At 43.5% G+C, this 70577-nt stretch overlaps 5 protein-coding genes across 7 annotated transcripts; 2 read left to right on the top strand and 3 right to left on the bottom strand.

Annotated features, from left to right (window-relative positions):
• Positions 1 to 2789: 2789 nt before the first annotated feature.
• LOC310779909 (receptor-type tyrosine-protein phosphatase eta) lies at positions 2790 to 15848 on the bottom strand. Of its 3 annotated transcripts, XM_083640419.1 has the most exons (12): positions 15799 to 15848; positions 15583 to 15657; positions 12164 to 12252; positions 10474 to 11215; positions 9644 to 9889; positions 8530 to 8799; positions 7729 to 7861; positions 6079 to 6221; positions 4602 to 4865; positions 4213 to 4485; positions 3603 to 3700; positions 2791 to 3231 (listed from the first exon to the last, which is right to left on the bottom strand). In XM_083640419.1, the coding sequence occupies exons 2-12, from the start codon at positions 15629 to 15631 to the stop codon at positions 3163 to 3165; spliced, it is 2376 nt and encodes a 791-aa protein (XP_083496545.1). In that variant the 5' UTR covers positions 15632 to 15657; positions 15799 to 15848; the 3' UTR covers positions 2791 to 3162. The 3 variants fall into 3 exon arrangements, with proteins under 3 accessions (XP_083496547.1, XP_083496545.1, XP_083496546.1); XM_083640421.1 differs by lacking the exon at positions 15799 to 15848 and having other exon boundaries at positions 2790 to 3231; positions 15601 to 15703; XM_083640420.1 differs by lacking the exon at positions 15799 to 15848 and having other exon boundaries at positions 15583 to 15729.
• Positions 15849 to 16171: 323 nt separating this feature from the next.
• Positions 16172 to 26900, bottom strand: LOC310779911 (cellular tumor antigen p53-like). Its single transcript, XM_083640423.1, has 11 exons — positions 26774 to 26900; positions 25813 to 25957; positions 25636 to 25705; positions 25281 to 25466; positions 23148 to 23322; positions 22328 to 22440; positions 19567 to 19676; positions 18797 to 18921; positions 18612 to 18703; positions 18459 to 18529; positions 16172 to 17650 (listed from the first exon to the last, which is right to left on the bottom strand). Exons 2-11 carry the CDS (start codon positions 25905 to 25907, stop codon positions 17557 to 17559), a joined length of 1131 nt encoding a protein of 376 aa, XP_083496549.1. The 5' UTR covers positions 25908 to 25957; positions 26774 to 26900; the 3' UTR covers positions 16172 to 17556.
• Positions 26901 to 33126: 6226 nt separating this feature from the next.
• On the top strand, positions 33127 to 50892 carry LOC310779910 (solute carrier family 2, facilitated glucose transporter member 4-like). The gene is made up of 12 exons (XM_083640422.1): positions 33127 to 33375; positions 36146 to 36241; positions 39815 to 39975; positions 42584 to 42708; positions 43358 to 43473; positions 44948 to 45110; positions 46240 to 46328; positions 46425 to 46523; positions 47764 to 47868; positions 48344 to 48445; positions 48618 to 48821; positions 49299 to 50892. The coding sequence occupies exons 1-12, from the start codon at positions 33343 to 33345 to the stop codon at positions 49530 to 49532; spliced, it is 1527 nt and encodes a 508-aa protein (XP_083496548.1). The 5' UTR covers positions 33127 to 33342; the 3' UTR covers positions 49533 to 50892.
• A 1093-nt stretch (positions 50893 to 51985) lies between these two features.
• On the bottom strand, positions 51986 to 56703 carry LOC310779553 (uncharacterized protein; the record flags this gene model as incomplete). The annotated part of the gene is made up of 9 exons (XM_083640077.1): positions 51986 to 52143; positions 52229 to 52388; positions 53516 to 53726; positions 54210 to 54295; positions 54816 to 55055; positions 55139 to 55228; positions 55316 to 55349; positions 55511 to 55574; positions 56625 to 56703. 9 exons carry the CDS (start codon positions 56701 to 56703, stop codon positions 51986 to 51988), a joined length of 1122 nt encoding a protein of 373 aa, XP_083496203.1.
• A 4548-nt stretch (positions 56704 to 61251) lies between these two features.
• LOC310779921 (eukaryotic translation initiation factor 5A-1) lies at positions 61252 to 69220 on the top strand. Its single transcript, XM_083640437.1, has 5 exons — positions 61252 to 61556; positions 63452 to 63624; positions 64254 to 64358; positions 66270 to 66401; positions 68880 to 69220. Exons 2-5 carry the CDS (start codon positions 63457 to 63459, stop codon positions 68940 to 68942), a joined length of 468 nt encoding a protein of 155 aa, XP_083496563.1. The 5' UTR covers positions 61252 to 61556; positions 63452 to 63456; the 3' UTR covers positions 68943 to 69220.
• Positions 69221 to 70577: the final 1357 nt, after the last annotated feature.

Raw genomic sequence — 70577 nt, forward strand, 5'->3', positions numbered from 1 at the left:
CTCTAGAAATAACAACTTCAATTGATCCTGACTGATTTGAATTAAAAACATTTCAGTTCTGAACTGACATCAAAACCTAGAGATAGAGATGGACTTAAAAAAAGTGAATAAATTTGTCCAAGCATAGCGCTCTGCATAAATCTGAAGCTTCAAGACAATTATAACACTGATAGTCTGGTACCACTGGAGAATAGACGTGTTCATAAGAAGTCAGACTACAAGACTTAACTTTAAATAAATATAGGCTATATATTTCTAAAGAAAATGGGCTAAGCTAGATTATCATTTTGTTAATCCATGCATACTGTCCAAGAAAGCTAAATGTAAAATATACAGTAGAATATGTACTTTGCTTTTTTTTTAACATAATATATAGATTTAAATCTATATGTTTAAATCTATGTTTTGTATGTCTGTACAGTATATGCACTTTATAATGCACTTTAATGATCTGTAAATAATAAATATTCAATGTAGGACTATGCATCTTGTCTTTAATACCGTACTTATCTATCTGACTCTCTGTTGTTGTGTAGGTTCATATTGATTAAAATCATGTCAAACTAATTACAAAGCATGCATTACATGTTTTCCACTACTATAGTCACAGTTTGTTTAAAAGAAAGACCTTATCTGATAATTTCAAGAAACCACCCACATATCAATCATCTCTTCTCTGATACAGAGTTCATAAAAGCTCTTTGGAGACGCACTTCCTACATGGTCACATGCGAGTGTGTGCAGTGAAAGATCAAAGTGTCAGATTGTGCAAAATTGTCGACTGGGCCTGATTGGAACTGACTTGGACTCGACTAGTGGTTTTGCTTATGGCTATTTAGTAGGTTTTAAGTAGGTGTTCTGCACAGTACCACCCCCAGAGATGCTCACAAGTCCTTTTTTGCAAGTCCAAGTCAAGTCTCAAGTCTTTGGTCACGTCTTTGAGGGGCAAGTCAAGTCAAGTCTCAAGTCACTATGGATGAGCGTTCTATCATCTCCTGCATGCCATCCGGTCTGCTTAGAACACGACATAGCTACAACTAATGCCTGTGATACACTAGAAGACTTTGAAAATCTGAACAGATTATGAAAAGACTGGGGAGTTTACACTACAAGACTGGTTCATTCAGATTTTTTATCACGACTGAAAACCTGACTGAAATACACTACACAACTGACTCAGACGAGGCAGGATACATTACAAGACTTTCATTTTGAAATTCAAACATGTTTGATATAATCTTTGTGGCTCCGACTGGCGTCGGGAGGCAGTTTAAATTTGAAGACTACAAATCTGGGGGCAGTTTACACTTGAAGACTAGAAATATGGAGGCAGTTTACTCTAACAGATTAGAAATCTGTACCCAGTATACACTAAGAGATTTAGCTGCCGACTGGCACAACACCTGCAGACAACTGCAGACTAGAGTCAACAAAGACAGACTGAGCCCAACTGGAAATCCTGTGTAAAATCGGGGGGAAAGTCTTGTACTGTAAACTAGGCATAAGGAATTCAAAGCATGTACTATATTATCCTCACTCCTTTATCTATTAGAATACAGTAGCAGCAATGATTAGACATTAGTAAACATTTCCTTAATGTTAATGCACCAAAAAATAAAATAAAGAAAAATAAATATTGTTCACAACTCCCAAACCTTTAAAGTCGAACTGAACCTGTTCGTCACGTGCATACTGAGTCCGTTTCAGACTGAAAACATAGTTTGTCTAAGATGACAGGTTGAGAGGCAGGTCATAGTATCATGTCGATGATTTTATTTGACAATTCTGGGGACTGGATTGGGCTTTGGCCAATCCTGGCGTGTTCTGCCTCCAAATCGAGTGGGATTCAGTGTGTTGCGTGGCGCTCCCCTCGGGAAGAGCCATTTGACGGGAGGAGTGGATGTCAGCGACCCGCAGGCAGCCAGCTGCCTTCATGTTGCCGAGCGGAGAGTGCAGCACGTTGGCCTGGAATCTCCGAGGTGCGACCCCTGACAACCAAGCTCTCGGATGCGCGCGCCATTATCGCTGCTGTAACGATATGATATCCCTGGAATGCGCGTTTTAACGAGCCAGTTACATTTCTTTGCATTCTTAGAGATTATAGTTTTTGTTTTTTGTTCGTGTTTCTAACAATTGGCAAAGTTAGTAGTTAGTCTATGGGATAGGAATTCTGCCAGATGAGAGGCACTAGGCGCCATTTTCGACTTCATTTGGAAGAGAAAATCATCCAGAAATGAAGATTTGATTGACAGCTGCATGTCGTGATATGATTGGTTGAAATGGGGTAGAAATTTGATAGTACTGGGTGACGTCAGCAAACTGTAAATTACTGTTATCAATGAAATCTTGAAAAACGAACTTTTGATGTGAAAAAGTGTGAAAAACTAAAGAAATTAGATTGTTGTGATTTGTTTTGCATACATTATTAAATAGGTGCACTGCATACCCAGGTATTTCAACTAAAAGAAAAGAAAAGTAATTCTTGGGTTCAGCCAGTGGCGTTGGAAGTACTTTTAGGTAGGGGGTGCTGTAAGGAAGGGACTCTCGGTCCTGCCCGGCCGAAGAAAATTTTACGTTTTTTGGACTTTCATCCATATTTAGAAGAATATTTAATTTTAAATTAACATTAGGATTATACTGTTGTGATGTCATTATTCAGTATCTTCTCCTTTTCTCATTCACTTTCATGTAAGCACCTGCTCTCCCTTTAGTCGTTTTACACTACAACAGACAGCAACACAGGCATAAACACTGAATTATTATTATGGAAAACCATACCAACCATTTTTTTATTGAATGTACAAATTGTAGTCTTTAATCACTTCATTACAATCTGATCTAGAAAAGTTCACCACACTTAGTATTACTAAACACCACAATTGCAAATTCCCATAGAAGAAATTATCTTTCAAAATACTTGATAGTAGTTTAAATTTAATTAGATTATTACTTTGCAAGTTTACAACTAAGTTTACAAAACCACAGGAGACATCACAATGTTCATATACACAGAAAACCTCCACCAAGGCCCGACAAGAGAAAAAGACAAAGAACATAAGGTGTGTGTGTGTGTGTGTGTGAGAGAGAGAGAGAGGTGAGAGAGAGAGAGAGAGAGAGAGAGAGAAAGAGAGAGAGAGAGAGAGAGAGACAGAGATTATTCTTTCACTTGCAGGCCTGCCCCACCGGTTTCCAGAAGACACCTTTCAAATGTTCTTCAAAAAACTTGCACAGCTGCATCAAAACACACAAACACATAACAAATAAATAATAATCAATCCCAAATGGACAAATCCCAGTGAGCTTTTTCACAGCAGCCATTTTGTGTCTAAAAGGCAGGGTGCAACACAGGTGCAACCAAAACATGAATGAGGGCCCCAGCACTGGAACACAAATGGATTGGAAGTTGGAAACCCTAATTTATGTTTTGTATCTGTGTTTTCCCTGCCTTTTAGACACAACATGGCTGCTGTGAAAATGGTCAATTAGATGTTTGCTTTTGGTTCAGCTGTATCTGAGTCTAACATGTTAAATGCGCTCCTTTCTACCCAGGACCTTTCCCCCTGGACCCAGTGAGTGTTTGCTGAGTGTGCTGACTGACGTACCTGCTCAAACACATATTGCTGCTCTTTTTCTGTCTCGCAACTCAGAGCCGTCATTGAAGAGCACAACATGGACAGGCTGATCTGCCTCTTCTCCGGAACTGAGACAGAGAGAGAGAGAGAGATACAGAGACAGAGAGAGAGACAGAGAGAGAGAGACAGAGAAACAGAGAGAGAGAGAGACAGAGAGAGAAGGAAAGAGTGACAGACGTGTAAGGTGAAGAGGATGCTAAGGCGAGGAAAGACATTTGTCAATTGCTTAATAGACAGGGCCATTTTGTGTCAAAAAGGCAGGGTAAACACAGGTGCAAGCAAAATACTAATGAGGGTTTCCAACTTCCACGATTGGAATTTGGAAATCCTCATTAGTGTTTTGCTTGCACCTGTGTTTATTATGCCTTTTCGACACAAAATGGCCCCCATGAAAAGGGTCTATTGGATAGTATTGCCAAGTTGTCAGTCACATGAACATAGCCTACTTATAGTGACTTTCAAATCCTTTGCTGTGATTGTCTCTCTGGGGGTTGTGTTGTCCTGCCATTCAATCCCATACTCAAAGCAGGTGAAAATAAATTGAATTGGTTACATTTTAACCCAAGTGTGACGATCTCACCTGTTTGCTCTGACACGCTGGTAGGAGTGCTCAGCGGGAGACCCTCCGCCTTTGTTCGCACTTCAAAGTCATACGTGGTTCCTGCTCTCAAGGAATCAAACGTATGGCTGGTTGTGCCGTTCACTTGCTGATTCCACCGGTGCTGCCAGAACTCGGTGCGGACGGTGACGACGTACTGGGCTGTCTTGAGTGCGTTGATCGGGGCCTTCCACTCGAGAGTGATACGGCTTTGATCAAAGGATGTGATTTTAGCGTCGCGCGGTGGCGCAGGCACTAAAAGGGAAGAGAGACGTCTCACTTTTACTTCATTTGATTATTTCAAATGCCGTCTCAACAGCCTCTATAATAATGCAATCTGGAAAGACCAAAGTCAAAACAAAGTCACTTACGGGTGATAACAGAGCCGACCACCGAGGCACTCTCCAGATCCCCGTTGACAGTGTAGACGGTCACTGTGTAGTTGGCCGCGGTCTTCAGGTCCTCCAGGTGCACTTTAGTGCTGGAGCTGTACTTTGACTTTGGGGCATCATCGCCCTGTACCGCCTTGTACTCAACCCTGAAACATTGATAATTCCCCAGAGGAAGGACCCAGCTAGCATTGATGCTGCCAGCGGTTATGCCTGTAAAATTTAAATCCGTAATTGTTCCAGGAGCTACAGCCAGGAGAGAGAGAGAGAGAGAGAGAGAGAGGGCGTGGGATCAGTCAATCTATGTGTCTATACGAGGGATCAGCCGAGCAGCAACAAACCGCGTCACTGGGTGGCAATGCCAATGGAACCCTATGGAGCCCAAGTGGCGCGAGGCTTGAGTGTCTGACTCTAGCCGGCTAACTCTGTTTACATTTTAAAAACTGCGACAGTTCACACAACTTTAACACGACATGTATATATTATACATCAAACTCTTGAGCTAATTCTGCTCTCATTCAGAATGTCAAAATATAAGCGATGTGATGTATAGTTTTTGAGATATTAAAGCAGCTACGAGCAAGATTTTCGATTGTTATTAAAAAGTCTAAATTTAATATGGATGCCTCACATCTTACCTCTAATAGTAGATGAGACCAACGCAGAGTAGTCTCGCTTGAACGCCGAGTGAATCGGCCAGTGTTGTCTTGATGATTAGTCTGTCTGCGGCCGGGGCAGATCAGGAAGTGAAATGAAACGGTTTGCGGCAGCCACTTCGGCCATAACCACAAAATAACAAAATGACTTCCAAACAAACTGTTAGAATATAACGAGAGATGTTCGCAAGAGTAGCAAGCCCCTGGATGTAGCGAGCATGGCGTTCTCCTTGTTTATGGTCTGTTGCTAGGCAAAGCAAAACGGTTGAAGGCAGGCAGCTGCCGTAAACCGTTTAGTTTCACTTCCTGGTCTATCCGGCCCGCCGGAAGACAGACACAGACTCTATAATCATCAAGAGAGCAATCTCTGATTCACATGGCTTTGGTCTCAGCTACTATTATAGGTAAGATGTGATGCATCAATATTACATTTAGACTGTTTAATAACAATCGAAAATCTTGCTCGTAGCGGCTTTAACGTTTGTTTGGCACAACTCATACTATTAACTGCTGCCGGGTTATCGCATTTCTGGGTGGCCAAGTGATGTCACGCTGATTCGTCCTATAGGCGTCTGTATGTATAATTTCTGGCAAAAAATGATGTCCCATTGCTTGGTATTCAAAACACACACACACACACACACACACACACACACACACACACACACACACACACACTTCAAATAGTGGACATCACCATTCATTCCTTCACTTGACTTTGTTTTCCAGTAATCCCCTCATCAGTAGCAACTAGCAGGCACAGAGTTTTACCTACAGTTTACAGATCAATAGTCTCTAGTCACCGGTAAAGCCGTCGATGAAGACGACGTCCCCCTGCAGAGAGCCATTGGCCAGTGCTGTGACACTGAGATTCAGTTTGTTGCCCGGCTCCAGCCCGGTTACCTCCACATTCTGGTTCTGGTCCACTATCTGATTGAAGACCATGCTGTTAGGAAGAGAAACAAATGTCAGGTGAACCCCACCCGTGCATCTTCACTATGTCAACTGTTCACACATGACGGATTGCTGAAGTGACAGACATGATGGCAGCAGGGTGGCGTGGTGAGCAGGGAGAGCGCTATCTGCCCAACTGAAGTGGCCATGAGAGAGACTGTTACTACCAAGTCCAATGGTGGTGTTTTGAATGTGAACCTATTAGGGGTGTCACAATATATCGTCCCACGAAATTTCGCGATAGTAAAACGCCACGATATGTATCGTTGAGATGAAATCTCAACGATTTTTTTTCTATTTTTTTTTCAAAAAATAGACTAAGAAACGTCTTTGTTTGTTGAAGTTCAATGTGTGGAAAGTAGTTCAGTTGAACAAGTCTCTGAAGAGACACATGATAAGTTATACAGGAGAGAAACCATTCAATTGAGTTTCTGGCAAAACTGTTTACTTGACTGGAAAAACTGAAGATGCATAAAAAATAGATTAAGAAAAGTCTTGTTGTTTGAGTTTGAAGAAAAACTGAAGATGCATAATGAGAATTTATACTGCTGAGAAACCTTTTAGTTCAAAATAAATCTAAGTGACGGTGTAACTCATTCTATTTCAAGATAAGCCTTATCTCCAATCTCATGTTTTTTCTAGTTGTTATTGTAATAACAATTTCCCACAACAGCATGTTTTGTATTTGTGCATTTCAAATAAAATACTACTTTTCCAGTCATATATTGTCATTATTCAATTAAAAAAAAATATTGTTAAAATCGTATCGTATCGTATCGTTATCGTGAACCCAGTATCGTGATACGTATCGTATCGTGAACTGAGTGTATCGTGACACCCCTAGAACCTATGCTTTGATCTCTTTGTGGAGTTGTTTTGTCACCGACTGTGGGTGAAGAAGTGTCCAGAGAACGGCAATCCCACTTGAAGCATTATAATGTTTGACGTGAAGAGTGTCCAGATTTAGCATGCACAAATTAAATGCTACAAGAATAACTGGATATAGCTGAAATTCATAATATAATAACCACATTTTCTGACACCAGATTCAGAGCTTTTTTGGTTTCCATAAGCACCAAGGTAATGAAACCTATTCAAGCACATACAGTAAAGCAGTGATACTCAACTTGCGGCCCGCGGGCGCCCCCTGTGCGGCCCGCGATGGAATTGCTAGCCAGGCACTTATGTACGTACTTAACCTAACTAACTTAACCTAACTAACTATCCGGTGTGCACAACATTGTCAGACAAAACTCCGGCTGACACCCCAAAAACCTACACTGCGCTACAGAAAAATGTATATTGTTTGTTTATTAACTGGCCCCTGGCCTTCTATCATTTCACGAAAGTGGCCCCCGGGCAAAGCAAGTTGAGTATCCCTGCAGTAAAGGATCATTCAGTCAGTCAGTCAGTGAGTCAGTCAGTCAGTCAGTGAGTCAGTCAGTCAGTCAGTCAGTCAGGCTGTCTGTCTGTCTGTCTGTCAAAGTGACTGAACCTACTAATCAGTGCTGTTCTCAGTTCTCAGTGCAGTCACCCGGTAGCCTGTGGTGTTTCCCTCGGGTGGCACCCAGGAAAGCTTCAGGAAAAGGGCGGAAGTCTTAGACACTGTCAGATTGGACACCTTACCTGGCTCTGGAGAAAAGAAGAAGAAAGGAAATGGCATTTATAACAGACTGAACAACACCCTGTTTACTGTTAATCATCATGACCCCACCTGCAACAAGCAGTAAATCATTCTCCAAAAATCTCCCATTTAAAACTCAATTAAATCAAGCTCACTGCTTTCTACCCCCACACTACACCGTGGACTTCCTTTCAATTCCCTACCATTTAATGGTATGAGTATTTTCATACTATTTTTGCAACTTTTATTGATCTTTTCGTTTGGACACACCTGAATGAATGTACGGTTTTACTTTTTCATTATGTTAAAGCTATTTTGATCTAAAAGCTTATGCTTAAATGTTTTTCTACACAAATATAAATAGTGAAGTCGATGCCTCTGTATGAATTTCTTTCCAAAGCCTTTGACTTTCCATCAAGGCAAAGGGGCATCTACTTTAAATCATCTAAAATTTTAAGTGCTTATTTGCTTAACACCTTTTGGTCACTACATAATTCCATCTGTGTTATTCCATAGCTTTGGTGTCTTTTATTGTTATTCTAAAATGTGGAAAATAGCAACAAATAAAGACAAATGTGTTTGTCTAAATTTTTGACAGTGTACATGTTATTACTATAATAACAACTTTTATTAGTATACTAACACTGATTTGAGCAACAATGGCCGCTTCACTCACTGGTATATGCTGTGGCGCGGACTGGTTCTGCCCATTCGGACTCGTCTTTGACTCCTGTGATGACATCAAACGTGTAAAGTCCTCCAGGTATTAATCCGCCGACCGTTTCCTTTTCGTCCGTGCTACGAATCGGGTGCTCTCGGTCGGGTTGGGGCTTGGGGGTGACCTCGATTTGGTAGAAGTCCATGCTTCCAATTGGTCGACTCCAACTCAAGGAGACGGAGGTTTCCGTTACCGTGAGAACAGTCAGGTTGTGGACGCTCTGGGGCTCTGAAACAAAGTGATATTAAAGTCATCAGGGTTATAATATTTTGTCTATTTAACTTCTATTCACTTCAGGTCAGTGAAAGTAAATTCTATTATGGTCAATATTGGCATCATCTCTCCCACTAGTAGCATCATGAACTGTGTTTGTAGTGGCACTTCCTCCGTGAGTGATGCAGGTACCCTTTGGACCAATCAGTAACAAAGATGGATCTTGGATCATCCCTCCATGTTTCATAATAATTGGACCTGCGGTGTAACAGTCATGGCAGTTACTGGGTTTTTCCTGGCTCAGATTCAGCCTTTTTGACTGCGCACAACCGTAAAAGCATGATCGGAAAGCCTGGACTTATGAAACAATTTTAAAGTAATTCCAACGTAAAAACGTCAGACTTTAACTTTGAAATTCTCCAAAATGATAAAGTAAAAAATACTTGATTTAGTGTGTAGGCAGGGAAGCCATTTCAAGGTCCAAAGGTGGGATTTTAACTTTTGAAATGATACACTTTAAAATGATAACGCTCAAAATCAAGCTAGAACCTCCTCTATGCAGGACAAACCCTGCAGTTAAGTTTGAAATGGAGACCTTATAACCGATAACGCGTCGTTTAGGCCAATCTGCGTCATGTTTTTAAACGCCAGAACACAGTGGCCAAATCATAGGGCCAAAAAAATGCGTCATTGGGCTTACTTGGTTTTAAAGTGTTCCTGGAGAAAATTAGACAAAAAAGTGAAACCCTGTAATGCACAGATGTTTTGGTACCGAGGTCAAACAGGTTTGGCTCCTTTGACCCTTCCATCATTGTACTTGTGATGTTGCCGAGTAAGAAGTGAAGCGAGGCAAACTCACTGGTGTAGAAGATGCAAGTCTGTGGGTTGAGGTCTCTCTCGCACTTGATGGCGAACACCTGCACCTCGTAGCCGGTGCCTGCAGTCAGGTTGACGAGGTCATAGGTCAAATCGCCCTGGTTCACTGTGAGGTTGAGGCGCTTGACCTCGAACCGGTAACTGCTGATGTTACCGGGCGCCTTCGACCAGCTCAGAGTGGCGCTGTTCGAGGTCAACTGGGTCACATTGATGGTGCCATTGAAACGGTCTGCGATGGGAAATAGGATGATGATGATTGTGAGCTCATGGGATGAGGACATCCAGGACAGGTAAATAATCAAAAAGGGGGAAATAAAAACAGTGCGAATCAACATCAACTTAAATTCTATCCATTTGAAATTGCTTCTTTTCTTAGGTGATGTTAGAGAAAAGCTCATATTCTGGTGCAGTGCAGAGATACATCCCAAATGTCGCTTTTTGCACAGGTGGGGACCTCGGATTTGTGTCAGCCTTGAGTTATAATGTGAATTGCTTGAGACTTGATGCATGAAGCGAATACTTAACTTGACTTGATTTGACTTGAGTTCTGGTGACTTGACTTTGACTTGTACTTGGATGACTTGACTCAAGTCTTGACAAAAACATCTTGTGTTTCTGTAAATAATCTTGATTTTTTTCTGACTCGACTTGCTGAATTACATTTAGACTTGATAATTGACATTAATGACATGGACTTGACTTGAGACCTGTGCTTCAAAGACTTGGACTTGAGGAAAGTTGACTTGCTTTTTGTGCTGTGTGAAGTCAAAGAAGAAGCAGGGGAGAGGGAAGATGGTTTCAAAAGAGTCCTACCTTCATAGCAGATGTAGGGCAGAAGCTTCCAGCAGGCCCTCTCGATCCACGGGCCAAAGCTGAGCAGGGCCACACAAGCGTCTTCAACATACGCGTCCTCATCATCCTCATCCTTATCATCACTAGTAGAAACAGTAGGTGGCAGCGTTGTCGGCATGAAGGTTGTGGTCTGAACGGTGGTGTATCCTGTCGTGGTCTGAACGGTGGTATATCCTGTCGTGGTCTGAACTGCGGAATATCCCACCGTGGAATAGCCTGATGCTGTCTCATCTGTGTAAGATTCTGTACCGTTCTCAGTCGATTCCGTCCCGTTGTCAGTTGTGTAGGATTCCATCGTGGTCTGAATTGTGGAAGGTTGCGTGACGACGCTTCCCCCGCACCCGCACAGGCACCCGCAGATGGGGACGGAGACGGAGGAGTTTGTGCTCGAGTTTGTGCTCGAGTTTGTGCTCGGGTTTGTGCTCGGGTTTGTGCTCGGCTGCGGCGCCGGCTTGGTCACGGGCCGACCGGGGTACCAGTTCTGGAAGGTGAGGGGATCCCCGTTGGCCCAGCGGGACCAGGCCATGGCGCGGCCCGAGGTGTTGTTGACGCTTGAGGTGTTGACGCTTGAGGTGTTGAGGCTGGAGGTGTTGAGGCCGGAGGTGTACTTGCGGAGGCCGATCCAGTAGTCGGAGAAGATGAGGTTCTGGACGATTGGCCGGATGTTGTACGGAGTCAGTGTGACCAGATCTTTGTAACAGACCTGATGGGACATGAGAGGTTAGCTCAGTCAACAGTGAGATGTGGCCTTGTTGCATTTCATCATGGATGAACAATCCACTTCTCTCACGATACTCGATGCTCGATTCGATACAACCACGATAGGATGTAAATAAATAAAAGTTCAAAGACAACAAAGTGTGACTGTGCAGCATTATGTTTATTTCTGAACCACAAATCTGTCTAGCAATAATAGCACATTGGCTTGCTAGAACGTAAATAAAAAATAAAAAATGCCATTACTGTAAAATAAATAATGTAATTTAATTGTATGGAGAGCTTGTGAAATTGTGATGGACAGGCCATCTCATTTGCACCTACAGCAGATTAAAATTGAGCTAACAGTGTGAATCATTGTTCTGCCCCACAATGTGTATTTACAGCATGTGATATAGGCCTTCATAGGGTGTCTTTGTTAACCGTTAGTGTCGTTGAATTCATGTTGTTGTTTATTTTATCTCTTACAGGTCAACTATATTTCATGTGCCAAGCACAAAACCAAGGCCAACTCCCATTTCTGTTTCATTAACAGTATAATTTCTCATCTAACAGAATGGCATATGAATTTTGTTTGTTTGTGTCTCTGTGTTGTGTGTGATGTTACAGTTTTCTCTTTCAAAAGCAATAAAAAGTGAATTACAAAAAGAATGGCATACGAGCTAAAAGCATAACCTCACTACTAATAATTCCATTAAATCAATGGCTACATTTCACAATATTGACAGCAGAATGCTGTATAGGTAGGGGAAGAGTGTTGTTTACGATTCGTAAGGTTGGTCATTCATAAATTACAAATGCCATCTATTTGACAAGGCTATAACTCATTGCCCCACTACACATGAATGCGTTTCAAATCCTGACACTTGCAATAAATACCTGTACACCCATTCCAGTCTCATTTTGTTTCTGTAAATAAATCCAGTAGTCGTACCTCGCAGTGGTTCCTGGCCTCCTCCCAGGTGGTGGCATTGCTCTGCGGGAAGAACTCTTGCTCCGCTGTGCAGCACAGCAGCATCAGACCTGGGGCAGAGGCATGCAGACATTAGATCTATGCAGCACAGCAGCATCAGACCTGGGGCAGAGGCATGCAGACATTAGATCTATGCAGCACAGCAGCATCAGACCTGGGGCAGAGGCATGCAGACATTAGATCTATGCAGCACAGCAGCATCAGACCTGGGGCAGAGGCATGCAGACATTAGATCTATGCAGCACAGCAGCATCAGACCTGAGGCAGAGACATGCAGACATTAGATCTATGCAGCACAGCAGCATCAGACCTGGGGCAGAGGCACGCAGACATTAGATCTATGCAGCACAGCAGCATCAGACCTGGGGCAGAGGCACGCAGACATTAGATCTATGCAGCACAGCAGCATCAGACCTGGGGCAGAGGCACGCAGACATTAGATCTATGCAGCACGGCAGCATCAGACCTGGGGCAGAGGCATGCAGACATTAGATCTATGCAGCACGGCAGCATCAGACCTGGGGCAGAGGCATGCAGACATTAGATCTATGCAGCACAGCAGCATCAGACCTGGGGCAGAGGCACGCAGACATTAGATCTATGCAGCACAGCAGCATCAGACCTGGGGCAGAGGCATGCAGACATTAGATCTATGCAGCACAGCAGCATCAGACCTGGGGCAGAGGCATGCAGACATTAGATCTATGCAGCACAGCAGCATCAGACCTGGGGCAGAGGCATGCAGACATTAGATCTATGCAGTACAGCAGCATCAGACCTGGGGCAGAGGCATGCAGACATTAGATCTATGCAGCACAGCAGCATCAGACCTGGGGCAGAGGCATGCAGACATTAGATCTATGCAGCAGAGCAGCATCAGACCTGGGGCAGAGGCATGCAGACATTAGATCTATGCAGCACAGCAGCATCAGACCTGGGGCAGAGGCATGCAGACATTAGATCTATGCAGCACAGCAGCATCAGACCTGGGGCAGAGGCATGCAGACATTAGATCTGTGCAGCACAGCAGCATCAGACCTGGGGCAGAGGCATGCAGACATTAGATCTATGCAGCACAGCAGCATCAGACCTGGGGCAGAGGCACGCAGACATTAGATCTATGCAGCACAGCAGCATCAGACCTGGGGCAGAGGCATGCAGACATTAGATCTATGCAGCACGGCAGCATCAGACCTGGGGCAGAGGCATGCAGACATTAGATCTATGCAGCACAGCAGCATCAGACCTGGGGCAGAGGCACGCAGACATTAGATCTATGCAGCACAGCAGCATCAGACCTGGGGCAGAGGCACGCAGACATTAGATCTATGCAGCACAGCAGCATCAGACCTGGGGCAGAGGCATGCAGACATTAGATCTATGCAGCACAGCAACATCAGACCTGGGGCAGAGGCATGCAGACATTAGATCTGTGCAGCACAGCAGCATCAGACCTGGGGCAGAGGCATGCAGACATTAGATCTATGCAGCACGGCAGCATCAGACCTGGGGCAGAGGCACGCAGACATTAGATCTATGCAGCACGGCAGCATCAGACCTGGGGCAGAGGCATGCAGACATTAGATCTATGCAGCACAGCAGCATCAGACCTGGGGCAGAGGCATGCAGACATTAGATCTATGCAGCACGGCAGCATCAGACCTGGGGCAGAGGCATGCAGACATTAGATCTATGCAGCACGGCAGCATCAGACCTGGGGCAGAGGCATGCAGACATTAGATCTATGCAGCACAGCAGCATCAGACCTGGGGCAGAGGCATGCAGACATTAGATCTATGCAGCACAGCAGCATCAGACCTGGGGCAGAGGCATGCAGACATTAGGAGATCTCAGGCAAATGTCCTGGTTACAGCCAACTCCAAATGAAATGACAATCCCACAAAATGCTCAAATCAGCAGGCATATTGATTTTCTCCAGTCTTCTGTAATATAACAATTTCTACAGTTATCCAAGATAAGAGTAATTTTTCATCTCTACAGAATGTTAACATAGCCAGTGATTCCCAACCAGGGGTACGTGTACCCCTAGGGGTACTTCAGCAGCTTGCAGGGGGTACTTGGAAAGATTGGGGATTACAATGTATTTCCAAAATGGTAAAAACTGATTACTTTTTCCAATTGAAAACTGTCAGAATTGTATTAAAGAGGAGTCATTAAAATTATTTTAATAATGAGATGTGTTAGAGAGGTCATCTAAAAGTTTAATATAAGTTTAATATAACACATTTAGGAGAATTATCGACACGCATGAGTGAGGGGTACTATTGGCATGGCAAAACAGCTCAAGGGGTACATAACACAAAAAAGGTTGGGAACCACTGACATAGCCTACAGAAGATACATCTGACAAATCTGTTTAAAATCAATTTGCAAGGCCAGCAAAGAAGTGCTGGCAAACGTCAAAACGTTGAGATATTTGGCAACTTATGGATTTTGATGAAGCCATTATTCAAATTGACTGTGGGTCAAAAGATTTACATAGGGGTCAGCCGGTGGCCCATTTGATTAGGCAAAGTCTCGTTGTGCTCTCATAGGCGTTAACCCCCGAGTGCACAGTGCACATCCTCCGTAAAGATACAATAGCCTACAGTTACAGTGTATACAGTTACACTGCTGACTAGGTAACATTCACAGTGAAATGAGCAGTTCAGTCAGTTTAGTCCTGGTATCAAATTAATTGTTCAATGTCCTGAGCAATAGAGCTCAACACTCACGTGACTTTTTCATGACGCCATTGCCCCGGAGGTAAATTCCCCGTTCATTTTGTCCATAGACATTTCAAAAAATCCTTGTATAACTAGTTTTAAGGCTGGAACCAAGCCAACCCCGTGACCTACTGAATCATGAGTGACCATAAAACATTCGGTTTGAGCAAGAACAAAACATAATGGGGGACATTTTATTCGTAATAATATATAATAATAATTGTATATATACATATATATATATATAAACTATTAAGCCTTTTGTATGGTTTCCCTTAGAAAACTTTAAGTTTGCTTTAAGACTGCTAATAGTCTACTTCAGGGGTTCCCAACCTTTTTTGTGCGAAGGACAGGTAGCTAGATGGAAAGAAAAAAGTCACACACCGGTTGTCAATTTTAATATATACATGTATCTATATCTATATATTTTTTTAATAAACATAGGCTATAATATTATAGGCTGTGTGGTAGCTGAAACATAGTTTCAAGTTGACGTTTATTTGTTTGTAGTTTGTAAAAAAAAAAAAAAAATTGGCCGGGCTCACAGTCCGGTACCAAATGCGTTGCGGCCCGATACCGGTCCGCGGCCCGGTGGTTGGGGACCACTGGTCTACATGACACTGAGCTTTTACATACAAAAGACCAACTACTTACCCCAAAACATCAACATACAGACTTTATTCCGGACAGAAAAAATCCCCATATTGGCTTCCAGTGGATCCTAGACAGCTTCATGAAATTTCACCAGAGGAAAAATACGATCACAAGATAGTAGGCATTCAATTTTCTCTTCATGTGACATCGGACATATCCAAGCCAAAATATCCAGTTAAAAGCTGAACAGTCTGCCGATTTTTCAACTATACTCACCCAGGCTATGGACGCCTCCTCTGACCTGATGTGTCATTCCTCTAGAAGAAGATGACATCTCTCATGAGATGTGTCTATAATACAGTACACACCTTTTGAATAGGTAATGGAAAGCACATTTGACTGGCAACACAAGGCTCTATTCAGCATCATGTTTTAGATGCTGCCTGCTTTTGCATTAACACATACATGCAAAGTATTAACCGGAATGATGATCTGAAACAAGGTCGTTACCAGAGATGCAAAGCTACAGTCCACAGGTGTCAATATATCAGCCGACCCAACTTCTCATGTTTACATCAATATTTTTGCATTGTTCATTCATAAAATTCTTAAACTTGTAGTAATAAATAAGAGAAAAAAACAGCGTCTGTTGTGCGTAATACATTTATTTTTTTGCTAAATTCAGTGTCAACAATTAGCACCTCTTTTTAAGGAGAGAATACAAAAATGTGGATAGTACAAAATGAAAAACATGATCAAATAAAAGCAATGAAAAAACATTATTCAGAGAAAGATAAACCTCTTGTACAAAACATTAAAGCTCCCAAAAAATAATCTATAGAGAAAAAAGCCTATGCAAACCTAATAAAATAGGGCAGTGTAAAAAAAAAGAGGAAGAGGAAAGGGGGTGCATTTATTTGGTTGGTCAAATGAAAGCTTCGCAGACTGAAGTGCTGTTTAAGGGGACAAATGCATGGTCCATGGCTGGAGGCTTTGTCCAGGGGAGGAGGGTGTATGTAGGGTGTGTGGGTGTGTGGGTGTGTGTGTGTGTGTACAAAAGGGTTCTGGACAAAGCTCCATCATAGGGGTTGAGGCTGCTCGCAAACCAGCATAAGCGAGCGGTCCATCTCGGGGCTCGTTTAGATGACAACAGTCTCTGCATAAAACGGCAAACTTGCGTTGGGGCTTGGCGTTCATACGGCAACGTTGTGATAACGATCCTCGTGCGGGCGGATCCGCAAAAACGATTGAAAATGCTAAATCCCTCAAGCGAAAATGGCCGGAGGAAAGGAGCTCCCTTCCCACACAACAAACACTTTCTCCAAAGCCCAGGTGAGCTGAAAGCTCAGTCGTCAAGCGGAAAATACAGACAGGCGATGGACTGAGTGGCTTTGAATATTTTTCGAGTTATTACGCAAGGAGGAAATATGATGTGGGTCGCCAGCAACACACACCATAGAGGCAGCTGGTACGCGGGTTGCCATGGTTGTTCTATTCGCGCATGCCTAGTAGGCTGAAAACGTAGTAGCCATGATCAGAGTGGGGCCATGTCACAGTTTTCACAAGAATGGTGTATTACCAGTTTACACGACGACGCTAAGGGCGGCGTTCTAAAAAGTTTCCACTCTGGAAACCGGTTTCAAAAGTTTGCATTTTCAGGCCCCCAAAACGCCGCCGTCATGTGAACGACAGGCCAAAACGCACCGATCGTTTGCCATCTTCTGCAGAAACAGTCGTCTACTCTAAACGGCCCCTAAATACAGAATGGGAGCGCTGGGTGTCACAAGAGAAAACAAACCAAAGTGTAACTTGAACTGCTGCTCTCCTCAGTAAGATTTGTTGAACACTTAACTTCAGGGGAATCAGAATACTAAAGTAAATGGTTTGGCAGTACAGCATCCGATCAATTCAGATGGTTGGCAAGCGGCCTGAGGCAGGAGTAGTCGATCCGGACTTCTGATAAAAAATAAAAAATAATTTTTTTTTTTCTCTTTTCTTCATGATCATAAACGGCGGGAACGTCATCAAACCACCTCAGTCGCTGTCGCTCTTCTCTCCTCGCTGGAGGAGACGCTTCCCGCAGGACGGCTGAGGAGCCTCTTGTTTGATGGCCAGTTTGCTTCTTTTACTGTGGGGGGGAACAGGACAGGCCCAGTTAGGATGGGAACAATGAGGGAGAGAAGACCTGGTGATGCCTACAGACACAGGATCTGAGGGACTTTGGATCTCAAAAAGCCAGAAAAGGTTTTCTTTATAATGCGGCTGTCCACCTCAGAACTTTTTTGAAAAAAGTGAAACTGCAAGTCAATGTATTTGCACTCCATGGCAGAATTTTTCCATTTGCTTTAGAAAAATAAAATTTTAAGACTCTAGACAGTTACACGACTAAATGATTTGCTAAAATACACACTGCATGTTGGCACTATGTTGAGATTTCCTTGAAGCGTGTCGATCGATATATATTTTCTCCCCAATTGAACTTGGCCAATTTCCCCCTGCTGCGCCGATCTGGGGAGAGCCGTAGACTAGCACCATGCTTCCTCACAGTTGCCAGCCGCTGCACTGGCAGGACTTGGCACGTGGGAGGATCATTTTCCCACCAGTTCCCTTCCGCCCCGAACAGGCGCCCCCCGACCGACCAGAGGAGGCGCTAGTGCAGCAACCAGGACACATAGCCCCAATCCGGCTTCCCACCAGCAGACACGGCCAATCGTGCCTGTATGGACGCCCGACCAAGCCGGAGGTAACGCGGGGACACGAACCTGCGACCCTCGTGTCGGTAGGCAGGGAATCTACCGCTACACTACCTGGACATGGACGCCCCAAGCGTGACGATATTCAGCATGTTACATCCAGTAGTACTTGTGAGTGTGAGGATTGTGTATGTACTGAGTAGGTGTCTAATGACATGCTGATCAACTGAATACCCAGCTTACTTCTCTCTGTCCACCATCTCCAGGCCGTCGTTGACTTTCTTCAGCCATTCAAACCGCTCTTTTCCACGGACCTGCAGGAGATCAAACTGAAAGTCACTACAAGGACCAGCTTCATCTCCATATAATATAGCGTGCGTGTGTGTGTTTACTCACATGCAGCACAAACACCTCCTTTTCGTCCTCCTCGGCACTGGAGACAGCCTTGGTCTTCTTCGCCACAGTTGTGTCAGGGACAGGCTGGCTCTCTGAGGGAAGAGGTGGCGCAGGTTAGATAGGAGACAGGACGCAAGGGAGGAGGACGCCATTTCGAAAATCAGCGTGGCAGAGCAATGGCGTACTTCTCTTCTTGGTGGATTTGCTGCCGCTCTGAGTCTTGTTGGCGTTTTCTTCCTCGGTTTTGCGGTCTCTGCCTGGGCAGGCACAGACACGCACCTCAAAGCATCTCCGGCCCAAAACCTGACCGCTAGGAGGGAGGAGAGGTTTGATCAGAGGCTTGGAACACATGGACACGGTTCCTAGACATTTTTGATGAAAAACATTCCATAATTTTTCCAGAGCTTTTTGTTTTGTTTTGAAAATGTTGTTTGGTGTTCAATATGATTTACACAGATAATCTTGCCCCTGCTATATAGATCATATCACTAGCTAGATGAGTGTTCTTCACAGGAACAAATATCAGAATATATGAGATGATTGGGAGGGTTCCTGAACACTTTCCACTTTAAATTTCCATATTTTTCCCAGACCTTACGTTCTTGAGCGGATGTGATTTTGGTCCGTATTTGATAGAATGCAAGCTGACAACAGCTGGGTATTTAAGAGCATCCCTCTATCTGAACATTATTCAATCAACAAAAACTGTGGACTCAAAGCGGGTCTACAACATGATGAAAGCTAATGATGTGTGTGTTGGACCTGAACCACAACATTCTCCATACTTTGAGATTTATTTCTTTTTTTCAAATCGCCAAACTATTCCAAGACCTGGAAATGATCAAATACATTTTTAATACTTTTCCAGATCCGCAAATGTAAATATCAACGTTAACGTAGGGCTGCACCACACCCACACATTCCCAGCACATCTGCAGACAGAGGCTAGACTTACTCCGGGGTCTCGAGGGTGAGGATGGTGAGGATGGGCCGGCGGTTCATGCCTCCCATGCAGGAGCTGTTGCACATGAAGTTCAGCAGAACCGTGGTGATCTCAGAGCCCAGCTGAAACACAAAACACACACACGTTTCGTTTCATTTAATTGTGCTGCTGGTACACATCAAGAGCAACGGGAGAAAACAGCAATATAAGCTGAAGAATTATGATAGACCCCATTTAAAGATATAAAATGAAGACTACATCTACCGTAAATTCCGGACTATAAGCCGCACCGGTGTATAAGCCGCACCTGCAAAGTTGACTATTTTTTTTCTTATATAAGCCGCACCGGACTATAAGCCGCGGGTGTTTTAATGGTTTTTTATTTTTATTTTTTTATTGTGTTTTAATGTTTAATTACCATATGTAAGGGTTCATGCACAGAGGGGATTGTCGGGAAAGAGATGGCTGTTTGAGGAAGCTCCCATTTATTAACATTTCAACAAAACAACATAACACAACACCACCTGTGTTGTTTTTTACAGTGCACACAGTGTCATACAGTGTCATACAGTGTGGTGAAAAGAGGGCAAGAGAGGAAATTAAAACTTATTATAGTTATATAGGATTTATAGTTAGAAAGAGTGCTAAAAAAGAGAGATTTTTTTTTTTTTTTTTTTGAAAAAAAAAAAAAAAAGCCGCACCGTTATATAAGCCGCAGGGGCCAAAAAAGGCCAAAAAACGGGAAAAAAGGTGCGGCTTATAGTCCGGAATTTACGGTATATGAATTTGTATTATACAGCCAATCTGAAACTATAGAATTCTGAGGATGCACAAATGCAAGTTTTTTTTAACACTTTCAGTGCCACGGCCCTTGGGCAAAAGGTTGCTTGCTGTGCCACATAGGCCGCAATGCATTTTAAAACAGTCATATAATTTTTTTAATAATTACTATGTAAACACTGAACACGCACAAATAACGATGAGACTCTCTTCTATCACCTGCAAAAAAAAGTTTATTGATCCCATTTTCCGTTCTTTAGTTATGAGCCGGAGAAGATAGCCTGATTGAACGAAAAACATACCTTTTTTTCTACGAGCTGAGATAACGAGCCTTTTGTGAAATTAAACATTTCAAGCACATCTCTGACTCTGAAGCTAATTTTCTGATGTCTGGGTCTGTCTGGGTGAAGTGTATGCTGCTCTGCTGCTCTCCGTGCTCCCCCCCCCCCCTCAACTGCACACGCCTCCTGGGTGTGTCTTATGTGTCTGGTGGCTCTCAGTCTCTGCTGAGTTTGCTGCGCACACACAGTGAATGGTGCGCGATATTCAGCTTTTTGGTTCCGCGTGTGTTTGTCACGGGCTGGCATGCTTCCAGTTCGGAATAATAATGCTGATTATGTGAATGTGCTGTTGCAGGCAGCGTACATGAAGGTGCTCAGTTGTGACAGCGGATGCTGCTGCTCTGGGCACAGCTGGCGTTGTGCTCGTTGTGCTTCTGCACGTCGATGCATACGGACGGATGCGATGCGATTTCCTCCTTTTTCCCAGTGACTATTTCTGTGTGTTTGGCTCCTTTTTCTCTGATCAGGAGAGTGCTGTCGCCACCTAATGGGTTTGTAAAATAGGTTATCGACCTCCAATAGCTACAATATTGTTAGAGGCGACGTAAGAAGCTTAGATCGACACCCCCCCGTCAAAAAAACAATTTGGAGTTATGACGCCATTTGGCGTCGCTGGCACTGTACGGTAAATTTCTAATGACGCCATATGGCGTCGCTGGCACTGAACGTGTTAATCAAGATCTACTTTTGAGAAGAACTTCAACATTACATTACACAATATATAATGACCTATACAGGCAGGTGGCTTAAGGCAATATTTACATTTGGGAGATTGTCTTTGACATACCCAAATGATTCCAATGGCTCTAATGTGTATATATACAGTATTTACATTTTGTACTTTTGTATTGACTAATTTACAAAACTGCAATAAATGATGGACGTCAGTAAGAGCGAGTATTGGTGGCTGAGTGTTATTGGTAGGCCTGCACGATATGCAGAAAGATTCATATTGCGATTATACCGACAGATATTGCGATACGATTTTAGTGCGAATTGTAATTTTTGTATTTCATTTTCACTCAGAAAAATGTATATATAAAAAATAGCTCGGATCTGTATAGGATTTGTAGGCCGGGAAATCTCTAGCACCACAATGCTTAATTTAATTGTACGTTCTATGTTGTGACCCATTGTACCTTTAGCAAATAATTGCAGGCTCCTGCGATTTGGAGATTGCACTTGGTCATATTGTGATTTCGCTTCGATTAATTGTGCAGCCCTACTGAGTGTTCAGGAACGCATATGGGTTTATGCATGCTAAAAAGGCCAAAGTGACATATTGCTTAAAAGTGTGCAGTGTGCACTCCCTGGTGGTTAACATGAGTACAGCACTGTAGATACATTATACCAGTGGTTCTCAAATTCTTTCACATGAAGGATCCCTAAACTGACAAAGATTAGCCCACGGACCCCCATTTGATATGATTTTGTCCCACAGTCCCCCCATATGATAATAAGATTGATGCTTTTAGATGTTTTATTGCAGAAAGTGTATAAAACACATGACCAAAATAGTCATTGTGTTACTTATGAATGGAATTATAGCGAAAATATTACCACCCTTTGGCTGGGGACCCCCTGGAACCACCTCAAGGACCCCTGGGGCCCCCGGACCCCCATTTGAGAACCACTGCATTATACAACAGTACCTGTGGAGGTTCGTAAGGCACAGTGACGCTCTGCCTCTTGGTGTGGGGATCCTCCAGGTACTGGGCCCTCTGGCTGCCCTCCACCCGCATCAGGTGGCTGCGATGCTCCACAACTAGACATGGAACAGGGTTAAAGAATCAACTCTGGAAAAGCGCCGGAAAACCTCTTACATTTCACTTGAAATGGAAAGTTGCGTGTATGAAGAGAGTACCGGTATATGTGCGTAAGAAGTACCAAGCAACAGTATTGTGTGCGTGAAAGATATCCAAGACAAAAATGTTGACCCTCCCCCCACTTTGTTGTCTTTTGCCGTTTTGTTTTGGGATGTTTTTGGATTGGGATGTGTCTATGTTTTTTGTTGTGTCTGTCTGTTATATGGGTTATTAATCATAGCAGGCCTACTAGTTTATCTTTATGATCTAAATGAATGATGATGTAATCTGTGAAAAACAATTAAAAAAATCCTCTCCTTAGTTACATTCATACAGAAGTTTAAAATGGACATTCTCCATTCATCATACAAAATCCACATTCATCCAGTGCTGCACGATTTGGTGCAAAAGTCATATTTCGATTATTGTGGACCATATCGCGATTTGAGATATTTGAGATAAAATAGAAAATGGTATCATGGAGTCTACACTCGCTTGGTTATCAAGGAAAGTGCACAGATTTCTGATGATTTTGAAATGTGCATTTCTGAACTCAATTTTTAATCAATCATTACATAATTATTGCATTTCTCCACTACACAAATTAACTGAAACACATTTTCACAAATTCACTAAAAGGCACGTTCTTGTGTCACTCTTTTCTTACCGTCTTCGTTCTGGTGGTGGGGGCAGCGGCGCACCACGTCGGCCACGTGCTCCGTCTTCTTGTAGACGGCGGTGGCCCTGAGCTGGGCACCCTGAGGAGGCTCCATGGCCACCAGCACTTCCACTGGGCAGGTCTTAGCCAGCTGACAATACAGCTTATTGAGCTGCACCGAGTACTGGAAGAAAGCAAAGGGAGAAAGAGAAATAAGTTCATATCTCAAGAGCAACAAGTAGTCTTGGAAAAAAAAGCATGGAAAAATTAAGAGGCCTAAAACTCGGAGCCCAATCTCTGAAGATAAATCAACTCAAATAAATCAAAGTCTATTTCAATCAACCAAAAATGCTAAATAACTACACGCCAACTTCTTAAAAACTCACATCAACATGAAGACTAGATGCATCAGAGTCAAAAGCCGTTTTTCATACCCCGTTTTTGTCCATTTTTAACCCTGTCTGTGCTGGAGGAAGGGAGCAAAGGAACATGCCCCGTCATGTCAGAGCTGTGCTTTGCAACCAGCCTGCACTCCTCCACAGAGCACAGGACAAGCAGGACAAGTTGCAGGGGGCGGGACTGTAAAGGCAGAGCACCCTAACCTCAGACTAGACTGACCAATTGTAGCTCACGGTAGCTCACTGATGGGTGAGTCACCGTGGAAACATTCCTGCTATTGGCTGTTCAAACACAGTGAGTGGCATCTAGACCTTCGAATATAGCGATTCGTCACAATGAATGAGATTCTACATGAATGCCACCATGAGAGATACGAAACAATGGAACGTTGAAACGCCAAGGTAAGAGTTCAATTTATTGATACATACATTATAAAAACTGTTTTAGATCTCTCACCAAGTTCAAATCACTTTACTGTGGATTAAAAAAAAATGTCAGTCAGAGGAATTTACTAGATTGATTTCTTCAATTCACATAAAAATTAATCAAATTCTGTTCAAATTTGATTTTTTAAATGGAGTGAATAAAAAAAAACATCCGACAAGAGCAGAGTCTCTGTGGATGAGAATAACCGTTTGGGAGCTGCTGAGCTGAACAGTAAAATGGCGCTTCCAGCCTGGGAAACGACAGGAATCCCCCTTTTGTCCAAGTGTTCAAATAGCGGACCCCTGTTCTGTGCCGTGTTCGCTTACAGGATGAGCTGCAACAACTCCCGTTCATCTAAACCTTCAACTGCTCTGGACCACAGCAAAACTACAGCCAAGTGCTGGAATGAGCAAGCTCTTCTGATATTGAGACTGGCGATTTTAGATGATAAAAATGGGATTAATAAAGTGATCGTGATTAGGGTTTGGGATCATTCAAAAGAATTACTCGTTTAAAAGAAGTACAATACCAGTACCCTTAAATTGGTACCGACACCAATAGAATAATACTTCATTTGTTGTTGTTTTTTACGCCACAGGCGTGTAGTATAGCTATACTTTTGAACATTTTGGTGGCATCTCGGCATGCTGAAATGCCACCTCACCACCACAGGCTGTATGGGTTGCAGCTGCTGTGGTAGTGGGCCAATCACACGCCACATTAAATCGAAGAACGCTTGCAGTGATTGGTTGCGAGATAAGTTTTGATACCACTTGGTACTGGGTTATTTTGAGTGATAGCAATCTTATAAGATGAAATATGACTTTATTAATCCCTTTGGGGAAATTCTGAGATTACTGGTAATTTATGACTAGAATACAAGTCAGTCCGAAAGCAAGAGGAATCAACAAATTCTTAAATTGGTTTCAATAAACCAATTTAAGTGAAGCATTAGTGATTTGTAGAACTCCGACCCATCAAGTTACTCGTAATATTACATACACTGCCGTTCAGAACAAACCCGTTTTTCCAGTGTTTATTGAAATTTAAGCAGTGCAATATTGTCCAAATAATGCTTCAGAGGGTGTAATAATAATAAATGCAATCTATTCCAATACTGCAAAATCAATCAACACATTTTCATTGATTACTTACAAACCCTCTGTATTAAAGCAGTATTGGAACAGGCGGTGTTATTACACCCTCTGAAGCATTATTTGAACAATATTGCACTGCTTATATTTCAACAAACACTGAAAAAAATGGGGAGTGTTCTAAAACTTTTGAACGGTAGCGTAGCTGGCTAGGGTTGCTCACTGTGCAAGTGACAGACTTGGCCACGCCCGACTTCTGGAAGCGCAGCTGGAAGCCGTAATCTCCAGGATAGTCAGTGGTGGTGGGCACAGTGGAGGCCGGGGGAGCCAGGCTGTCCGTAGGAGACACGTCGGGGGGCAAATCAAACAAATGCTCATCAAACCCTTCGTGGAGGGTGGAGTCCGGAATCTGTGGGGGAACAAGAAAGTATTTGCAAAAAAAACAAGGAAAAAAGTGCCTCGTTGTTTTTTTATTATTATTATCTCATTAATATAGACTGACTGATGTATGGCTCTCTCAAAACAACGATTAAACTAAATGTTGTTGCCAACGGGTACAGCTATGTATGTTCGCTTACCGACATAACCGCACTAGACATCCAGATCTCATTGGTCACAGTTGGAAGAATGGAGATATTAGGTGGTGGACTACAAAAAAAAAAGTAAACACAACTCTGTTAATATGTGGTTTTCCCAACAAAATGCAGAGTGAAATGGTTGACTATAACTTTTTTTTTTTTTTTTTTTTTACTTACACACAGTTTTCCCAAAACTCCTTGAAAGAGTCCTGACTCAGAGGAAGGTCTTCCATATCCCTGTAACCGTCCTCCATCCTGTATCCCTCGTTCATCTTCTCCTGCCCTCGCTGAGAGAATGGCGAACCACAGAGATACAGGACGGCTGTAGGGGGTTAAAGAGGGGGTCATTCTCCTGTTAGATTAATGAGGTAAGTGAGAACAACTCAATTCCTGAAACCCTAACGTCACGTTTGTATTCTCTGTGTGTGTGTGTGTGTGTGTGTGGGGGGGGGGGGGGGGGGGGGGTGTCTGGTAGAAAAGGGAAAGCAAAACAAGCAAGAATGGAGATCAATGAAGATCGATTCCAGCAACATGGGAAATGAGAGTTCCTAATTCAACACAGAAGTAGGCCAATCGATCCCATTAGCTCGTTAAAAACATTTGCCCATTGATCTATCCGTAAATAAAACATTCTCATAATCAGCCACAACCCAGAGCATGCGCTTCATGATGCTTGGAGCAACACCTCATTTGAAAGACAGAAAGCATAAGGGCATCGTCGGCTGCAGACCAAAACAAACAGCTTGTAGAGATTAGCTATGCTAATTAACCTGCTAAGCACCCTCCATTTTCTTTTGAGCAGGCCCGCACGAATTGAATGAATAAAGTCAGCGCGTACTAAATGAATAAGCAATCACTAATCATTCAAACGGATTCATTGGCGGATATATCTTTACGATCAAATGATCAACGCTGATAAATGGTCTCGACTTGTAGTTTAGCGAGCTGGTTAGCTGGCTGATAAATTGGGAGTTAGCAACAACCGTGCTAGGCTAGCTTAGCCAGCCAGTGTTACGTTAGCTTTACGTTTTGGAATTCGACCGACAAACCTGCCGTAAAACTTTTTTTTCTATCGGACAAATGAATGAAATCTCAAGTTTTACGTCATTGACTCGCACGGATGACATCAAGCAGCTACCTTGTATCCCGTTACAGCTGTCCCGAAAGAAGTAACCGATGAATCACAGTCGATTGTAAAGCAGGCGAGCTGCGAAAAACTGCAAATCCAATGAAGCCAAAATATTTTGAGGGTAGAGCACATGGGGATTCCCAAAAACGGAGAGGGGGAGGTGCGAGACTGCGAGTTGAGATAACAGCGGTCTCCAATCACGACCCGCTCTCTCCTCCTGCTGGGTTTAAATGGAACAGCGCGGATTTGGAACCATGCTCCATGCTGCCTTCGGGTGCGGTGCTGTATGAGATCTATTGCAACTACGAGCTGAGCTGCACTTGAACAACCAAACAAAGGGGGAAATAAATAAATACGCTGTGGTACCTGAGTTCTCCATCTGCAGACTTCCTGACGAACAGGAAGCAGCACCAAGCCTGGGGAAGCAATGGCATGTCACCGAGCAGCCCAGGGCGGCGTCCTCTCCATACTTCTTCTGTACACCAACTCAACAGCTGCACCTCCAGCCATCAGTCCATCAAGCTCCTGAAATTCGCAGATGACACCACCCTCATCTCTGATGGAGACGAGTTTGTGTACAGGCGGGAGATCGGCCATCTGGTGACTTGGTGCAGTCAAAACAACCTGGAGCTCAACGCTCAAAAGACAGTGGATATGGTTGTGGACTACAGGAGGAATGCAGCCCCACCTTCCTCATCACCCTGGGTCACTCCCCAGTCAACACTGTAGAGCAGTGATTCCCAACCTGTGGGCCGCGGCCCCCTGGTGGGCCGCGAAGGTATTGCAAGTGGGCCGCCAAATCATTTCCAAAAAAGTATGATTTTTGAAAAAAAAAAATCAAAAATTTTTTTTTTTTCAATTTTTTTTTTTTAAAGATTTAGAAAAATCATACTTGAAAAAGTATGATTTTTGTTTCTTTGATGTTATTGCTTTTGCTTGAATTGAAGTTTCATCTTTACATCATCTTTATATTGGGTTTGTGTTTATTTGTAACCCTATCGATTTAATGGACTTTCTTCTGATATTTGGATTTTGTTTGGATCTGATATTGGATGTCAAATTGTTATGAGAATGCATTTTTCCATTGTTGAAGGATACCGTTATTTATTAATCATTTGTTAATTAGCCTGTTACAGACAGCCCCTTGCTTGTCATTTCTGACATCTGTGTGGTGCTGATGGACAGCTCCTTGAATGATTGGTGTGTGTGTGTGTGTGTGTGTGTGTGTGTGTCTGTGTGTGTGTGTGCGTGTGTGTGTGTATGTGTGTGTGTGTGTGTGGACAGCTCCTTGAAAACTGTAATATTGAAGGTGTTGCAACATGTTACAGGTGCTGTGTTAGTGACTGTGGAGCTTCCAACATGTTTCTCCTGTATTCAGTTCAGTCCTTTATGTTCAATTTTCAATAAAAAAGTGCTCTGAGAATGCATTATATGGCCTTTGTATTTATGGGGTCGGAGGTGGGCCGCGAACATTTTTGAGACATAAAAGTGGGCCCTGAGTTGGAAAAGGTTGGGAACCACTGCTGTAGAGTAATTTAGCTTCCTGGGTTCCGTCATCAGCCGGGACCTGAAATGGGAGCTGAACATCAGAGCACTCACCAAGAAGGCACAACAGAGGATGTACTTCCTGCGGCATCTGAGGAAGTTCAGAGTGAGGCAGAGTTGGTGCTTTTCTACTCCTCCACTGTTGAGTCTATCCTCACCTCCTCCATCACCATCTGGTATGCTGCTGCTGCCCTCAAGGACATCTCCAGACTGCAGGGCATCATCCACCATGCTGAAAAGGTGGTCGGATGCAGCCTGCCATCCCTTCAGGAGCTGCACACAGCCAGGATGCTGAAGCGGTCTCGGAAAATCATGGCCCACCCCTCCCGCCCAGGTCATAAACTGTTTGAGGCTCTCCCCCTTGGCAGAAGACTGCACGAGGTCCAGCGGAACCAGAACCTCTTGTCACAGGGACAGTTTCTTCCCAACTGCCATCCGCCTCTTCAACGAGACCTGAAAGCCACCACAAATAAGGACTTCATCACTCTATAGTTTTATGCTATAATGCTTATATTTACGGTTGTGTATGTGTGTGTGAGCGTGTGCGCGCGCACGCACGCGCGAGCGTTTGTGTGTTTGTGTGGGGCCCTAATTTGCATATTTCAAAGATGGCAGCTACCGAAAATTAGTTGTACCATAACTTTTGATTTTTTTTTAGCGAACTTTGGACTTTTCCCATGTAGTTGTTGAAATCAGTGTATTTTACACTCAAAACTGGGAATGCTATTCATAATCTGCTCTGACAAGCTGGATGACATCGCATCTCATCAGCCTTCATATGACCCCTTGTCCATAAGATAAACGCTGCCGAGAAACTCGGACCTCAGTTGGCCGCAGCTGCGTCGGGCCACGCTACTCGGGTCGTATGCAGAACGGGGCAACTTCAAATCCAATCAGAATGCATTGAATCTTGGTTCTCATCCATCTCTCTGAGTGCACAGAGGTTGTTGTTGGTGCCGCTTTTGGGCACCCTAGCTGTTTGACCTTTGAGTGAATGCACTGATGGTGCCAGCGAACTCACGATGAACTTGATCCGGCTTCTACTGTATATAGATACAATCAAGGGCATTGGTGAGGTTTGACAGTCTGCTGCATGTCATGGGACAGGAACATGGAAGAGGTTGCCACAGTATGGGGTTGTCACGACGATACTAGAATTTCTAACTTCGCTACCGTTACCCCAGGACAATATCGATACTCGATACTTTGCACTTAGACAGCAGATTACCCCCGCTCAGAACACTTTTACCTCGTTGAAGCAACAGATATCGATATAGAGGGAAAAATCAGTAGTAGGTTTGATGTTTTTCTCATTAAGAGAAAGTGCTGGTATCGATACTGTTGCAAATATTGTGTCTGTCTGCGTACAATTTTCAGTATCGATATTGTTGATACTATCGATACCTGTCGCAAATGAGTATACTTTTGATAACCGTAAGGTTACTGCCTATCATCTGCAAAACAATCAGCATGCCAAAAAGCAAGGCAGTGGACTCTTTTTATTTTAGTTATGCATTTTGAATCCCTTTCAGCGCTTAGGCGAGGGCACAGGGATCCCGTCCAGGATTACTGCAGGCATGTCGCACAGGCAGGGATTTGACCTTTCATACCTAACGACATGGCGACAGCAGACGGCATCCCACACAGCTGATGCTTAGGTTTTTGGAGGTCCACATTCAGCTTTTCTTTCCTATAGGTAACAATTGGATTGTGCAAAAGAGAGTAGAGTGCGCACATCCAGTCAAAATTGCAGGTGCAGGACAAGGGGTCAAACAATGTAGAAAAAGAGTAGAGTCCGCACACTGCTAAACAAGATGTCTCCCAGACGGATAGATTTATTTCTTGACGTTTCGGTCTCACACGACCTTCTTCAGAAAGAAGACATCTTGTTTAGCAGTGTGCGGACTCTACTCTTTTTCAACAATTGGATTGTGGGCAGTGCTGGCCTAATGGTTAGAGATGTGAGCTTGTGACCGGAAGGTCGTCCGTTCAATCCCTGCGACCGTCACGATAAATCTGGGTGGGGATTAAGTGAAAAAGCAGCGCTTGCCCCTCCCTCGTTACCACCACTGAGGTGCCCTTGAGCAAGGTCCAGTGGAGCATGCTCAGTGGCCAGCAGATCAGACTGCGGCTGTACTGGTCAGCTTCCAGGTGTGAATGTGTGTGTGGATGTGAACAGGGCGCTCCTGAAATAGAGAGCATTGATCTCAGTGAGTCTCCCCCTGCTATCGAGTGTCACACAGCACAGTGACCACCCACACGACTCAGTTTGCTGTCGCATGATGCTGAACCAGCTGACCGCCCCTCTACCACACACGAGTCGTGACTGGGAGGAATGGTATTTACATCGGCTGTTCCTCCTTGTCACCTGGGGGAGTGGTAGAGGGCAGTCGCTCACATGGCGTGTGCACCCATGAGGTGGCGTGACTTCTGTTTCAGATAACAGTAACAACACACACACGGTGATTGGCGTGTCCAGTATGGGGACAACACAAGTGACATTTGCACTGTGACAATAACACTGATTTGTTTTTGTTCAAAAAGGTATCGGTGTGACTGAGTGCCTCTTTGTGCAAAGGAGCGAGTGTAAGCTGGATTTTATGTTTTTGAATCGTTTATCCATTTTTATAAGTTTGTACTTCTCAAGATTCAAGATTTTTATTGTCACTCACGTAGTACAAGTATCACGTGTGAAATTCTTGTGCTGTAGACTCCGTTTACAACATAGTGCAAAATAACAGGGCATATAGGTGCAGGAAAACAAGAGAAACAACAAGCAATAAGGCAGTAAAGTGATAAGACAAGTCAAAGACAGTGACATATTCACTGCACATAGGTGCAAATGGCATGTACATACTTTAAACATACTTAAACATAATTTACATTCTGTTTGCACAGGTGCAAATAGCATACCTAATTAAACATACAATTAAACATTAGACATACGTAATGGTAGCAGCTACAGTACAGTACAGTACAGCTACTACACTATTTGTGTATGTTAAGGAGTCTCGTGGCCTGCGGGAAGAAACTGTACTTCTGTAGTTTTTTTTATGTATTTTTGGCTCATTCTGTATGAGTTCACGTCATACTTTTTAGTCAATTGGAATTATGGGGGTGTGGTGTGGGAGGGTTTGCGCTGGGCGGGCAAAGTTAGGATCTTCCAGGAGTTTCATGGAAAAATGTCTGCCCTACATCACTCAATAAAATCCCCCTCGTCCCCTCCTCCCCTTGCAGACACACCTCCATCTCACGCCACTCTCTCTGGAGCTCCCCTCCCTTGCCCTTTCCCCCGACGCAGGTTGAGAAAGTGGGGTCGAACCTGACACCCCCAGCTGAAGCCAGGGCCCCAAGCACAGTCATGTGTGTGACTCCAACCAAATGTAGAGAAACCGTACACCATTAGGACATGGGGTCATCGTGTACGCATCCAGGGCTGGATCGCACAGATGATAATCCCCGCCTCGGACGCACCCGGCCCTGCTGGCCACCCCTCCGGCCCCCGAATCGAGTGGTACGCCCCGAATTTAGGGTCCACCTGTTGCCTTGGGAAGGATTAATCTTTTGTGTGTGTAATAGGGGGGTGAGCTCGTCCTGCGGTGTGCAGCTATGGTGGCTGACCCCTTTGGCATGCGCCCTGAAATAGAAGGGAGATTTATGGGTGTTGGAAAAGGATAGACAATGGCAGCCAGGCTGGCAAAGACAAGCCCCTTCTCGATGCTGGTTATCGTTGAGTCATAGCGCTGGACTCTGGCTTGGGTTCGTCTGAGGTCCAGCCACTGTGCATACTCACATGGGTGTCGACCCATAATGAAGTCTCCAGGACTTCACGTCGGCAGCTGATGCATCTCAAACAGGTTGCGGGTCTATAAATCAAATTGTTCATTTGAATATTACCATCTTGTGCCTTAAAGGTTATGAGCATTGAAACAAGCACAAACCTTTAAGCCCACAGCGGTGCCACACCCCAATGGCACCCCCCGCACCCCCACCCATATTCCCCTAGCCACTAATGCTACCCTCGAATCCCGACTCCCTAGCACCTTCCCATCCTTAGCTACGGCCCTTTCCCCACTAAAACTCACTAAACGTCCATGACGGACTGAATGACTGACTGTCCTGACTTTTCCATCTTATTATGACCGTGGCATGGCCACTTGCCCAGCGCCGTGGGAAAAAGAGAGTTAAAATGCACCACATCCTTGTCTGTGTCCATCACAGAGACATATCCCATGTTTGCACATTGCTTCTTTTTGCATAGGCTCCTTTACAGATTTCTTGCTCTTAAAAAAGATCAGCGAAAGTAATGTAACATGGTTGCAAAATCAGGACCCGCATAGAGACCAAATTTGGCCGTCAGCAAAACTCTCATTGGCCCACTAAAGAGCTCCAGACAGTGATAAGATGTAAGCTATTGTTTAGTCTGCTGGTACAATTCTGCTGTTTCAATAGTGATAGTAGATAGTAGTCAATAGTAGAACATTTCAATTATAATCTAAGGCAATCGTGTTTTTAGCCCATGTCCATCACCTGTGAGAGAGAGGGAGGGGAGGGGACCCTCTTGTCACCACAGTCTTGTGTCGTGCATGTTGGTCTTTCTGTATACAGAGAACACTCTTCCAGGCTTCAGCCAATGGTGGTTAAGGTCAAAACAGCTTCCTGCTTGCGCCTCTTGCCACAAAAGACGACCTCTGTCTGTCGCCCTCAATATCAGCCCCCCTTCCTCCCTCCCCTCTGGACACGGAGAGAGAGAGGCGTGCATGTGCGTGTGCGGGTGTCACTCATCTATCCCGGGCCGGACGGACACAACACAAACTTCAAACAAGGGAGGACGCGCTGCAGAAGATCTATTACGTTGGCATGCTCTTTTGACGTGGATTCTACTTTTCCAGTTGTTTTTTCTCAGAAGTGCCAAAGATCCTAGTCGAGATTATTTTCCTTTTGGGGAGAGTTTCACGTGGTGGTGGTCTCCATTTGGCACCAGAGACGCAACTGTCACCGACTGCGACTGGCTGTCTGGCGCTGTCAAAGTCATGCCGGCCGGGTTTCAGCAGCTCGGAGGGGAGGTAATTTCAAAAAATCTTTTTGATGATGCGTAAAAGCGGTGTGGTGAAATGTATATACTGTCTGTGAGAAAGTCCATGCGCATTTCCACATTGTGCCATGCGCGCATTTCCATTGATTTTACGCACGGGTCTATGTCTGTAGTAGGCTGCATTATACCTAAGCTTATGTAATGTTCCTAAGATAACTTAAAAACTTTGTTGTCTTGGAACACATTTACCTAATAGAAGAAGAAGAAAAAAAACGACAAATCCGCTATATATATATATATATATATATATATATATATATATATATATATATATATATATATATATATATATATAACTTTCCTCATCATTAACATATACCCCCCCCAAGTGCCATACAATAGACTAGTCGATATGTGTTTTAAAAGGATTTGTTCAGCAATATAGGCCATACCATAGGCTACGTAGGTGATCCATTCCAGACCCGAGAGAGCAACAGCCATCTACAACCCACAACTAACTTCAAGAAACTAACATCAAGCCTGACCTGACTTGGCTTTGGCCCTTATTTAGTTCTGACCTTGAGCAGGCAAATATGTGCTTACAGGTCAGAGCTAAGCAGCAGTTTATTAGGATTGTCAGGCCACCTGGTCTGACTGGTTTCTCTTCACCACTCACATAAACAAAACCCTCTTGTCCCCTCCAGCTCTGTTTGACAATTCATTATCAGTGCTCGCTCGACCAGATTGGTCCTGGTTGCTGTGAGTGTAGCTTTGAAACCCACGAGATCCACCATGAAGCAGAACTGACATGTTATTCCTGTGATCTTGGACAGTTTTGGGTCCTAATAAAGTCTCTCCCTTCCCCAGTTTGAAACAGGAGTCCTGAAGCTGCTCCACTGACAATAAACAGGAGGCTGACTGTGTATTCCTGATATGGGTACATTTACTGGTCCAGAAATGTTAGCATCACTATTTCATAAATCCCCGTAGTGTGGAAACTCAAACAAAGCCAAAACAAACACTTGGTGAAACAGGTCTCCCTTTTAGTATCAAGGGACCATATCCCATGCAGTCTTGGTCAACTCTTGAAAACTGTTCATATGCACATACGATCAAACTGTACTATTCATAGAATAGAATAGCAACTTCATCAAAATGCGATAGACTGTATGTAAAGGTAAACTCTATTAAACTGTAAAGAGGAATGTGTTCCTGTTATTAAAAAAAACAGGTAGGCTAGTCTACAGAACATGACCGACTGCCTCTGGTGCTCTACCCTTTTCTGCAGCAAGGACACACACACACACACACACACACACACACACACACACACACACACACACACACACACACACACACACACACACACAAAAACACACACAAAAACACATGCCCTTTTGTTTTGGTTCATGAATACTAAACAGTACTTATCTGGAGACTCAACACAGCAAGGTCAAGTCACAGAGTTACAGACACACAAAAGACACTCCAACGCTGCTGAATAGAATAGAATTGAATAGAATAGAATACAACTTGTTTTCTTTATTATTTTTTTCCTTTTTTACATGTTGGCAAAATATAAAACAAAACTTTTCTTTTTTCCAGATAGTACACAGCAAAGATGTACCATGTGTATGGACTGCTGTTTCCCTGTCAATCAAAAAGTTGCACTCAAATCTAGGGACATTTTTAAGTTACATCATATCGCTGTTGTCGGGTGAAAACTTTGCATGTCCAACTTTTCAGGAGTTAAAATAAACAGCTTTGTTTTTTAGCCTGATTTTTTTTTTGCAAGGTTTTCCTAAACTCAAGTGTAGAGCTTCCTCATCCCACAGAGGAAGATGTCATCCTCCCAATTAAGATAAAACATGAAAATCGTCAAAATTGGAGCCACAAAGTTTGCGCAAGACAACAACGATATCTTACTAATCCCCCTAACTCTACTACAGAAGGTGTTTGGTCAGGAAATGACAATGAAACATCCAAAAGAACTCACCTGAGGCTCAAGTCTTTATCTGATTCATGTCAACTTTGGGTTTTCAGTCTCTCGAGTCGTTAGTTAGCGACACAATCCTTGTTGCTATAAGTAACTGATCTGACCAAAATCTCACAACCAGACCTCAACTGTCTTTTATTTAATAAAAAAAGAAAACAATTCTATATTTTGCTACACTGTATTGGGGTTTTATACACCAAATAGTTTTTATCTGTTTCCTTTACAAACCTGATGGTTTTTTGTCTGTTTATTTTGCTGCCTTTGTGAAGCACTTTGTAACATGGATTGTGAAAAGTGCTCTATAAATAAATATTATCATTATTATATTATTATAACACTCCGAGGGCCTCTTGTCAGTCACCGCGGAGACAGGTGCCTGAGGCATGATGGGAAACTGGAGGGAAGCTAAAGTTCAGGCGCCAAGAACAAAGTAGACTGACTGTGAACACATGGACCGCCCTTAACGGATTGTCTCTCGTGAGGATCACAGTTATATATAGTAGATATTAGGGCAGTTGGGCTATGTGTGTGTGTGTGTGTGTGTGTGTGTGTGTGTGTGTGTGTGTGTGTGTGTGTGTGTGTATGTGTGTGTGTGTGTGTGTGAGAGAGAGAGAGTAGAATAGATACATGCATGTGTGAATGACTGCCACAGACTTTGAGTGAATCGTTTCCACATAAGCTTCATTTTCATTTGTCATTTACACAGACCATTCTCATCACATTCATCACCATTCTCAAAGTACTGTAATATTGTTTTTAATGCGTTGTTATGCTCTCTATGTGTGTGTGTGTGTGTGGACCACAGATAGTGACTGGAACCCTTGCTCTCTCAGTCTTCACCGCTGTGCTGGGATCTCTGCAGTTTGGCTACAACATCGGTGTCATCAATGCTCCTCAGAAGGTAAGGCCGCCTGTCCTGATGTCAGAGGATCCTTCAGGGGCATCTGGGTAGTGTAGTTCAATTCCCGGTAGCAGTACCTCCGGGCTTGGTCAGACATTCCTACAGACACAATTGGCCGGGACTGCGGGTGGGAAGCAGGTGGGGTATGAGTCCTGGACACTGCACTAGTGCCTCCTCTAGTTGGTTGGGGCGCCTGTTCGGGGCGCGGGGGGGGGGGGGGGGGACTTGGGGAATAGTGTGATGCTCCTACACGCTACGTCCTGCCGGTGAAACTGCTCGCTGTCAGGTGGAAAGAAATGGCTGGCGACTGCACATGTATCGGAGGAAGCATGTGCTAGTCTACAACTCTCCCCAGAGCGGCAGAGGGGGTGGAGCAATGACCGGGACAGCAGGGGGAATTGGTCAAATACAATTGGGGAGAAAACAAGAGAGAAATCAGAAAAGAAAAAAAACTTGATTAAAAAAATTATCCTTCAAGGGGGGGGGGGGGGGGGGGGGTGTTCAACATGAGGCATGGTCACCAGAATAAAAAGTTGGCATTGTATGTCTGCTATTGAGATAGCATGGTGGCCAGTAAGGGCGTAAACACTAATAAACACTTGCCTTTCACACTGGAGGGCCATGTTCGAGTCCCGGCGGTTTTACTTGCCTAAATATGACCAAAGTTGTTAAGATTGTGTTATTCGCATTTAATGTTGTAAAGCCAGCGAGGTTTTGAAAATAACCATTTTGTTTCAAATGTACATGGAGATTGTACTATCCGTGATTTTGCATAAACCTTATATGTCGACGTTTTTTGAAATGTAAAATGCTGACGTTTTATTTCAAATTCTTGGTATCCTTGATTTGCAGACACATAAGATGCTAACGTTTTATTCTGGTGACTGGGCTGCTGGGTTAACTCAGTGTCCCCTGGAATTGTCCAGCAGGATTTAGCATAGTCTCAGATCCACGCTGTCTGGTTCTGTTTGATTCTGTTGTAAAAGACAGAGATCCTGCTGGTGGAAGTGCTCGTGCAGGATGCAGGAGGATGATACAGTGATGTTCAAACACACGTCCCTGCAGGAGGATGATACAGTGACGTTCAAACACACGTCCCTGCAGGAGGATGATACAGTGACGTTCAAACACACCTCCCTTTGATTCCTAAGTTCTTTCTCGCTGTTTCATCATTTTCCGCGAGGCGGTGCGTTTGACACCACAACATCCACAACAACATCCACAGTCAGTCAGAGCGTGCCGACGGTGTTTAGAAAATCAAGTGGGACAGGGGAATCAGCCCAAGGCATGTGATGCCGTCAACTGATGCAATGAGTGTGCAACAGTTTTGAGAGAAACAGAAAAACTTTGGGATGGGGAGTCAGTTGTTGACTACAGAGAAAGGAAGAGAGAGAGAGAGAGAGATGTGTATTTATATTATTTTCACCCCTGAATCTACCCTTACTTCAGATATTTCATAGTACCGTAAATTCCGGACTATAAGCCGCACCTTTTTTCCCGTTTTTTGGCCTTTTTTTGGCCCCTGCGGCTTATATAACGGTGCGGCTTATCTATGGATTAAAAAAAAAAAAAAAAAAAATCTCTCTTTTTTAGCACTCTTTCTAACTATAAATCCTATATAACTATAATAAGTTTTAATTTCCTCTCTTGCCCTCTTTTCACCACACTGTATGACACTGTATGACACTGTGTGCACTGTAAAAAACAACACAGGTGGTGTTGTGTTATGTTGTTTTGTTGAAATGTTAATAAATGGGAGCTTCCTCAAACAGCCATCTCTTTCCCGACAATCCCCTCTGTGCATGAACCCTTACATATGGTAATTAAACATTAAAACACAAAAAAAAAAAAAAAAAAAAAAAAAAAAACCAATTAAAACACCCGCGGCTTATAGTCCGGTGCGGCTTATATAAGAAAAAAATAGTCAACTTTGCAGGTGCGGCTTATACACCGGTGCGGCTTATAGTCCGGAATTTACGGTACTGTATGTCACACCAAATCGGTCACCAGTCCAGAGAATATGCATGTGGTAATGCATACACAGTCATACAGAGACATAGATGAATGGACAGTTGTGTCTGACTTGGCCTCATAGTATTTTGACCTCTGGTGATCACCTTTACCCGTCGCTGCTGCTGCCAAAAACATGACTCTGCTGCCAGATTGTCACAGAGACCCTAAAACCAGAATAGAACAGAGTAGTGTGAGCTGAGTGACATTTGGGGGATGGCCCTGTTGATAGAAGCGTATTAGCAAGAGAGAGACAACGGAGTTTGTTACTGTCAACATACTGAACAATTAGCTATACTCTCTCAGATCATAAGGTCTCAATAGAGAACCGCAGGAATGAGTCCGGAAGTATACTTCCGGGTTCGTAAGAGGAAAAGTGAATGGGGTTTTAGAATGGGGATTTCACTTCAATGCATAAAATAAGGTCTGTGGTTAACAAAAGTTTATGGGAATGCAAATTTGGGTTCAGCAGGATAATCTTCACATAGGCCTACGTGAATAACTTTTATGACTTTTGGAATGTTGATTAACGTCCGTGAAGATTATCCTCCTTATATAGCCTATATGTATATAACAAAGAAGAGTGGGTGGTTCACTCACCATGAGCAAGTTTGAATTTCATCAGACAGATTTTTATTTTTATTTAACCTTTATTTAACCAGGAAGTCACATTGAGGTTGAAACCTCTTTTACAAGTGAGACCTAGCCAAGACAGGGTCAGCAACGTGAAAAAAAAAAAAAAAAAACGTAACATGACAACATCAAGTTACAGACACACAGCAACATAGATGGGACTAAAACAAAACATTAACAGGACTGCATAAATCACAACACAGCTACAATAATTACAACGAAAGCACCTAAAAGCAACAACATTATAGATGAAAGTATAAAGTGCAGAAAACACAGGAGAGCAGGTTTTGGTGGCTTTCACTTCCTGACATTGATCTATTATTATTATTAGCAATGGAATTAAAGGGGCATTAAGTAATCTATGACTTTTATTGACCAGGGAATTGCAGCAACATTGACAAGCCTGTGGCACCTGCTTAATTGACTTTATTAATTGAATATTAAAGTCACAGTTTCACAATAGAGACAAGTAAGCTAGCTAATAATTAGAGCAGAGATCCAACAGAACGTCTAGTGAAGAGGTAATATGATGCAATTTATTGTAAACAAAATACTACTGTAAAAACGACTGTATTGAAAAATAAGAGAGCGTTCACACTCAGTAAACCTTGCTTGGATGAATTTAACAATTGGTTTTCTCTGGGTTTCTCAAAGATAGTTTATGTTTTATCTGTGCTTAGTTATTTGGAAAGTTCCACTTTAAATTCAGTTTGCTATTGTCACAGTGGAAATCATCCCAGAGGAGTGCTGTCTCTAATCAGGTTACCTTAACTATATGAGGCAACATGATCCAGAACTCCAAATCTGAATTTAGCATGTGACTTAATGTATTCTGCTCTGCTCTGTTTCACTCCTAAGCTGCTATGAGAGAGCTCTTAGTGGGGCGTTGTTTAATATGTCTCGTCTTTTCTCCTTATCTGCCCGGTGCAGATCATTGAGGCGGACTACAATGCCACCTGGGTGCACCGGTATGGAGAGGCAATCCCCACAGGCACCCTCACCTCCCTCTGGTCCCTGTCTGTGGCCATCTTCTCCATTGGAGGCATGTTCTCCTCTTTCTGCGTGGGCTTCGTCTCCGAGTGGCTGGGCAGGTAGGAGGGAAAATCACAGGCATCGACAGATCTGCACTAAGTCACACATTCCAGTTTAGGGTACCCCTGAGCCCTGGCGACAGGCTGGGGTGCCCCCACTGACACGATCCTACCCCCTATCACACCTCACTTTAAAGCAGAGGTTCTCAAATGTCTTTCAGCCAAGGACCAAGATAGAAAATATACTGGGGACCCCCTCATTCTGATTTGTGATTTTGGGCTAAGCTTAATTGTTTCCACGGTTACGTGCTTGACTTTTAAATTGATAGGTTTGTTAGATTAGAATGTAATCCATTAACCATTTTAGATTTAAAGCATAAAATATTTTCGTTGAACTATGGAAGCTTTTGCAAAAAAAAGTTTTTATTTTTATTTTCCTGAAAACCTTTCGCGGACCCCCTTGCAAAGTGCCACAGACCCCTGGGGGTCCCCGGACCCCCAGAACCACTGCTTTAAAGGACTGCACCTTAAATTTGGTGTGATTGTCTTTCTATATTGTTTTTGTCTTCTACTATTGATGTGACGGCTACACGCTGCACCAAGTCAAATTCCTCGTGTGTCAGATGAATCAGAATCAGAATCTAAAGCTTTGCCGTTGACCCAAAACTGCTGAAGAGTAAAGCTTTGACACAATGTGAGCAGAGTGGTGAAGCTACTTGCTAGCTCACACCCGCTATCATAGGCTACACATGTCTTTTTGGGGGCGGGTGTGGAAGTCCACACAATCACAGCTGTACATGCACACAGTAACACTGCTTTATTCACTTATGAACCAATGGCAATGCAAACCTACTGTTGGACAGACAGGTGTATGTATCATCTGTCTGGCCTTAATAATACAACAGCTCCAACCAAACTCTACACAAAACCTCAGTCCAAGCTGTCTTTGGCTTGGGCATTGTAAACTCTGAGTCAGGACAGATTAGTGTCCCCTTTCTACGTCTGCGGGGATCCAAAATGGATCCCCTGGCCTGTGTTCCAGTCCCAGTCGCAGTCATTCAGGAGGTAACCTGAGCCTGGATACAGACTGGGCCGCAGCACCCACTGATCGAAAGCGGATCCCAATTCTTTCCCAGCACACCGTGTTCAACTGGGTGCAGACGGGACAAGGTGGAGGTCACACTCACCGGTGTGGCTGGGCGGGACAGCGGGAGCTTTCCAAAAGTGCGCGAGGTGCAGCCATAGTTATTAACAGACAATCTTTATGTCGGTTTGCCTTCCTATTGGATAGATAGATAGATAGATAGATAGATAGATAGATAGATTTTTATTTCTGTGTCATGCACCATATTCAAGGTGCCCAGCCCGTCTGGGCTTACAAGACACAAATCATTCAAGTTCAACAATACAAACAAATCAACAAACAAGCTACAAAATGCTCAAACATAAACAAGACAGAATTATATATTCAGATGAACAGCTTTTCCATTCTGAGTTTCCAAGCCCTCCCAATAAACCTGGCCAAACTGAAGACTTCATCTCTGAACAACCATTCCAACTTCGCATCATCTCCTGACCAAAATAGTTCCGGTTTTGGAAGAGAGACTGGTGCAGAAACTGCAACAGGCAAGCATGGAAGAAGGCGTTAACATTTGTTTTACTAACTAGATGACGTGCTGCAAGTAATTAATTTCGTAATGTGTTGTTTTTTTTAGTCTAGGTAGTGAGTGAGAATCAACCTCCTGCCATTGTTATTGCCAAGCGGTAACTGTGCTAGACAGCACTGGGAAAATAATGTTTGCAATAAAGCAACTTTTTGGCAGGACTGTTCGTGATCACGGTCTAAAAGCAGCTTCAATAAAATGGAAAAATGTCAACCTTGCCAGCAATGGTCAGTCTGCAAAGTCAAGTGTTCCAGTATGTGCCTGGTTGATTGTTGACATTAAGACTTTGATTACCTGCTCCGTCTACCTCTGCTGTGTCACTGAAACATACCTTCCATAACGTTTCCCTTTTTAAACAGAAGGAACAGCTCCTGATTGCAGTTAGGAGCTCAGTAACTGACTGAAGTCTTCTTTGTGTCACACTGCCCTCTGGAGGCTAACAGATAACAATGTGAATGTCTTTTCAGTAGCATGTGTAGTTCAGGTTGTGCACAGGTCAAGGGAAATTGGAAAGGTTTTACACACATCTAAAATATCTTTCTTTATTATTATCTGTTCATATTTTTTTGCTATTCATTATTTTGTAAGAATGGGTGTTACTTTTTCAAATGGTTAGTATCTCATCTTGCTCTTCAAATGCTGAGACAACTTATTTTCAGCCTAACAATTTTAGATCATGTTCTTTTCCTGGATGATATAAATGACACGTTTTGTTCCAAAATGAGACATTGTTACAAATGTGACACCAACATCAAAATGATTGGTGGCAGGGAAATAAAATTCCATTCCAAATAGTTATTTATTTTGCCATCTATATAGTCACATTTAGGATCAAATAAAATATCAAGGATTCCTGTGAGTAAATCGGGTGTTTTTGAGGATTTTCATCATTTATATTGAGCAATGATCATCAGGTGATAACATATAGTATGTGGATATATGGTGCTGTGTGTAGTGTTCTGGAACTGAATTATTGCAATGATGTGTTCCGTGTTTTTTCCCAGGAGGAAAGCGATGCTCGTAAACAACCTGTTTGCCTTCATCGGAGGAGGGCTGATGGGAATGTCCAAGGTCAGTCGCTCCTTCGAGATGATGATCCTCGGACGCTTCATCATCGGCGCCTACTGTGGTGAGCAGTCCGCTGGCTGGTCTCTATCTCTCTCTTTGTTGTTGTTTTCTTCTTTCTTTTCTTTCCTCTTCTGTGTGATCTTTGTTGTTTCTTCAAGCTGTCAAGTCGACCACATTTGAGTCAGATCATGTTTACATTCATGCAGGATATTATTCAAAAGTGCATAGTTTGTCAAGGATTAAAGAGAAATATCCTGGAGCAAGACACATACAGTGCTGGCTACACGAGCCAGTCTCTTACAGGGAGACACAGGTGACATTTGTTAGTCCATATAACACACAGGGAGGTTCCCAGCACAACGTCGTAGCAGCCTCCTCCAAAACAACTGAAGTCAATGGGGACCTTTAGAGTTTCAAAATAAAAACAGGCAAACAATCGCACTGTGAATAAAAAGACCTATAGCAAATCAATCAGCTGGAGTTAAGATTTGCACTAAATTATGGCGTAAATATAGGTCTTTTTGGAACTCTGAAGAACTGGTCCCCACTGACTTCAGTTCTGACTTCAGTTGTTTTGGAGAAGGCTGCCTCCCTGTGTGTTATAGGAAATTGTCTTGTTTGTTTGTTTGTTTGTTTTTGGATGGGGGGGGGGGGGTGAACTTTAAAGGGACACTCGTCTCTGTGTCTCACATGACATGTCCTCTCTCCAGGGTTGGCATCAGGCTTGACGCCCATGTATGTGGGTGAGATCGCTCCCACCAGCCTGCGAGGGGCGCTGGGCACTCTGCACCAGCTGGCCATAGTCACTGGCATTCTCATAGCACAGGTATGTATGACTGCACACTGTGATATCCATGGTGCACAAATCATAAATCAGATTGTTCAAGGATTGGGGATAGAATGAAAAGGTTGGAGGTACTCAGAAAAGCCATTTCAGTGCAAAGAATGGACATGTATATAAGCTGCTAAGCGCAAAACAATAAAGAACAATCATAAGATACAGTGATAGACTACATGCAGATTCATCATCAGGTCGAGTGGGTTCCTCGGGCAATGATGGATCTCCATTCCTCCCTCGCCTGCATACACGTTCCAATTTCTCCTGCAGTCAGCCCGGTGTCTCGCCTTAAAGTGTCCACATATGTTAGTTGCTGTCTTCCCCTTCTTTTAGTTCCGTGTGTCGGCTCCCACAGTAGCAGCTTCTGTGCTGCTAGCTCCGGATGTCTATAACAGTGCCCAGCAAGCCTCAGCCACCTGAATCGTGTCTTCTCACTTAGCTTAGGCAGCTCTTGGTAAAGATCTACATTTGTGATATGGGTGCCAGGGTCGATGTTGAGGGCATGCTTAAGGGCCAGAGGGCCAGATTAAGCAACACGTTTCAAGCTTAGCACTCTTCCTCAGGCAGCATCTAAAACAGTTAATAGATGTTCATCCTTTTGCATTGTGCATTGTGCAAGTGGCTTTCCAAAAGTGCAATTTTTTAATATATATTTTGGGTGTCTTTTTTTTTTAAATCTTGAACTCATGCTGTTATATATGTGCCGTCTCTGGCTGTGTAGGTGCTGGGTCTGGAGTCTGTTATATATGTGCCGTCTCTGGCTGTGTAGGTGCTGGGTCTGGAGTCTGTTATATATGTGCCGTCTCTGGCTGTGTAGGTGCTGGGTCTGGAGTCTGTTATATATGTGCCGTCTCTGGCTGTGTAGGTGCTGGGTCTGGAGTCTGTTATATATGTGCCGTCTCTGGCTGTGTAGGTGCTGGGTCTGGAGTCTGTTATATATGTGCCGTCCCTGGCTGTGTAGGTGCTGGGTCTGGAGTCGTTACTTATATATGTGCCGCCTCTGGCTGTGTAGGTGCTGGGTCTGGAGTCGTTACTTATATATGTGCCGTCTCTGGCTGTGTAGGTGCTGGGTCTGGAGTCGTTACTTATATATGTGCCGTCTCTGGCTGTGTAGGTACTGGGTCTGGAGTCTGTTATATATGTGCCGTCCCTAGCTGTGTAGGTGCTGGGTCTGGAGTCGTTACTTATATATGTGCCGCCTCTGGCTGTGTAGGTGCTGGGTCTGGAGTCGTTACTTATATATGTGCCGTCTCTGGCTGTGTAGGTGCTGGGTCTGGAGTCGTTACTTATATATGTGCCGCCTCTGGCTGTGTAGGTGCTGGGTCTGGAGTCGTTACTTATATATGTGCCGTCTCTGGCTGTGTAGGTGCTGGGTCTGGAGTCTGTTATATATGTGCCGTCTCTGGCTGTGTAGGTGCTGGGTCTGGAGTCTGTTATATATGTGCCGTCTCTGGCTGTGTAGGTGCTGGGTCTGGAGTCGTTACTGGGCAGTGAGGACCTGTGGCCCGTCCTGCTGGGGGTAACTGTTCTGCCCACGGTGCTTCAGATGGCACTGCTGCCCTTCTGCCCCGAGAGCCCCAGATTCCTCTACATCGTCCGCAGCCAGGAGCACCACGCCAAGAGCGGTGAGCGCAGGACATCACTCCACTTACTAACAGCAATCATTCATTATGACTAGAATTCATTATAGTCATTATTAGTCCATACCGTCCTGGGCACGCCACAACTCTGCACAGAAATGCTAATAAAGAGCTCAAGTTTGGGACATTTGAAAAAGCAGCTTTGTCAGTCCCGGCCTATGGCAATGCTCAATCTCCATGTGCAGTTTCAGATTGATTGGCCAGTCAATTATGGAGTTTTCCATATTTGTTTTTATACTTTTAGATTTTATTCAAGGTTTCCATATTTTAGAGTAGGATCTACTTGCCCCCGTGTCAGTAGAAACTCCACTGTATAAAACAGCTAATGCAACATAATCCAAGTGTTTTGTACTGTGCGTCCAAAAGACCAAGATTGACCTCATTATCTCCCGGATATTTCTTGACTGATAATGCGCACCCTGCCATCAGATGTTAGACTCTGCTTCCTACTGTAGGTTTGGTTACAAAACACTTTGATTATGCGGCACAAGCCTTTTGGAAAATTGTGATGGAGTCCCAGCCCTAAACCCAGCCCCTTGAAGGCATGAGTACCAACCAAAATAGCCTCACTTTGCTAAAATGCCCTCACTCCAAAAGTTCCAAAACTCAAAGACCCCATTTACACCTGGAATTAAAATGTGTTTTGGGTGATCAGATTGCAATAGGATATTGCTTGAACACATGAAAGTAGAGGTGTAAATGCACCCAAGACACATTGAGGAAGGGATTGTGATCGGATCGGCCGAACCACCTCCGGAGGTGGTCAGGGACACAATTGTGACCACATTTAACACCAGTGACAATGCAAATGCATTCTCAATCCACATACAACAGTCACCACTGTTATTCTGCTGCTTTACACACTATGGAGCTAGCCTGATCCGATCACAATCAGATGTCAGTGTGGGCACTGGAGACACATATTAATACCAGGTGTAAATGTAATCAGGTTAATGTGGTCAAGCACTATCCGATTGCAATCTGATCACTTAAAAACACATTTAATGCCAGGTATAAAGAGGGTCAATGTGATTGCCACACACGAATAGATCAGAAGAACACGCACATCTCATCCCTGGATCTCTCTCTCCTTCTGCCCCTGGCTGTGTTCCAGGCCTGCGGCGGCTGACAGGCAGGCAGGAGGTGGGGGACATGCTGGCAGAGATGAAAGAGGAGAAGAGGAGGATGGACATGGAGAGGAAGGTGCTAAATGTTCTCTGTTATTGCACTAACTGTTGTATGTATTATGTGGCAGCCTGTATGTCCAAGACAAATAACATCATCTCTTGAATCTTGAAGGTGTCCATCGTCGAGCTCTTCCGCTCGCCACTCTACCGCCAGCCCATGGTCATCGCCATCATGCTGCAGCTCTCACAGCAGCTGTCCGGGGTCAACGCGGTGAGTCAGAGGCTCTAGATTGTTTATAGTATACAGAGGCAAAGTGAACGTCACTTCCTGCTTCAGCACTGTACCAGAGATTTTCTTCCGCAGTTTATTTTCCCATAGACATTTCGTAAAATGCCTATAAAAATAGTTTTACTCGGTCAAACCAAACGCTTCAGATAGATTTAGAATCGGGAGAGACCATAGAACATTTCACTCGGACCAAAACTAAAAACAGCAACATTGAAAAAATATTTTCTTTAAACCCGCATTTTTTTTAAACGTTTTGGTCCGAGTGAAATGTTATGCGGTCTCTCCTGTTTCTAAATATATCTGAACCGTTTGGTTTGAACAAGTAAAACTATTTTTATAAGCATTTTACGAAATGTCTGTGGGAAAATAAATGGTGGATGAAAATCTCTGGTACAGTGCTGAAGCAGGAAGTGACGTTCCACTTTGGCTCTCTATAGCCAAATAAGAGGTATTCTCAAATTGCAATAGGCTATCGATTTCTTTTTTTCTTTATCCGTTACTTTGTTTTCTTTCTTTCTTTCTTTCTTTCTTTCTTTCTTTCTTTCTTTCTTTCTTTCTTTCTGTCATTATGTATGCATTTATTTGACAGATTTAAAAGCACATAATCAAATAGCCTATGCATGACGGCGCAAACACACTGCAAACGGAAGAGGTGTAAAGAGGTGTAAATTCAGCTCCAGCAGTTCCCTGACCATTCACACCAGAAGCGGCCTGTTTTGCTCCGCGCCGATCACATCCTGTACTGAAGAAGGCTACATGCACTAGTTATGTTTTTAAACATTTCATAATGAAATAGCCATCTCAATAAAGACTTTAGACTTTTTGCCAGACAAGTGCCTTGGCGCTTTCTTTTTTGAACTTTTGTGATCCCCACCAAAGAGCACCTTCATCGCACCTGTTTGGACCTCCGAGCACTCTCAACTATTTTCTTCAGATACTAAGCACAACTTGCACTGACTTCATGTCTGGCTGCCATTCATTGCTCACTTCGCCTCACTTCCGCGCCACTTCCGTCTCCAGTGTGTTTGCGCCGTGAGAGAGGGGTGGAAAAAGTGTGATCAATATTTGTGCATATTTTTGCATCGATGATATTGTCGTAGCTGATATATTTGATGTTCCAGTGTTTGAAGTGAATCTAGAAAATCTCAAAATGCTTCAAAAATGGGAATCGGTGCAGTGCAATTCTGGTATCATGCTAATCCGCTCTCACTCCTCTGACCAGATATTCTACTACTCCACCAGTATCTTCATGAAGGCGGGAGTCCAGAGTCCAGTCTATGCCACCATCGGAGCCGGCGTCGTAAACTGCGCCTTCACTGTCGTCTCGGTCAGTAATGAAACCGACCGTCATCCGTGCCTCGAAAGCTTGGTGGCTACAGTTTACACATCTCCATTCTTACAAAAGAACGTCAATTTTCAAGAGTGTTCAATAAATATTGTGTACAGTACTAGAGTGTACAGCACTGCTTTTATACCCGTGTCTGCCTCTATTACTGTTTAACATAGTTATCACAGAGCAAATAAGATAACGGGGGGGATATCGGTGGTCCGCCTCTCGAATAGTTCTGCGTCCAAACAGGCTGAGTTTGGTTTGTCAGGTCGAGATGTCTCAATGTCACTGATTGGGTTAAGATGGTACAAAGCTACGCCCTCAGGAGGGATCGCTGTTCTTCAGACTGAATGTGAAAATATCATTATGCAATTCTATTTCAGTACACCCCCCAACTGAACTTTTAACAGCTCCCATTGGCCTCTGTGGGTGCTGACCTACTGTATCTGTAACCCTGTTGTCCAATCAACAGCTCTTCCTGGTCGAGAGGATGGGCCGGCGGACGCTCCACATGCTGGGACTGGGCGGGATGTGCATCTGTGCCATCATCATGACAGTGGCTCTCGCCTTATTGGTCAGTCTCCCAAAGCTCTCTCCTTATTGGTCAGTCTCCCAAAAGGATATCAAACATCCTGTACTGTTAGAGCACAACATCTATCTATCTAACATATGAGAAGTCCATATGAGCTTTCCTGTCAGCATGAAAAACAACTGAGACTGATTCCCTCTCATCTCCCGCATGGCAGGACAGTGTGCCCTGGATGAGCTACATTAGCATGCTGGCCATCTTTGGGTTTGTGGCCTTCTTCGAGGTGGGTCCAGGGCCCATCCCCTGGTTCTTCGTGGCTGAGCTCTTCTCTCAGGGCCCAAGGCCGGCTGCCATGGCTGTGGCCGGCTGCTCCAACTGGACTGCCAACTTCATCATCGGCATGAGCTTCCAATATGTCGCCGTGAGTCTTTTTTGTTTACCTACGGCAGATGTGGCATGCTTGTACATTGTGGCAGCAGGCAGAGGGCGAACAAGAATCTACAGTAAAGTAATCCACTGCTCACTTGTTTGATTGAAGTCTGGTGGTGAAACACAATAATTATGTGTATATATATATATAGATATATATATATCTATATATATATATATATATCTTTATACACAGTATATGTTTTATTCTCTCTACTGTCTGTATGTATGCGGGAAGGAGGGGGGGATTACTTTACTTTTGTTTGAAATATTGTATAAACACTGAGACAAATATTGTTGCCTAATTGAAAATTGAATAAAATATATTAAAACAATAATAAAAAAAAGAAACAGACAATTAGCCTATTAGGAAAAATGAAAAAAAAACAGAAAGTGCACCAGATTTAGCAAGAAACTCATTTCCATCTGTAGTCCTTTAATCTGCGATCTTCCTCCCATCCCTCCGCAGGACCTGTGCGGGCCTTACGTCTTCCTGATCTTCGCAGCACTCCTCCTCTTCTTCCTCATCTTCACATTCTTCCGGGTGCCGGAGACACGGGGCAAGACTTTCGACCAGATCGCAGCCAACTTCCACCAGCACTCCCTGGGGGGAATGATGGACATGGACATGGACCTGGACCTGGGCATGGACAAACCCAGCACCGAGCTGGACTACCTGGGGGAGGGCGGGAACCTAGATTGAGTGTCCCGGCCTGAAGGAGGGGGGAGGAGGCTGGGAGAGAAAGAGAGGTGGAACTGGGTACAGCTTGGGCTGAACTGTATATTTGAACCTGCGTCCAAACTGAAGCCTTCTGCTTTTTTATTTTCTATGACATGTGGTCAACTGTTAATATATTCACATTAGATATGGGTGCCAAAGCAGAGCCTGAGGGGCACAATAATTTGGGTGGAGAATTGTTATGGAATCAGGTCTTTACCACCTCCCAACAAGAGGGAGACATTTATGGAGTAAGAGTTGACATAGATTTTCAAGGAGTGAGCTGTGCATGGTCACACAAGCTTTGCACCAGCAAACTTGAATATGAAATGTGTGTCTGGACTATTGAGGCATTAACCGCCAAGGTTAACATGTGGAATAGATGATAGTTTTATGGAGAGACTTTGGAATTCCTGCACTTTATCTACAAATATATCCGAAGTTTTCAAAGATGGGAGGTAGACCGTAGGAAAATAGCCATGGAGTTATGCTGCATTCATGTGCTCCTCGGATGGTCCCATTTTCCGTGCGGGCAAGTCTTTCCGACATTTGTGTCCATGTGCTTGTGGTGTCGGAATGATCGTAATGTGTAAAACCAAATCAGGGTTAATGCTAATAGGTATCTTTTCTAACTAATCTAAGCCGCTCGACATGGACAGCAACTACCGGTAATACCATATTGCAAATAACGTGAGCAAAATAAAATTTGTTTCTTGCCATCAACAAAGCATCTACTTTTGTCCATGTTTCTACCTCTATGGTTTCTGCATTATGACATCAAGTCGGCAACTCAACGTACCAACATTTTTCGCAGAGTTGTTCCGACTTGAACGTCGATCCGTTCATTTTAATTTCCCCAGTGAGGATCTCATTTTTCCGATTACTCTGACAGCACATGAATGCAGCATTAACCACGTTTGCCTGCTTCCAACCAAGCTGGGCGAGTGCCATCAACTGAAAGATTTTTACTTATGTTCATGATAAACTCATTGCACAGCCTGCAGAAATGCTAATTTGATGAAGGCAAAACCTGTATTTTAGTATTTAATGTATATAGTGTGCTGCTGTGAATGACAATATACAACGGTATGAGGGTCAAAAAGTTCCAATTCTTTACCTACTCTCAGTGGGTCTTTTGTTTCATGGGCAGATGCCCAGTGTACGAGAGCAAGATCTCATCGCAAGAGATCTTCTTGAAGAAGTTTGTATTGCACAAAGCCTTTCATTTGTGTACTTTTCTGGCATCCGTCTCATACATGTGTGCTGTTGGCGTGTATGTGACCACCTTCTGAAGATTTGTATTGAGATCGTTCAAAGAGTACCTGTAATTTGTATAAAGAGTGAATATTGATGAAATGGCAAATTATTGAAATACAGCAAAAGCCTGGAGAGGCTGTGACAAGATTTTTCAAAACTGGTACTGCACATGGGTTCAATAATTCTGAAGTCAACATACAAGTACATAAAGAGTCCAAAGCTTGTTTGCCGCACCCTCGTCATAATCACAAAGAAATACGAAGAGAAGCCAGATAGTTGCAAACATTGATTTATTAATTACAATTTTTTATTTTACTAACATTGCACATAATCCCCTCCAAAGAAAAGCACACTAAAAAAATAAGACAAAGTAAAACATAAAACAAAAGTTTTTTTCCTTTTCATCAATCTAGCCTCAAAACTGAGGCAATGGGGGGTGGGGGGGCTGGCATGTTTTAGAATTGAATACGGTGGTCGGTAGCAGAACTAAAACTCTGACTCCAAGAATGCACCACCAACCTCACGCTGCTTGGTTTTCCCCTCAACTTAAACATAAAATCAAGGCTGGTTCCTCTAAGTCACCACTTTAAAGTGCCCCGTCTTAGTCAATTAAAGAAAAATAGCTTGGGGAAGAACTGGGCTACCAAGCAGATTTTCATTCTTTTTCCATTTTTCTTTTTAAAGATGTACTTGTCAATTTCTAAATATACACCCACCTCCCGCCTCTGTCCCCTCTGAGCCAACCCCCTCCCCTCTCCAGAAGTCAGTGCCTGGACAGGGCAAAACAAGACAAGATGTGGGCGGGCTGAGGGACGGCGGCCAGGTAGGGTGGGTTGGAGGATGGGGCAGTGCGGGGGAGGGGGAGGCAGTGCACGTGTTGCAAAAATAGGTCCAGTCCCCCAGTTCACCAACCTAAGGACCTGAGAGAGAGAAAAAAGGATTAGAACACAAAAAGTAAAAAACCTCTAACCCTGAAACATACATTTAATTTCAAGTTGAAATCCAGGGTCCCAGAGTTTTAGCTGTTACTTCGCAACCAAAATAATAAGATGACAAGTCCTAAGACTCCAAATTTCCTCTCCGTCCCACTATAAATCCACTTACAGGCAAAATAAACGTGGCCCTCGGTGCAAGATAGCGGACGTAGCACCTCTTAACACAAGAGGTGCAACCCTACACCCTCACCACCCCCGGCTGACCCAAGGTGGCACCACCCCCGCCTGACCCAAGGTGGCGCCACTTGAGCGCGTGGGGTCCCACCTCTTGCCAAGGGTCACGTGATGCCGTCCTCCCACCAGCGTCACTCGGTTGGTGCGGGAACTGTTGTTGCAGCTGTCTGCTGCAGGGCGGGAGACAGGAAGTCGGGTTTAGAAAGAGCGGGACTTATGGAAGATAGTAACACAACACGCCAAGAAAACCAAGACATCGGTTGCTTATTACCTCAGGTGGTTTCGGTGATTTCGGCGTTTTAGGAGAGGTTTTGGGGGAGCCCTCCTTCGGAGACTTCGATGTGGATTTGAGGTCGGCTGGCTTCGAGGTCTGAGGGGGGGTACCAGGGTCCGAAGCAGACTTCTCTGTATCGTTCTGCAACGGGCACAATAAGCACACACACACAAAAATCAATTAGGACCCATTTATCGCAGAGCGACTAGACCGAACAGACAAACGTTCAGGACACCAAGCTCCTTGAAACATGCAATTAGAAAGACCATAAATCAACACTGATGGATTCTTCTTTGAAATGTGTGCGCATATTTTGTACGTTTCAGACCAGTGGTTCCTTTAAAACTATTATTTCGGTGTCTGAAAATCAAACGGCACTTCATGGTGAAGTCATGTTTCCACCCCCTTAGTGGTGCCTTTACGCCTGGCTGATGATCCAATCACAATGCAAGGCTCTCTATAGATGGTAGATATAGGACATATTCCAATCATAATCTGTGCTGTGCATTTACACCCAAGTGCCACAGATTAAAGATACTCACTAGGGATGTCAATTTTAAGCATGTTCCTTCCTAATCAATAGGTAACATTAATCAATCGATTAATTGATTAATTGTAATTAAAATGCCAAATTTACCAAACAATACCAAATGCGTTTTTTTGCTCAAACGATTTATTCCCACAGCTGCAACATATTGCATATTCCCACAGCATTGCATAGCCTCAACATAGAAATATCGATAAACATATATTGAACACGTGTGACAGCTTTAAGCCACGGGTGCTGCATATAGGTGGCTACAACTCACTTGAAACTGTGCGGCGCAGCTCTTCCTCGCAAAAACTCTGATGGTGATTTGAGGCAGTTGCCATCAACTGATCCCAATGAACATTGTTGAAGTGGTGGAGCATTGTGGTTGTAGTCATTGTGTTGTATATCATTGTATATGTCATCGTGTTGTATATGTACACATAAATAATCAGCGTTTGCAGGTGGCATTATTTTCTACTTTCTGTGCCCACTTTATTTTGCAAAAGTTGCCGTACTTTTTTCGTTTTCCTCTCTTTCCAGAGCCCAAGACGGCTGCCTCGTTATATTGCACCGGGTGCGCCCTCTGGCGAGTTTGAAACATACTTTGAAAATACACCATTTACTGACAGCTAGAATGTAATATGAGACTGCACGTTGTTTGATAGTAGATAGACAAATCCTTAACGACCAATTAATCAATCGTTAATTGTTCACATCCCCTAATTCTCACACTCACTTTAGAGGCAGAGGACTCAGAGTTCCTTTGCCTGCGGCGGCTGAACTGGCGCCGTGGTTTCTGGCCTGGGGTTCCAGCTGCTTCTCCGTTGGTCTCCTGGCCACCGGGAGACTCTGGCTGCTTGACCTCCTCGGGGCCGGAGGCCTCCGCTGGAGCAGCCGCCTGCTGACCCTCGCCTTGCTCTTCGGCACCAGGGCGGGGGCGGAGGGGCCTGTGGACCCCCCGGACAGAGAAGACGCATGGTATATTCTTTCAAAACATCTCAAGTCATCAGGCAGGTTTGCTTGTGTTAAAGGAGAACTTGACCGAAAAACAATGCCGACATATTTTGCACGTGATTTCACACATTCCGAAAACTGTAAAATGTTATGCAGGCATTCATTTAGTTTGACTGTTAAAGAGTCGATTTGAGTTAACTCTGATGTCATTCGTCATTGTGAATGACATCACGGGTCCACAACTGCACTCAAATCAACTCAATGACTGTCAAACTAAATGAATGTCTGCAAAACTGTTTTAGAGTTAACAGATAATATGCGTGAGATCATGTGCAAAATAAATCTGCATTGTTTTTCGCTGAAGTTCTCCTTTAAGCACTAAACCTCAATCTGAAGCCTATTTATAACATCTGGGAGTGAGGAAAGTATGAAGTGTGATGATGGTACTGAAAATGTAGGCGATGATGTCATGTCACCTGCGGTATGGGGGCCGGAATCTGCGGCGTGGCGCCCTCTGCTGGTCGCCCTCTGCTACTTCATCTTTCTGCTCTCCAACTTCACCCTGACAAGAAGCCTCACAGCAGTCAACAAGACAACTCTAAACACCTTTTAATAACAGTTTGCATCATTACTTTGAATAGACTCATCCTTGCGACACTTAAAAACGTATTTGTGTCAGACTAGGGATAGTGAGCATAAATTACAACACCAAGTTCAATTTAAGATATACAGATGCTTTTAACCTGCCAGTTAGGCCAATATGTAAATTAATCTTTGGTTTAAAATGTCAACACAACAGTCCCAATATTTAATTCTCCCAAACCACCTCTATTTCTAGGGGAACAAATAAAGTACTACTGCTTCCTTTTCCCTCACATCCAGTTGTATGATACATTTGATTTGACAGTGAATTGTAGAGGAACAAAGTGACTCAGTTGCAGTACCCTCAATTCTCCTCACATCCTTTCAGTCCGCACCAATGCACCATTTAAAGACGTTGCCCCCTGCAGGCACATCCCTCAGTATTAAAACCCCTTTAGAATCTCTACAGGCTTTGGTCTACAGGCCCTCAGCTCTCCTACCTCCTGTCGTGGTCTGCGGGGCCTGCGGGGTCTCCGCTGTACGGGCCTCGTCCCCCCGTTCTCCACCGGCCCCTCACCCTCCTCCGATGTGGGGCCCTGGCCTTCAGCGGGCCTGCCCTGGTCACCGGGCCGAGGGCTGCGGGGGAAGAACCGCCGACGGAAGCGGCGTTTGTTGGGCGCGTAGCGGCTGCCTTTGACCGGAACGCCGCCGGGTCCGGTCACATTGGCTGCTTCCGAGCCCTGTGGGACACCGGGAAAAATCAACAACGGCGCGGGATGTTCGTTGCGATGCACAGCGATCAAACGGGTCGCACGATTCTTACCTTGGCTGCTTCGATCACGTCAAACTCCACGACCTCGCCGTCTCCCACACTGCGGAGGAACTTCCTAGGATTGTTCTTTTTGATGGCCGTCTGAGGAGACAAGATCAACAAGTGTAAAAAAAAAAAACCGATGTCAAGCTACAAGAAGCTCACACACACTTTTAATAAGTCACTTACTTGATGCACAAACACATCTTCTCTGGTGTCATTCCTGTGAGGAATAAAAAAAAAAAAAAAAAAAAGTTACTGGCAAACTCCGGCTTTAGATTTCATTTAATTAACACCCTGTTGCTAACGAGGGCTCTGACAGGTCTCAGTAAAGTAGCAGACAGCATTGTGCATGGGGAGGGCAATCGACGGGGAACATTGTACCTGTTTATGAAGCCATATCCGTTACGCACGTTGAACCATTTTACCGTTCCTTGGACCAAGGTGGCTGAAACGACAGTGGAAGCAGCTGATTAACGTTGTACACTAACAATATTCTCACCAGCGAGATCTACAGAAACTAAGACCAAACACAGAAACTATGTTCTTATCTGACTAGTTTTAAGTGTAGTGGTTGCCTACAAGTAGAAATGAGAGTTGTGTGTCAATCATTAACAGTCACACTTGGTCTCCCACTAGGTCAAATGGGAGGGCTCCTACACAACTGGGCCACATTTATTTTTCTGGCCTCTTACTGTAGGTCAGAAGAATCACTGATATGGGTCTCTGAAAGCTGCACAAACAGTACACAACTCATTCCTAGTTATCATGAAGTCAACCAGATCTCTACAGCTGGAACGTACTAATCACGCTCATAACCGCTATCTTCAGATTCCTCAGCTTCTCGTGAAAATGACTAACACCTGTGTGTGTGCGCGCACCTGCGCCTCTGAGCGCGTGACAGTGGGGGAAATGTAGGCTTATGTCATGTGTTCACACCGCTAACCTACAAACGCCCATGTAGTTTGAATCACTCGTTTGTTTTAACGTGACAGAATCTGGTCAGCTGAAGGTAGCCATTAAGCACACATGTGCATCAACGGGAAGGGATGCCATTCAAAGCATGACACCTCCCATGTGGGCCTACATTTGGAAGTGTAAATGAAAGTGCGTTTTTCCAGCTCGATAAATGAGTTTCACGTCGACGTTTCGTGTCACCAAGTTATTTAAAATGGTTGCTCCCACAAAACCCATGTGTAAAACGCATGACACGTGTTGCACCAAAACCCAAACACAGCGCTGTGTCACAATTGATTGATTGGCATATTGACTGGCGATGCAACTGAAGATACACCCTCTAAAAGATACATAAGAAAACTACTTTCAGAAGTGGATAAACTTCGATTTCTCAGTTACATTGCCAAAAGTCGAAAACCGGTTTATCATCATTAAAATACTCCCGAGTTTTAACGTTATTTGATGGTTTCTAACACGAGTCTGGAGAGCCTGAAAACAAAAGTGTGGGGGGCCGGGGGCCCTGCTCAAACTCTCGCCCTACCTATGACTTTCCTCTCCGGCTGTGGTTTGTCTTCCACCGGTGCCGATGGTGCTGCGCTCTGCGCCTCGGCGTCGGTCATACTCGCTGTCGGTACACTTGGCTCCTCTGTGTCCCTGCTCTCTCCAAACTTTGCTCTCCACCACGGACAACTTTTTATCCCGACATCCCCAGCGGCTGCCGGCCTGAAGCCGCGCCCTCATTGGCTTCACCGGAGCCCGTCCAGCACTCTGATTGGCTGAGCGCGGTTGGCAATTGGGAGGGAAAAATTGACAGGTGGACAGATAGAGAGGTGTGTGACTGTTTATCTGCCTGTACAGACCCTATGGTACAGACCTACCAGGCCTACTATGGCACAGACATAAAGCTGTATAGCCTAAACTCATAGCAAGTTGCTTATCAAACTGAGGGAGGTTATATGAGGGGGGGAGTAGGCTATTTAAAAGGAGGGGGGGGGGGGGGGGCACATTAAACAAAGATTAGGTTGAAATATATTTGTGTTTATGATTAGCCTTAAAAAAAAGTATCTAAGCCCTTACAACTTTTGTATATAGCCTATAGCGTACTGTTGAGAAACATATGGTAACTGCTGCACTCAATTTATAACAGATATAACCATGGCCTCCCTGAAAAACCTCATCTGTTCGACACTGAAACACTTGTGGTGCCCTCTCCTATAGTGCAGAGGGTCCGGGCCTCCGGGGACCACCGGGGGTCCATAGCTAAATGAGAAAAACACAAAATTCACTTGGCCGATTAGTTTTAAAATATTATTTTCATTGTAGGGCTATTCATCAGACACAAATCTCATGTGGCTGGGATTCCTTGGGACAAAACCTCATTGGATGGGGTCTAATGAAGATCAATTTGCGGGTCCTAATAAGTAGCCTAACAGCTAGGCTACAGTTAAAGATACTATGCCAGAATAAAAAATTCCTTCTCATAATCAAGATTAAATATTCGAGAAATGTATTTGTCCCCAATGGGGCAATTGATTGTGCAATAAACATACACAGTAAAAGTAAACACAATAAATAAAATATACACAGTGAAGTGTAACGTGCATTAAAATGGAAATAGTGACACCAGCAATGGCTACCTTTTCCTCACAAGAGTTGAGGAGGGAGATAGCAGAGGATATGAAGGAGTGCTTATACAGTATCTGTCTGAGGAGGGAACCAGATGGCAGAAACTGAAACTGTTGGTGTAAGGGATGGGATCAATCAAAACAGGATGGATTATTTAGCTTTCTTACATGCTTGCTTGTTGTAAAGATCCTGCCGTTACCTGAGTAGTGCCAGGAATTGTGTTACCTAATGACACCGGTGGCCATTAGAGTAACTGCAGTCAGTTAATGGGCCTTTTTCACAGCAGCCATTTTGTGTCTAAAAGGCAGGGTAAACACAGGGGCAACCAAAACATTAATGAGGGCCCCAGCACTGGAACACCTAAATGGACCGGAAGTTGGAACCCCTCGTTCATGTTTTTGTTGCACCTGTGTTTACCCTGCCTTTTAGACACAAAATGGCTGCTGTGGAAAAGTTTAACGAGATAAGAATCGGGAATTCCTTCTCATTAACTGACTGCAATTACCCTAAGGGCCACAGTCTCTCAGAAGAAGAAATGTCTGATTCTTACACATAGTACCTTTAAGTACAGTATACCTTGGGTGTGGCTGTCACCTTGTTGGATATTTCAGTCTCGGGAGCAGTGATAAGTTAGAGGTACAGGCTGCTTTGTTGCAGTCAATCAACAACCAGTGCTGATGAGTAGGCCTGTTACTGACAATAATGTGCAGGTTCCCAACCTTTTCTGACTCAAGGTCCACTTGAAAATCTCAAATGATAAAAGGAGCTGTCCATCAGCACCACACACAAATCAGAAACTAAAAGTGAGGGGAGGCTGATTAACGAATAATTGATTACAAATTAAATCGCCTAACGGTATCATTCGACAATGGAGAAATGCATTCTCATAGCCTACATAATAATTAACAATTAAATAATTCATGATCGTAAGAGTTTGCAAATGATTTGGCGGCCCACTTTCTCAAAGAGTACAAAAGTTAACTTAAAGCTGAATTAAGGTGATAGCTCCTAAAAAGTGGTGCCTCATTTAAAGTTTAAATGTCCAAAGAGGGCGTGGTTTAAAGAGGGCGTGGTTTGGTTTCACCACGAACTGCTGTTATCAAATGAACAGCAGTTGCACCTGGAAGTAGGTCAATCCGTCTGTTTACAAACATGCTGATTCGTCCTATACTGTACTATTGAATGATCACCAATTGCCTTGGGGCTGCTCTGACTCACTGCTGCCCCCGCCCATGCCCCCTCCAGTCCACACATGTATCCAACATTAAAGGGATAGTTCACCGCAAAATAAAAATATATATATTGTGCTTTTTGGACCCACAATGCAATGTTTGCCTGCAAAACACTTGGATTAGCCTATGATGCACAAGCTTTAAAATTTGATGGAGATTGTAGACCCCCCCCCCTACACACACACACACACACACACACACACACACACACACACACACACACACACACACACACACACACACACACACACACACACACACACACACACACACACACACACACACACACTTTTTGTGTGTAACTTCAACAGTTGAGAGATGCAGATGTGATTGCATGGTCCTGCTGAACTTAAATCAAGTTTCCATGTGGCTAAGTGGGTAATGATGAGTGCATTATAATTTGGGGGGTGAACTCCCTACTCCTTTAACTCGCCCACTGTGGCCCTCAGCACATAGGTCATAGGACTCCAGTTTCACAGTGTTAAATTTAACCCTGCACCTCTGCCAAGTTCAACCAAACCATCCGCTCTGTGCAGAAGGCACGGCTCTCTGTCTGAACAGTGGGGGGAAAAGACTAATGAGAAGTGTAATTAGGTTAGTAACAGAAGAGGAGTACACATATCAGGCGCTCTGGATTAAGAAAGCTTTCAACGCTGTAAAATCAGGAGGATATAGCCTGTTTGGATTTTGTTTAGCACGTCTGGAATCAAACGGCTCTCCTTTGGGTGCAAAGTCGTTACTCACTGTGACAATGATCCATAGCCTACAGCATCCTAGTACAGGATAGAAGGGGGTAAATGCGGCTTAGAGCTTAACCCACTTTTTATTTTGGGAAACAGAATACAGCCTGACATAAATCTTGATCATCTTAAATCATTGTTTACTAGCTACATCATAGTAACAACTGCTATCTTTTAAATGAAGATAGGCCTATGATCTTTTGAAGGGGGAAAGGCATAAATTAACACTTTACTCTGAAAATTTAATGTTTTTTGTTTACATTGCTGGTTATGATGCCTCATGATGTTGACGGACTGAACATATCCCTGTGTAAATTATATATTATGTTTCTGTGGTGTTTGTGTTCTGTGTTCACTGGAGGTCCGGCTGTAAAGTACCGGGTCAGAGCTGCGCTCTCCTCTCGTGGTCCATGCTGCTCCAGAATGAAAGGGTGACCACGCATGCGCAGTATGTGAATCGCCGAGGTTCATTCTCATGGGGCTGAGAGCAGTGTTATGCTAGATAGAATTAGACACGAAAAGACCGAAAGACAAGCAATTTCGCCTTCAAAATAAAAGGGTGACATGTGATTTGTCACAAATAAAAGTAGGCAATTGATTATACAAAACAATAAAATTCCTAATCGCAGAAGAATTGAATACCGAGTAAAACTTTCGATATAAATTTTAATTATGGTAGGTATTGTTCCAACCAGTTTTATGTTTGAGCCTTTGTAACTTTTTGGCAGCTCTGGCTAGTAGGCCTAAAGGCAGAAACAGTTTAGAACTAGAAGAGGGTATTAAGTATCTTTGTTAAGGTAAGTGTATTTCAGCTGTGGCTTATTCTGGCTAACTAGTTATTGAGAGGTACGCCATAGACTATTTAAAAGAAGGCCCAATTGTAGGCTACAGCACTGAGGAATAATTGTGCCACTGTCAGAGGTTAAACTTTTAAGCTAGTAGGGATACTTCCAAGCCTGGTTTGTTTTGATAATGTTGGCAGCCGTATGACATCATGCTCGAGTCTATAAATAAATAGCTATGAATAGCCTAAATGCTGCGAAAATACATTTTGTGAAAAACAGCAAATAAACATTCGCCCCTTTAGAGCTATCCCAAGTGTTCATTTCGGCACTTTGACAATATGCTGCCTGCAACATATTTCTTTTTAGGGTGACATACATCTGTAGGGTAAATTCATAGAATCCATCTTAGTAAATAGTATGAAACTGAGATAAGTTATATGAGGATGGGGTAATTTTAAAGAAAAAGCATAAGCTATTGGGCTTATATAGCCTATATTATGGTAATGGTAGCCTAGTTGTTTGCCCGGTGATGATCACAAAGTATTGCACTATGCAGACATGTTAAAGACCCCCCCCCCCACACGTTTATGACTGGCCTTTAAAAAAAGAATGAAAAGTAAGAAAGTTAGCTCGACTCACTCATTTGTTTTCTTTATTTTATTTTGGAAAGTTGTAAACGGAAGTGCTGTTTTCCCACTATGTGCAGTTTGACGGTGTTGAGCGGCTGGATGAGGGTGAGAGAGAGAGAGAGAGGTGGACTGTACATACAGTGTGGGGTTCAGGGCTCTGGTTCTTTTCGGGCTGGCTGCTGACCTAAAAGCTAGCGCCTCCATACGGGATCAACTGCAGTCGGGCACAGCGGGGGAGAGAGGGAAAACGCCTGGAATGAAAGCGGAATAAGGAGATACATAAAGGAGAGAGGAGGCAAAAAAGGCACCAATCGCAAAGCGAGGCATCCGTGGCGGAGACAGACCCCGGCCAGACGACCAGCAGCACGGACACAGGGAGGGGAACCAGGAGGAGGCATTAACGGGAGAAGGGTTGATAAACCGGTTAAAGTATCATAAGAGGGGAAACACATCATAATAGGGTAAGTTCCCTGTCTGTCAAAACATCCAGACGGGGCGTGTTTGCGCCTGAGCATGCACATGTCAGGCTGCTTGCATGTTATATTCACTATGAACTGAACATAGCAGACCTCCAAAGATCCTATGTGGAGAAACAGAGCTTGGATTCGTGTTTAATACAACAAGACTGATTGTAACTCTAACGTTATAACGTTAATGAACAATGTTAGATTTCTGTAACGCACCTGTCACACAGTTATTCTAGCCTACTGTCTATCCTAATCCTAGCGATGGTACACTACTAACACGCTGTATAGCGCGTATTAGCTTAGTCATTACTGTACAGTAGTGGTCCAATATTCAACACAACCCTGAATGATCCGTGCACAGCGTGGGAGGACCGGGGCAGCACAACTGTCTGTCACCGGCTGTTGTTGTGGAGATTAACATTACTCGACATTTAAATGCCGCACGGCTGCTATTTTGCATTGGAACTGGAGCCTGTTCCAGCAGGGCCTCGGCCCGAGTGCAGTGCGCATGGATGCGGGGACTCCTCCGTTAACGTTACCGACGGGCCATGCACGTTTCATACGCACTAGGCCGCAGTCAGCCGCGTCCAACACTGCGGCTGTCTGGCCCGGCCGCACCGTGGCATGTCGGGCTTAAAAGTTTGACAGTTAGCAAATGACAGCTACTGCGAGGAAAAGTTCATTGTCCTAAACCGCCCAAATAAATAATAATGAATCCATTCGATGTTTTTCTTTGCACATTGGTGAGCAGACTTTGCTCGGTTCAGTTAACAGGTGCCATATTTCTGGGGCTTAATTTAGCTCCGCGGTCTGTCCCTTCCCTCTCCCCGGTCCGTGTGTAACGTTACGTCAGTGAATTTGCTGCTCCACGCCATTCAATGAACGAATGAATGTGTCTGTTCCTCTGTCCCACCCAAGTTGTACTCCTACCAGCCAACTCTCCGATTTCTCCCTCTGCCTCCTGATATGAGACAGGCAACACTGATTGCTTGTCTTCTTTCTGAATTGTATAAATTATAAACGAGTGTATCCGGTATGTAGCTTAACTACCACAATAAAGTTTGTAAAGTTGTTAATGACCAGATCTGAAAGGGAAAGGTCAAGTGCAATGAGAATCACATTTCATGATAGGCCTATAATTTAACAAAGGAACTGTTAATTTGTTAATTTAATTAATAGTTTATTTGTAAGGGACAGAGAAACATTGATAATTACAGTTACCCAAGTTATTGTGGACATTTGACTAACCCTTTGATAAACTCCCTCTCATTGTCAACAGGTTTAGAATTCCAATGTATTTCCTTGCGTCAATGATGTCACCAAGTTTTAATAAATGCTGTGATTGGCCGACAGTATGCTTAGTTAATCTGCAGTGCGTTCAATCTGAAAACATGTGCACGTTTACTACGTTTTCCGACGTATGTCTCCTCGAAACTGTGTGAAACGCGTTACGGGCTTTGAGGTATGGTGGTTGTGTCTCGTTTGGTGAGTGTGTCAGAGGTGTAACCCAATCAGCAGCGACCTGTATTATAAACCCTGCTGTATTAAAAAGGCAGTGCGCTCAATGGATCCAACACAGATAGTTGCAACGCTTTCGTAACACAACAGGGTGTTCAACTACACCACCACAATGAACGTTTTGCAACGTTTTGTAGCCTTCACCTGGGCCTGAACGTGCCCCATGTGTCCCATCTCTCAGATAACAGCCAGCCAGATACGAACAGTCTAAAATCCCATTTCCGACAATGTATATTTGTCCCACAAAGATAGAAATATTGTCGGCAGTGGAAAGTGCGGCTCTCACTCAGTCCCACAAGCTAAGAGCTGTGCCATCAACCAAAGCATGAACTTGCATTCATGTCTTGTTTCCTGTGTCCTGGTCTCCACAGCAGGTATGGCAGATGCAGACGTGGACTTCACAACGGGCGATGCTGGGGCATCTTCCACCTTCCCCATGCAGTGCTCGGCCCTGCGCAAAAACGGCTTTGTTGTGCTGAAAAACCGACCCTGCAAGATTGTCGAGATGTCCACCTCCAAGACTGGCAAGCACGGCCACGCTAAGGTCAGTACAGGCCGGGAGATGATCACTGAAAACACAAAGCAGCACTGGAGTCTTTGAAGCGTTTTAGGACTAAATCAAAGACTGAGAAGGTTACACATTCTCACGACTGTTTTTGTCAATATTTACTTCATTTGGCAGTATGCTCCCATGGCATTTGTTTTGGGAAAAACTGCAAAGCATTCAGATATGTCTAATTGTTGGTTTATTGGGGTCACCCTTCCAGAAGAATACAGGCCAAAGGGAAAATGTTAGCAAAGCACCACTGTACTGTCTGTCAACACATTTATTTCTGGAACAAAGACAAAAAAAACACCCAGGTTAATATCATATTAATGCACATTAATGCATATTTTCAGCTTATACGTGAGCATTAATGGATCGATAGAAAATTAATTCCAAAATGATTTTCACCATTCGACAAAGTGATGCCCAGTCTTGCTGAATGCTTGATGAGGAAAACTGATTTTTTTTAAAATACTTTGTAAAGTATAGTAGCTAGTACTTGGTTGATTAAATGGTGACACTTTTAGAAACTGGATCTTCAATAATTTAGATATTATTTGATATAAACTCTTCAATTAGAAAGCTGATTGTTCACCTCCTCTGTGTTGTGTCATGTCTTTGTGTAGGTCCACATGGTCGGTATCGATATCTTCTCCGGCAAGAAGTATGAAGACATCTGTCCCTCCACCCACAACATGGACGTCCCCAACATCAAAAGAATGGATTACCAGGTGAACACGGGTGGAAAGGAGAGCTGGGGGGAAAGAGAACGGTGTGACAGAAAGGGGAAATTCAATTTGAAAGTCACATTGAAATCAAAAATGACCTTTTCAGGTCACCTTGTTAGCTCATTCCACAATGTATCATATCGTATTTCCATGTTTCTTTCATGGTCATGGATTTGTCAAAAAGTCATCATGTACACTACAGTCATTTGTAGCCAAGGGTCATCCGTGTAGTGCAACGGTAGATTCCCTGCCTACCAACACGAGGGTTGCAGGTTCGAGCCCCCGTGTTACCCCCGCCTTGGCCGGGTGTTCATACAGGCACAATCGGCGATGTCTGCAGGTGGGAAGCCGGATTAAGGGTATGTGTCCTGGACGCTGCACTAGCGCCTCCTCTGGGCACTGCAACACACTACGTCCTGCAACGGAAACTCTTCGTTGTCTAGTACAAAGAAGCGGCTGGCGACTGCACACGTATTGGAGGAAGGATGCGCTACAACTCTCCCAAGACCGGCAGAGGGGGTTAGGGCTGTGAATCTTCACTGGCCTCACGATTCGATTCGATTACGATTCATCTGTCAACGATTCGATTCGATTCGATTAAACGATGCATCACGATGCATCGCGATGCATCTTAAATCGATGCATCACTTTTTCCGCAATACATGATTTATTTTTTCTCACTTTCTTTTTTCTCACTGTGTGGCTACTTTTAAAATAAAAGTGCATTTGGAATTGCATTGTATTATGATCCATAATTAAAATAAACAACTGCATGTACTTACATTCTATTTTATTTGATTAAAAAAATAAAAAAAATAAAAAATAATAATCGATTTTTGACATTTGTTAATCGATGCAGAATCGTGCACGTCCGCATCGCGATGCATCTTATAATCGATTATTTTTGACACCCCTAGAGGGGGTGGAGCAATGAATTAGGGAATTCATTAATTAGACAGTTTTCCCTTATAGAGAGACTTAAACTTGATACTTTTGCTGGTATGCTAAAGAGACTATTCAACGGTAAAACCAAACTAGTGATGGAACCGGTAGGATTAAGGCCCTTATACGTCCAGTGGAATGCGTTCAGCTTGCCAAACTGAAAAGGCAGATGGTGAAATAATCATCTGCTCTCTACTGTACATCCAGCTTCATCACTCACATTCCGTTACGTCAGGGTGGTCCTGTCTGTAGCATTCAGATTCAAAAGTCAGCCAGGCAATAACTGTCTGATCTCATCTCACATCTTGTCTCCTTTTCCCATCCAATTTTTTAACTTGCCGTGTGACATTCGACGGTAGTTTGTTTCTTTATCAATGTTTATTATCAATCACTGTTTCATACACAGTCGGTAATTTGAATTGAATTTCAAATATTTCTTCCCATCGTTTTTGTAGTTAATTATATTCTTTTAACACGATCTACTGTGTTTTATTTTTTATTTTAGTTTTGCCTGTCTGTGGATTTTTATTTTGTATTAGTAGTAGTAGTCTATCAGTATGTATTATGGAACAAAAATATATCTGCCAAATATATTTGGCAGATATACGTATAATGGTGGAAACAATACTTGATTAGGAGGAACTATCACAGTAAGCTGTAGAAAGTAATTCAAACTCTGAAACATTGCATGATTGAAATATATTTCGCACAATGCAACAAAAAATATGATTTTTTCATGCATATTTGGAAAATTACATATCAATAGTAAGAGTAAAAGAATATGTTTCCACCTTACTTAATATTTGGTTCTTGATGTCCCTTCCAGCATCTTATAAATCTGGGGGGAAAAGTAAAAAAAAAAAAACGTTTCCATAATCACAACTTGACTAATCAGTTTTTTTTTATCATCCTCTCCTTTCCATGCATCCTCTGTCTGCACTCTCTGCTCCCCCTCTCCCTGTGCGAATGCAGCTGATTGGGATCACAGATGGCTACCTGTCCCTGCTCCAGGACACCGGGGAGGTGAGAGAGGACCTGAAGATTCCTGAGGGTGACCTGGGCAAAGAGATAGAGAGCAAGAATGATGCCGGGGAGGAGATTCTGGTCAGTAGCTTTCCTCACGTCACAGTCACACGTTCAGCTGCTGCTGTGTGTCTCCACACCTCGCTGCACACTGTCATGGTGCGGTCTGTCTGAACGGAACTCAAACAATACATGCTAGAAAATTGATACTTGGTACTCTAGTCTAGTCCACCCAATAGAGCTGAACAGTCACGTGACATCTCTTGCCCCGGAAGTGAGTTTCCCATTCATTTTCTCCATAGACATTTCCAAAAATCCTTATAAGGAGTTTTAAGGCTAGAACCAAGCCAACCCGTAACCTACTGAATTGTGAGTGACCATAAAACATTTCAGTTGGAGCAAAAACCAAAAATAACAACTGGGAAAACAATTTTCGATTTCGACAATTTTTCGATTTCCCCCCCGTCTTTAGATAACACAAACTACATTAAATGAACAGAACAAAGGGTGCATCAGTGAGGACTGGAGGGAGAGAGACTGAATGGTCTGAAGCACTATATTAAATATACAGTCAATGGTCTGAAGGTATTCTTAAGCCCAATGGGCACAGGTGCACCCAATCAGGTTAACGACTCCAACTCTACAAGACAGGCCCAGGAGAGTGGGAGGGTCTTCACAAAAGCTAAAATCTTCTCAGATAGACCCTTTTCACGGGGGGCATTTTGTGTTGAAAAGGCAGAATAAACACACAGGTGCAAGCAAAACACTAACGAGGGTTTCCAAATTTCAATCATGGAAGTTTGAAACCCCCATTAGTGTTTTACTTGCACCTGTGTTTACCCTGCCTTTTTGACACAAAATAGCCCCCTGTGAGAAGGGTCTATTGGGGACCCTTGGACAAAATCGTATGTTCTGTGGTCTAATTTGTGCCAGTTTATGGGTCCTTGACGTGGAAAAGGTTTGAGAACCACTGCTTTATGATAAGAGGAGTTCATGCTAATACTGCCCATGTGTTACATGAATACAGAGAAATACAAGATAATTAATGCATTAATTAGCTTAATCGCCTCATTATTACCATAACTGTTTATGCTTAATATATCATGGTGATTATAGTGGTGCATTTTGCAGCTCAACAGCCACCAAATTATTTGCAAAACATCACAATCTTTGTGTGTGTGTAATTATTATTATTAGAATGCATTTCTCCATTGTTGAATTATACTGTGAATTTGTAATCGATTATTTGTTAATTAGTCTATTGCAGACATCCCCTCACTTTTAGTTTCTGATTTCTATGTGGTGCTGATGGACAGCTCCTTTTATCATTCAAATAAAGTGGTCTGAGAGCACATTATTTGGGGCCGCAAACATTTTCGAGATTTTCAAGTGGGCCCTGAGTCGGAAAAGACAATGCTGTTTATTCACATTTTTATCGTGGTCACATGCACATTATTTTTGGACTGGATATACTGTAGCTACGTATCATTGCTGTGAGTTTATCAAAGTTGGTGTTGGACAGAAACCACATTTCTTAAAAAATCCAGCAACTAGGAACTAAGTTTTTTTCTCTCTCCAAGCATGTATTTTGATACCGCACGCACAGAATGTTTTGAATGAGTTTGATTGGTGCGAGAGTGATAAACTTCCTTGGCATTAATCTAAGCTTTTACTTCAATACAAAGTAACTGTAGACATCTGAGATTCACTGCAATGGCAGTCTAATACAAACATCAGGTTATCTAATACAAACATCTGGTTATCTAATACAAACATCTGGTTATCTAATAGACCAAATCAGCGGGGATGTTTACATTTACTTCCGGGTACCCCTGAGGTCCACACATTATAATGGCGGTGGACGGCACAAACTGACGTGTTGAAGACAAAAACAGACAAAGAAGACAAAAATGGTTCGTCCGTGTTGTGTTGTTGTTTAAGGTTTATTCATAACAAATATGTTTAAGGTTTATTCATAACAACACTTTCACTAACGTTAGTGGAGACCAGACTAGCTAATTTACCTGTTGGACCAGACCAGAGTAGACTTGAAGCTAAATTAAATTAACTTGGCGTCAGTAGCTCTGTCTGTAACGTTAACGAGTCTGCAAAAAAACAGCGAGTTTGACAGACAAACAAACGTTATTAGCTAGCTAACACTACATAAAACAAACACAGAAGAAAGGCTAGATACGTCGGACAAGCATGTTTACCAACCGTTTAACCATTTAAATTGAAAGTAGTCGGCCGAAAACAGCGAGAGGGTTTGACAGCATTTATTTGACAACACGCACATTTAAACCTGCCGCCTTCCCCAAGTGGTACCCGGAAGTAAATTTGTTTACATGGTGACGTCACGGTGATTTGGTCTATACAAACATCTGGTTATCTAATACAAACATCAGGTTATCTAATACAAACATCTGGTTATCTAATACAAACATCTGGTTATCTAATACAAACATCTGGTTATCTAATACAAACATCAGGTTATACACTTGGGAAGCACAATAAGATGATGACCCATCTATTGAGTTTGTCTCTCTCGTGTTCTCTCAGGTTACCGTTTTACATGCAATGGGGGAGGAGACTGCCATTGCCATCAAAGCCCTGGGTAAATAAGGCACTGCAGGTAAATACATACAGAGCTCCAGCTGCATCGACAGCCTGCTGTCCTCTCACCCCAGCTACCTGCCGCCTGACTCAAGCCTGCCTGAAGAGGAGTGTGTGTGTGTGTGTGTGTGTGTGTGTGTTGTGTACACATAATGTGCGTGTGTGTGTTACACCACAAGACACCAGCATGTGCCATGCCAGTGCCGTGTGTGTGATGTCATGTACATGTACCGTATGTGGTTTCATCAATGGATCAAGGGGAAGGCAACTCCAACAACAAGAGTCAAGAGACTGTTACCTTTGGTTGTAGGTTCACTAATGTATTAGAATGACAATACTGCCCTTTAAAAAAAAAGTGTAGCACATTTACATTAACGCACAGCCGCTATATTGGAAATATTTTACACATCCTTGCATAGCATAATGTTTTGCTTTTTTGTTGTCGTTTTTTTTTGCCATGTATATATTTGTTTGAACTGGACATATTTTGTTGTCAACCGAGATTTTACGTTTTATTATATTTGACAAAAATGCAATGAAGCTCAAGAGTGACTTGATGAGTGTATTTAAAATGTCACGATTGTATAAACTGATGGTTTCTGAGCAGTTACGCCACTGTGGATTTGCCTACCCCTTATGCACTTTCTGTTTTAATGTTATTATGAGCATGTGTATCGCATTTTACGTAGAGCCGTCGAATATACATGAAAAGCTTGTCGTTCATATTGGATTTTTTGTGCAACGTCGTATTTTTCCCACGCGCAGTTTGAATTGTGGGCAGCACTTCATTTTACAGCCTGATCCGGTTTTGCACCAATTTACCCCCGACTGACAAAAACCGCCTGCAGGATTATAACCGTTACTACAGCGTCTGCTCAGTTGTGATTATGCACTTTAGTACCTGCAAACTGTGGGCTGTAGAATAGTGTTCACAAAATGTGTTCAGGTTGTCGGTTGTGTGCAATGTTGAGTCTGGAGAGGTTGGTTTGTTTGAACACTAATCACGCACTAAAATATATTGTCCTCTTGTTTCTTTTGTTTCCTAAAGATGTCTTCCCTCTGGTTTCTGTCTTCTCTTTCCTCCTTCCCCTTGTAATTCTGTTACAGGGGCAAACAAGATGCACTGGACCTGGGGGGAAAGGAGGGGACATTGCCTCGTCAATGCTATTCTCCCTCCCTCTCTAACACTATACTTTCTGACCCTCTTTTGGGTTCAATTAAAGAAGACATTTAATCAATAATTGGAAATGGCAGCCAAGCGGTAAAAACATTCTCTGTGTACATGCACACATAATGTCACGTGCGAGTCAAGATGTAGAGACTAAAAAAAAAGGGTAGAGTCGTAGGTCTTCTCTCACAAACGGTCGCCAATGATTGAGTAGGTCTGGCTCATATTCAGTAGCTACCTACGATCAGGGGAAATGTGATCATGTCAACTGTGTTGTTTTTTTAAATAAATGTGTTCCCCTGAGTTATCAAGGGCTTCAAATCTAGATCTGCATTGTTCATTTTGTTCTGGCTTGTTCAGTCGGGGTGCCACGTTCAAAACGTCGGTGTACGAGTGTGCCACACAGCACAGAACTGACGCCCAATACAAGACTTTGTCTCTTTTCTGTACGGCACCTGTCTATTCTGTGATTCCTC

The sequence above is a fragment of the Poromitra crassiceps genome (assembly GCF_964638095.1).
Source record: "Poromitra crassiceps genome assembly, chromosome: 7".
Taxonomy (NCBI): domain Eukaryota; kingdom Metazoa; phylum Chordata; class Actinopteri; order Beryciformes; family Melamphaidae; genus Poromitra; species Poromitra crassiceps.

What these genes read in the sequence shown, in the direction of transcription:
- LOC310779911 (XM_083640423.1), bottom strand. Translation starts at nt 25,907, where the DNA reads ATGAACGAGGGATACAGGATGGAGGACGGTTACAGGGATATGGAAGAC. An exon ending in GAGTTTTGGGAAAACTGTGT is followed by an intron (nt 25,706 to 25,812) that starts GTAAGTAAAAAA and finishes TTTTTTTTGTAG; the next exon opens with TCCACCACCTAATATCTCCA. An exon ending in AGGAGGTGTTTGTGCTGCAT is followed by an intron (nt 18,530 to 18,611) that starts GTGAGTAAACAC and finishes GATCTCCTGCAG; the next exon opens with GTCCGTGGAAAAGAGCGGTT.
- LOC310779909 (XM_083640419.1), bottom strand. Translation starts at nt 15,631, where the DNA reads ATGGGGATTTTTTCTGTCCGGAATAAAGTCTGTATGTTGATGTTTTGG. An exon ending in AGGCCAGGAACCACTGCGAG is followed by an intron (nt 11,216 to 12,163) that starts GTACGACTACTG and finishes ATGTCCCATCAG; the next exon opens with GTCTGTTACAAAGATCTGGT. An exon ending in CTTCATCGACGGCTTTACCG is followed by an intron (nt 4,866 to 6,078) that starts GTGACTAGAGAC and finishes TCCTGGCTGTAG; the next exon opens with CTCCTGGAACAATTACGGAT.
- LOC310779910 (XM_083640422.1), top strand. Translation starts at nt 33,343, where the DNA reads ATGCCGGCCGGGTTTCAGCAGCTCGGAGGGGAG. An exon ending in CTGGCATTCTCATAGCACAG is followed by an intron (nt 43,474 to 44,947) that starts GTATGTATGACT and finishes CTGGCTGTGTAG; the next exon opens with GTGCTGGGTCTGGAGTCGTT. An exon ending in CAGTGGCTCTCGCCTTATTG is followed by an intron (nt 48,446 to 48,617) that starts GTCAGTCTCCCA and finishes CCCGCATGGCAG; the next exon opens with GACAGTGTGCCCTGGATGAG.
- LOC310779921 (XM_083640437.1), top strand. Translation starts at nt 63,457, where the DNA reads ATGGCAGATGCAGACGTGGACTTCACAACGGGCGATGCTGGGGCATCT. An exon ending in GCAAGCACGGCCACGCTAAG is followed by an intron (nt 63,625 to 64,253) that starts GTCAGTACAGGC and finishes GTCTTTGTGTAG; the next exon opens with GTCCACATGGTCGGTATCGA. An exon ending in ATGCCGGGGAGGAGATTCTG is followed by an intron (nt 66,402 to 68,879) that starts GTCAGTAGCTTT and finishes GTGTTCTCTCAG; the next exon opens with GTTACCGTTTTACATGCAAT.